Below are 69,724 nucleotides of genomic sequence, written 5' to 3'. Positions count from 1 at the left end.
AAGAGAACCGTAGTAACTCTTATCAGAATGTGGCCATGATTTACTGGGCAAGGAGACATTCCTGAGCACATTGATGTGCATTAAATGTTTGTAGGGCAAAAACTTTTCTCAGAATTGCAAGGTAGAAAAGGGGGGCATTTCTGCTTTTCTAAAAAAATCAGCTCCTACTTTTATATTGAAGTGGATGAGCCACTGGAGCGGGTCTAGCTGGACAATTAGGCTCACCGAGACAATTCTGTAAGTCTGTCTGCTGTTTTGAGCACATTAAATGAGACACGACAAGTGTGGCTACAAACCGGTGAGGAAATCATGTGTCTAGAGTTTAATTTGTGGCCGTGCTGGCAATTTATCCAGAAAAAAATCCTGAATGTTTTTTCGATCCCTCTCACTCTAACGATGATGTCACTCACTCTGACCCAACCCCATACACACTCATTGAAAAGTGTGAAATTTGTCGAAAATCCTCATGTGTTTTAAAGGATTTATCTCAAAAACGTTACAAGCTATGAAAAAGCTGAGTAATATGATGAATACATTAGAAGTTTGTCTACAACTCAGAATTTGAATGAAGTCTCTAGCTGAAAGTATGTGGACGCTTTAAAGGCTGAAAGAAGTAAGAAGATTTGAAGAGTTTCAAGACTGTTCCAATGCATTCTCTATGGGGAAAAAAAAATCAGAAATAGTTGAATATTGCAAAAAGTATGAATAGTTGAAAAGAGAAAAGACATAGCACACCTGTCCCGAAAAGGCTGAACATTTTGATATTTGAATTGTTGAAATAGCACAAAGTATGAAGGAGTAGAAGATGTCTGAAAAAGGGTGAAAGTAGCAGAATAATAAAGGCAGAAAATGGCCAAACCGAATAACAATAGTGTGAATGCTTCCAGCATTCACACTAATAATAAGTATAAAGAAAATGGCCGAACTGAATAACAATAGTGTGAATGCTTCCAGCATTCACACTAATAAGTATAAAGAAAATGGCCGAACTGAATAACAATAGTGTGAATGCTTCCAGCATTCACACTAATAATAATAATAATAAGTATAAAGAAAATGGCCGAACTGAATAACAATAGTGTGAATGCTGGAAGCATTCACACTAACTAGGAAAAAATCCACACAATAACAGTAGTGCCCGGGCTTCGCCCGGGCACTGGTCCCTGCAGCTATTTCATAGCTGTAGGGATCAGTGCCCGGTGCGATTGCCCGTGGCCCTAACTAGTGTCACTAGCGCTACTAGTGGCACTAGTGACACTAGTAGAACTACTGCAACTGGTAAAGTAGTGTCACTAGCGCTACTAGTGGCACTAGTGACACTAGTAGAACTACTGCAACTGGTAAAGTAGTGTCACTAGCGCAGGTGGGAGCAGCTGATGAAAAAACTTGTAGTTGAGGCTGTCACCTCAACATACCCTGTGGCTCTCACCTGTTTCCTCAAGTTGAAACTCCCCAGCCACTGTTCCAACTTCCATCAGTAGATGGCCCTCCGTTAGTTCAGGCTTTAATGGGCTTGTGTAGGTGATCTCATGATTAACATTCATGATTAACTGATTAACATGATTAAATTACATTAACTATTGAGTTACAGAGGTTTTGCCATCTTTCTTACATCCAGTTCTCTGGCAGCTTGTCCTACTAAATATGATGTGGATTGAGTTGGTGTTTGTCTTATACCAGTATACTGTTATGTATGTGTAGCAAATCACTTGGTTTAATGATTGCTGTTTAATTTTTTGTCCACAAGAGGGCAGCCTGCTACTGCTAAAATTGTTAAAAATGTTAAAATCTTAAAAACTGCTAGTTAAGCTAATTTCAATGCATTTTGCATGATTTGAGTGTATGAAAATATAGTTCAAAATGTAATGACTGTGTTTTATATTGTTTTAGGACTTAAATTCTGTGACAAACTGTAAACTGTTTTCTTGTCTCTAACAACATCTATTGCACGTCTGTCCGTCCTGGGTGAGGGATCCCTCCTCTGTTGCTCACCCTGAGGTTTCTCCGATTTTTCCCTGTTAAAAGGGTTTTCCATGGAGTTTTTCCTCAGTCGATGTGAGGGTCTAAGGACAGAGGATGTTGTTACGATGCCATGTAAAGCCCTTTGAGACAAACTGTTTGTAAAAACGGGCTATACAAATAAAATTGCCTTGCCTTGCCTTGCCTTAAAGTTATAATGAGCTTTTATTTTGAAGACCGCTAACCACTTCCTGGCTGTATTGTGTCTTCCGGTAAAAACAAAGGAACGGTATGAATTAACTGACGGTAAAAGTAAAAGGTTTAAGGTAAACTAAGGAAAATAAGGTGATAAAGAAACGGTAACTCAAGAATAAAACACCAAAGATTGTATTAGCAACCCCCCGAGGAGGCATAAGGTTAGTGTGTGATAGGTCATATTTACGTGAAGTTACATTAATATGCTAAAGCTAAGCTAATTCTCGCTCATCTGTTTGGTGAAGCTACGGTGTTTACTTAAAAACATAAATGTAACTGGTGTACTTTCTGTGTCTCATCAGTTCTCACGTTGGTTTTCACGAAGCTGGTTTACAGAGCTGTTAGTGAAAATAAAGACTGTTCTGAGAAAATCATCAGTCGGGTCCACAATCGGTCGGAGGGTATGCTACACACTGGTTATGTTTACTTTTTTTATTTTTCCCCAAATCTGTGCACTTGTTCTCCAGTTATTGCCATTTGTCATTACCTTATATCTAGCTGCTAAGGTGCTACTGTGACATGATCATGAATATATATTTTTGCCCCTCTAGTAGTTCCTTATGCGGAGTGAGATATTTGATTGTAATAATGCCACCGGTTTGTACACCACTTGTGCATATGTTTCTAAAAAAATATTTTTTTTTCCAAAATATAATTGTACAGTATTGATGTTATACCCTTTAAAAAAACAAACAGAACACTACATTGAATGACATTTCTTTATTGTGTTTCACAGATGGTATGCTAGGGGCTCATGTAATGTTCCTGATGTCCCAACTGTAGCTACATGACACAATGACAAACCTAAAATGTGTCACAGCTCCCAACTTTTCCTCCAGCATCTTCGACATGATGGAGATGTTGGAGGCATTAATGAGTCACGCAGTGGATCTTCTCCTTGAGCTCTGTAAACTTATGATAGCCCTGAGCCTCAGAGTGCAGAGGAGCAGAGGGATTGAACTTGTAACGGTCTGGCAGATGACCTTACAGGATGCTGCTGATGTAATTTATATACATCCCTGTGCTTTCCTCCAATCCCATGGTATCACACAAGATGATAGGAAGAGGTTTTCCATCTCGTCTGTGTGGTAAGGCTGGTGGCAGAGCGTCCAGAACAATAACAAAGGAGACCAACATATTCTGTAAAAATAGAGTAAACTATAAGTAATCACAATAGGCTTCTTGCACAACACCATTTCCTGTCTCACATTATTGGACAAACTGATTAATACAGGTGTGTTTGACCACTGTGACTACTCAGACACACCTGGATTAATCAGTTTGTCCAATAATGTGAGACAGGAAATGAAGGAGCATGTTTAAGTTCAGGAAGTGGTGCATAAAGCCAATTGTGGATCAGAGCCATGTCAGAGGAGTCTCAGAACTTCCACACACAAATGCAGGGAGGTTTACAAATTAAAGGCACTTTGTGAATACAGGTCCAACAGTATAGGAATGTAACAAGCCCCAAATGCGTATTGGATGAAGATTGCAAATACTTTAACATTCATATTTGTGATTTTTCTTTCTTTGTTTTTTTTTTTAGATTTGTGTGTGCATTTGGAAATATGTTTATGAATGTTATTTTTTTTATATGTGAATATGTTTTACTTACATATGAAATGAAACATTTGTGTGTACATTGAAAATGTATTTATGTTTCAGGCTATATACATTTGTGAATCTTTTTTGTGCATTAATTAATTTCTGTGTGCATTTATTCATGTTGTACATGTAACGCCTGCAAATTTAATAATGCCACAAACGTTATAAAATATGCAGCTTTTAATGTAATAATCCTGAAACGTAATATTTTCCACAAACGTAATAGCCGCTGCCTAGGTAGGCTACCACGCGATTTCCCACAAATAAAGCTACGTTTGCAGACATTTAGCCTACGTTTATTGGGGAAGTGAAAATCTTCAATTTTCAATTGTAGCTAATAAAATGTAATAACACAATGAATAATGCTCGTTGTGTTGGTTGTTGTTTGATTGTTGTTGTTTATAGGTCTACCTAGCCTAGTAATAGCATAATCCAGATGCTGACACTCCGCTTTTCCGACATAGACAGACGTGTCCTTCTGATTTATTTTTTTATTTATTTATTTTTTATTTTTCATCTGAGACACCCTGGTGAAAAATTAATGTACTAAGTGTACTAAAATTTAGCATACTTTTGTGTACTTCAAGCCGCACTAATCATCATTATATTTCAAGTGTGTTTAAGATTATTTAACTTGAAGAGTGCTAAATTGGAACAACTAATTTTGTGTTAAGTATATTTAAGTTGTAATTAAGTTGTACTAAAGCTAAATTTAAAGTGTATTTAGTGTACTTTTTTGTGCTAAAGTGGAACAACTTAAAGTATATTTAGTGCACTTTAAGTACATGACGTTTCATGTACTAATATATGCTTAATTAGTTGAATTAAAGTGTACTTTGTCTGTATTATAATGTAACCTTGAGGATTGTTCAGCACACAGGGGCTTCAATTAAGGAGGCCACAACGGTCAGTGTGGGTCAATCATAACATGCCATTTATTTACAATAAATCAAATTCTAAAATAACACAGTCAATGAAGAACAAGAAGACAGACAGTCATATCACGGCTGGGGGACCAACCACCCACTGCCTAGGACACTGGGAGTAAACTAAATATCAAAAAAAGGAATATAAACCCAACACAATCAAATAAAGACACCACACTAATTAAATGTGCAACCACAAACCATATCACCATCTAAAGTGAACTCCCAGCATCTCAACCACACCGGTGAATGGAGGACCCCACCAGCCGCAACACTAGAAACAGAAGAGGACAGAATGTTAAAATCCTAAAACTAAGCAAACTCTAATTTAAAATAATAAAAGACAATAAAATCAATATGGCTAAAATATAAAATACTAAACTAAAATAAACGGCAGTCAGTGCTTTGCCTAAAAGCAAAAGAAAACACTGTTAATATAGTTTGTAGGACATAAAAGTATGAGGTTTAAAGGGATAGTTCAACATTTTGGCAAATTGGCCCATTGCCATAATCGCTATAGTCATAGCAGTAGGTTCGTTACCTTCAATTGTCGGTGTAAGCTACTTTTAGAACGGAGGAGTGGAGCGGCAGGCTGCTCAGGGCTATGCTATGGAGGCTAAGGGAATTTCTTGGTTTTCCTCATCAAACTCATCAAATACACAACCGAACAACTCCAAAAGGCTGTCGTGGACAAGTTGTGAGCTGCACAATTACCACGCTATGAGATAATAATGGAACGTTACGAAACGGAGCCGTTTTCGAGGTAAATTCATGCAAAACCGCTGATGCGTGTTGCGTTCAGGGACAATTTTTCAGCAAGCAGACTCTGTATTTACCTTGTATTTACCTTGAAAACGGCTCCGTTTCGTAACGTTCTGTTATTATCTCATAGCGTGGTGGTTGTGCAGGTCACAACTTGTCCACGAAAGCGTTTTGGAGTTTTGGGATTTTGTATTTGATGAGTTTGATGAGGGAAACCAAGAAATTCCATTAGCCTCCATAGCGTAGCTCTGAGCAGCCTGCCGCTCCGCTCCTCCGTTCTAAAAATAGCTTACACCGACAAATAAAGGTAACGAACCTACTGCTATGACTATAGCGATTATGGCAATGGGCCAATTTGCCAAAATGTTGAACTATCCCTTTAAATGATGATTTTTTACATACCTCTGTATTTTAAAACAGTTAATGTTTAGTCCTACAAACAAATGATAGACCCACAATTAAAATCATTAAAACACAGATACCTCAGGGTGCATGAATGCACCCCTACATTACCCTAACAATTAAAATACTACCCTGATAAAACAATTCTAAAAAACCCCAAAAGTCTCTTACCAGAGCAGAGAGTCAACAGCCACAGCCACACAAAGGATTTGGAGAGAGTGACTCCTGGAGTCACACCTGCTATTAATCAGCTCTCCTCAGTTCCTGTCTCCTCTGATTGGTCTCTGCTCTCTGCTGCTTCTCGTGACCTACTGCTACAATAAGTACATTAAAAATGTGTTGTTAGTGTCTTAAAAATTTATTAGCTTTATACTTGCTATATATTCTTACTGTAGTAATAAAATTATTTGGTTTATTCCAAATACTAAAAAGCATACTTTTCAGATAATATTTCTACCTTGCACATGCTTACAAATGTAGGTATTACCAGCATACTAAAAGCTGCAAAAACTTGTGGGACTACTTCCAGGTATAAAAATATACTTTAATGTATTTAAAACACATCCAAATTATAATAATACATTGCAAATCTCTAAATGTATAAACATTTACATATGGCTTTTAAACATTTTCAAAATAAAACTTTAAAACTAGCACATTTTCAAACATTGCTACTTTTGTACACTTTGTGGAAATAGGTTCATTTCAGGCAACAGACCTAAACATTAGACATAAACCTTAAAGAAGGATAAGCAAAACACATGTAAATACACAGTGTAACACAATTCTTACCCAGGTAAGTAGGAACACTCTTTTTTCAGTCACTTTCAATCACTCCCAGTATCAACTGTTCAGTCCACTGAGGAAGTGAAAAGGATCTATCCTACCACATGGTTGAATGTGTTGGTTGTGTGTTGATTGTGTATGTGTGTGTGTAATGAAGTGATGAAAAGATCCAGGTTCTTGATTCTTTGCGGGCACCATATCTCTAGTTGTCCTCCAGGCTGTGGTTCGCCATCAAACGTCTCGATCCAGGCTCCAACATCCAGGCAGGTCCAAGGTTCAAAGGATCCAACAGGAAAACCTGACCTATGATGATTCAGAACATTCTCTTAATCCTCTCAACTGTCAATCATGAACTACGATATATAAATCATGTTAAATCCACTCATTTCATTCTATATTAGCAGAGAATATTATTTCTAACTGAATAAACGTTATAATGACATCACAACACCCAGTAATAACATAGCAACATTTTCGAAATATATAAGATGAATATACTAAAATAACTTCTCCACACCAATAATATCAAAATAATGTCTTCACATAGTTATTTTTAGCATACAAATATAACATTAATACCAGTAAGAAGATGTACAGTATGCACCTTCTGCTACGTCTTAGCATTAAATAGTGACTCAGGGTGCTAAAATTCATCACGTGTGTGCACATATTGCACCTTCAGAATGTCAGACTAGTACTTCTGTGTGCAGTGTGTGGTGTGTATACCCTGGAGCTGAGTAGTATCTGAAGCTAGCGCTCCGCCATTAGCTTTAATGCTAATGATTCACATGAGTGGGTATTAGCACCGATTAGCACTAGCGGTTAGCATTTAGCATGGAAAAAACGATTTCTCACCGATGCGTTTTCTTCTTGAGGGAGATGACGGGTCCCTCTAGCTTCACCCAGGTCCAGGGCGTCACGGGAGCTATCCCGTAGTTTTTAATCACTTTTATCAAGTTTTACTATCTCATCTTCACAAGCTAAGCGTTGTGCTCGATGCGGGGTTCCTCACGGTTCCAGGGTGCCATTCCGAAGGGCCGCCACTCCGAACGTTTACTTTAATTTGTCGGAATGCCGACCCTTAATTATTTATGGGAAAAGGGTGCCATTACGAACCTGAAAGAAAGGGTGCCATTCCGAACCTGAAAAAATTTTGAATGGTTTACGGCACAGAGTTAACAAGCGTAAATGCGGTGGTAGTGTAGTGGTCAGAGCATCTGCTTTTGACGCGGTGGATCAGGGTTCGACTCCCGGGGAAGATACATATTAACTGCGAATTTATTGGCCTCTACCTAACCTTTTTACTAAACTTAACCAACTCCTTTCTACATTGCCTAAACCTAACCAAAGCACAGAGCAAGGACATTTATTTTCAGCAGGAGTGCCGCGGCTGCATCAGACCATGGATGTAATGCATCAGACTCGCACCTGGGTGAAACTTTGCAGGGGGAGGGGGAGGGGCCGGTCGGGCGCTGTCCCCGCGGCGCGTCGTGTCAAGCCGGGCAGGAAGTCAAACCACGAGAGAATCCGGTCAATTTTCAAAATAAAACACATTCGGAACGGCGGCCCCTCGGGAAGTTCGAAATGACGGACCTTCGGGAATTTTCGGACTGGCAGACCGTCGGAATGGCGGTCCTTCGGAATGGCGGTCGCCCCCCGTTCCTCACAACGGCTGCGGCTCCGGAGGAAGTCCTGACCTTTTTACAGTCTATGGTCCTGACCTGAGCAGGTCAACGGCGTCAACGGGCGGGAGCTTCTTCCTGATTGGCTGACAGCTCCAGCCCATCTCTTTCAAAATAAACTCTATAAATCATTTTATCACTGTTCAATTACTTTTTATGGGTAAGTATCTGTTTTTAATTATTAACATTAACTTTGTATTTATTAATTGACTTTTTTAAATATGAATTCATCTGTTTTTAATATGTCTTCTTTTTAATATGCAATCAACAAATTTCTAATAGGCCTATTAACCTTGGTTACAACCTACAACAGACATTATCTAAACAATGTGCTTAAAGGTATAGTTAAACATATTGGCAAATTTGTCCATTGCCATAATGCCTAGTCTTTAGGGTAGGGTTCATTACCAGTGCAAGCATTTTTGTGGTAGGCTAATACTGTACCACTTTCCAAAAGAACGTCCTGAAGTACGAGCGTAAATAGCTTCACTTCATATTTACACTCTTAAAATACACTAAAACTTAATATTACAGTGTTGATATTAAAATGTATACTTTTAAAATATGTTATCATTGTATTTTACAATGACAATTTTAGCATACATTTTATATCAAAAGTATGTAGTACACTTTAGAAATTACACATACATTTCACTGTAAGTATATTTTATTATAATATATTTCTAGAAAGTGTAATATAGTATAATTATTTTAAAGTATGTTAAAAGTGCTAGTGTGAAAGTGTGATGTTAGTGTACTTTTTATATATTTACAAAAAGTACAATTTGTGTAAGTACATTTTCAATATACTATTGAAAATACGAATATACTTGAAATACATTTAAGTAGCCTACATTATTTTTTCACCAGTGCACTGCTTCTCATACACAAATACAGGCCTAGAGAGAAGACAAAACTAACTCTAGTATGAAGACTGACAAGAATCAAACACGCCAAGTTTAAAAACACACCGGCAGCAGCGCACACTGATCTGCAGTTACACAGACTGTTATTATTCTGTCACCTGAGTTAACGAGGTGCACGTGTGTTTGGAGCTGACCAGAGGAGAGAATAAAGAGCGAGACAATGTAGCCCTGAGGAGGAACTGTGAAGGACTGAGCTGTAATGGAAAATGACCTATAGGCCTTAAATCCAGTAGAGATTAACTGTGTAGTGGAAAGGCGATCCTGGAAATCCTGCTTTACATTTTTTTTTTTAACATAGGCTAAAAGAAAAGGAAAAAATTATTTTCTGGGATAAAGCGGCAGATTACATTAGATTATTCTTCATTCTGTTACCTTTTGTTGAGATTTGGGAGTTTTTTGCTTATATTGTAGCTTATTTAAATGCTAGATCATTTTTCTGACTGATTTAGGCTATTGCTCCTGTCTGGCTTTCTTTCCCCAGCCCTCCGCCCGTTGTCACTTTGTTGCTGCTCCACAGAGCGTACATGGCTAATTAATATGCACGCGCTGACCATATATGGTTGTGTCTAGGGGTTCCGGGGGCAGAATATGAGGTGTGTCCAATTGCGCACCATGGGTCCGGTGTGATTAATCAAAGAGAAATTGTGGAGAGTTGTGCGTAGCCTACGGACAGTTTGATAGATCTGAAAAAGGTGTAAAATATTTGTGTGTACGCCATTTTCGTCTTTTGCCGTCGGCCTAAGCAAAGATTTAGTAGCCTAGCAGTTTTACACCCTTTTTGATAAATGAAGCCTTAAGCCGAGCCCAGATGCTCACAGAGCCGCAGCTTCTCCGCGGCTCATCCGCAGCGCTGTCCGTGGGGCTGAAGGTGACAGGTTAAAACTGCAATAGTCTATAGTTCTGTTTGTATATCATGTGTGTCAGTTTTATGTGTGTGATTTGATAGTGTTGTTGAGATTAAGAATATCACTCCCTCATCAAACCGGTGATAGGCATGCTGAAAAGAAAAAAAGAGAGAGATTCGCGCCTGGGTATCGCAGTGTAAAAGTGTGTGTAGAAAAGCATTTCAGTTGTGTTTATAAAAGCATTTCAGTTGTGGTCATCCAGCCCTGCTGCACATTGTAAACTGTGGTTCAAGTGTTGTAAATATTTTTCTCTAACAAATAGGATAATAGGTTACAATAACAAATGCTTTTATTTTGAAATGAGAATGTGTTGTCTTCCGCCAGTGTAGCGTTTAGACGTTAGTCGCTACAATAGAATGTTACTGTTGCTAAGTAACTGATCGACGATTTCCTCCTCTTACTTTTATGTCGCGTTGTTTGTTTTCCTCGCTTGTAACAGTGTTTTTGTGTTTAAATCTATGGTTTAAATCAGTAAATATGATCGGCTTGAATGAGAAACGGCAGTGATCGTCAGTTTTTAACTCATTGAGTGCCAACCACGTAATTTCTCGTTTTTCGTTCCCATGCGTTGAGTGCCAAAAACGAAATTTTTCGTTTTTTGCTTTTTTTTTAAATTATGAAAATAGACACTTTAATACACATTATATGTAAATATGGGGACTCTACGACGAGGAGAACTGAAATAGATGACGATCAAAGTCACATGACAGCTCATGATCTGGAAGTTTTTATCATAACTCAGCTTCTGCAAACGGAGTTCTGCATGCAGATGCAGCGCAGCTGCTCCGCTGCTGCTCCGCTCTCACCTGCGAGGCTGCAGCAGCTCGGAGCTGAACCAGGAAGCTCTCAGCCCACTGTCCCGCCCGGTCTTCATCTGGAGCAACACCGTGTCCTCCCCAAAGTCCTCCCGCGGTAAAATCTGATGGTCTCTGGGTCAAAGCAGACCGGCACCACCGACCCGTACCACAGAAGGACCGTGACCACCGGCGGGACCGGTGTTCGCGAGCCGCTGTGGCCGACAGACCCTCACGTTCCGCGGCGAGAGGCTGTGACACGGCACGGTGCGTCTGTGTTATTGTTGTTTAGTGGCGCCCCCCCTGCCCCCGATGGTGGTTTTGTGAATAGAACAACAATTGTTGTGTATATTTATCTTATACGAGCCCTTTGATCCAGAAATGCGAGTGTGAGAAGAGCGACAGGCACAAACAGAGCAGCTTTCATAAAAGACGCTCTATCTCCTTTTCTAGAAAAAAAGGAGGGATTTTGGTGAAACCCAGCCATGTTTAGCTTGACTTTTCTCAGGAACGGAGGCACGTAGAAACAAACGGTTTGTGGCCATTTGAAGGATAAAATTAAACCTTTCAAATGAGCTACAGTATGTGTTGGTGGCAATAATATAGAATACACTATGGCTCTAAAATAAAAAGTCAAATATGGTCTAATTTGCCGGTACACTTGACTAAAACTTTGGAAAGGAGCGCGGCACTCAATGAGTTAAGAAGCTCCAACACTTTTGAAACAACAACAAGTGGTGTAGCTACTTGAATTTTTAGTAGCAGTTTTATATGGAGCTAGAACAGTCTCATAATTCATAAATGCACACAGAAATTCATAAATGCACAAAAAAGTTTCACAAATGTATTTGGGGATTTGTATGTACATGTGACTCAAAACACAAATACATTTTCAATGCACACACAAATGTGTTTCATTTCATATATAAGTAAAACATATTCACATATAAAAATAAGACTCATAAACATATTTCCAATGCACACACAAATCTAAAAAATAATCACAAATACATGAATGTTAAAGTATTTGCAATCTTCATCAAATACGCATTTGGGGCTTGTTACATTCATATATGAACTGTTGGACCTGTATTTACAAAGTGCTTTTAATTTCTAAACCTCCCTGCATTTGTGTGTGAAACTTTTGAGACTCCCCTGACGTGACTCTGATCCACAAATGCGTTTTTTCTAAGAGGAGGTTGGCTGTAGCCAATCAGATGTCTCCCTCCTTTACAGCCAATCACGTGAGTGTCTCCCCCACGAGGGGTGATTATGACGTCAGTAAAACGCGCACCGCAGGCAAGCAGGTAGACCGGTAGACAGGCAGCCCGTGCTGTCGAACGTCTCTGCTGGAAGCTAGGACGGCGGAGACGAAAGATGGCCTCTGGCAGTTCAAACGTAAGTAAAAAGTACTAATTTCTTGTGAATATTTTACAAAAGTCATATTCCAGAATTATGAATGACTGTTTAGCATGAATCGTGACGCTAAATCAGGTCTGAAACCTGTTTTCAGTGACAGAAAGTAAATGCATTCAGCTGTATTTTTAGTTTGGTTGTTTATCGGCTGTGTTTACCATTTCGGGTGCTACCGTCTGCTGGTTAGTTAGATGAATTATTCCTCAAACACATCATACAGCTTTTTAATTTTTTCAAATTTAAATGTGTATAATTACAAATATGACGGACCACAACCGTGTAACTACGAGTCCATTGTGCACATTAGAGAGCAGAGAGAGACCTGGGGGAGAATTAATGGCCAGAGGAGAGAGAAATTGAGCTGTGGTGTCAGGACAGTCAGTGGAGAGTTGGTCAGAGACCGGTGGTTTAGCAATACGCATAAGCTACGGATATAAATACTGCGCTCATATCACAACATTGTACAGAGGATTAGTACTATCATGTATCATAAATGATAGTTTAAAAAACTAGTATTTATTATCTGATACAGGTCGGAGTACTACTTACCAATGACAGAAACTAAAGAGCTTGTTTACGTCATGTCTCATACTCGTTAATATCCGTGCACACTGCGGGAGCACTTTACCGTCACCGTCCGAGAGAGAGAGAGAGAAGGGCGAGATAAACACTGTCCTAAATACACCTATTACTTACATGCACTGCAGGCAGGAGCATTGACTTCTCCAGACCAGCAGACAGGAGTATGTTTGAGGCAGACATAGTTTATTACTCTGAGTTCTATTTTATGACTTTCTACTGAATGTTTATTACTGATATCGTGATAGTGTTGTAAAGGTGCAGTATATTGAAAGTTATTCCTAATATTTTGTTCACTCTGTAATCATAGGCCAGGTGCAAAATATTATTGACTAGTGTCCCTAATATTTTTCACCTGGCCTATGATTACAGAGTGAACAAAATATTAGGAATAACTTTCAGTTGCACATGTACACACACACACACACACACACACACACACACACACACACACACACACACACACACACACACACACGTACACACACACACACACACACACACACACACACACACACACACACACACACACACACACACACACACACACACTTAGGTCACAGACTTAAGACTTTTATTGACATTTAGTACACAAGTGTTAACAACAACATTTTGCAACAGCATAAATATCTTTAAAATACTATTAGTGCAAGAGAAAAATAAAAATAAAGGAATACCATTACACTGCATACAGCAGACAGATTGTCCACTGGGCCGAGCCCATATAGGGTTTTCTTTCTTTAACACAAGGGTACCAACAGTCAGATCTGCATTTGACGGTTAAACCTGCATGCAGCAGCAGCAGCAGCAGCCTAAGACTGCTAACAAACATGTCCTTCATAAATTATGTTCTTGAATTAAAGTTAACACAATTAAGCACATCCTGTACAACACATGTTAAGTGTTAAAGCAGAAGTGAGTGGTCCAGTCGTTTTCGCTAATGCTGCGTTCCAGGCAGGCTTTTGAAATCGTAAATTACAGCTTCAAGTCACAACTTACGACTTTGTGGCGTTTCAGGCAACCCACTCGTGTTTCTCCGACCTGTTTTACCGGTGAAAGTCACTATAACGGCCACTCGTAACTTCTGACCTGTGAACTCGTACCAGATCGAACTGGTACCACTTCACGGTCGGAAAAATACGAGTTTCCTTGAACGCACCATAACAGTCCTCGTCGCTACGTCACCACATTCACGGCGTTCCTTGGCTGCACACATAGCCCTGCATGCCGTTCTCTCTCCTCATTGGATAAAAACTGTAGGATACGATAAATGTTTTCTCTTCGGCTCAGAGCAGAGCAGAGGGACTGAGAGACCCGTGTTTCGGTCCAAACACTCTATAGAAGTGATTGCTGTCGGAAGATATAACTATTTAAGACTTATATTAACACAAATATATCACTCACTTCTGCTTTAACTTACCAAACACTGCAACTATTATGCAGATGTGCCAAATGTTATTAATAATCAAAAAGAAAAATATACCATCTGACCCATTAAAAAATATATAGAGTGTTATGAATATGAAAATCCTCTGTGCAGGTATCAACGCCCTGTATTAAATCATGAATGCTGTGCAGTGAAGATGCCAACAGCTTCCTCCTTGTTGATCTTCTGGATGGATGTGGAAAGGGGAGCAGCTGCAGAGGAGGACAGGACAGTGTTGCACTCTCGTAGAGTCTGTGATGACCTGGAGTATTCCACTCTCAGAGAACCCATGAGGAGCCAAAAACGCTGACAGACCTGAGAGACATATGTGAAAGGCAGAAAATTACAGTACATTAATAACACAAGACATACAAACTAAAATACAAGTTATGATACTTTTCCATCAGAAATCACAATAAGACTCTTACCTGCTTTATTTTTGCACAAGTTCCCTCCTGCGTCTCAATGTTTCCTTCAGGTTCCCCACAACAGGCTGGGCAGTTAGTAAACAGAGATCAGCTGGGTTTGGCACACTGTCAGCAGCCCTGAAAAAAGAAAATTACCTATTAATTTGAACCATGACACATATTGGGCTGTGCCTGGAAAGCTAGGATAATAGGTAAATGGTTGGCAGGCCTCGTCCACTTTAGTCATCAAGACCAGCTGTGGAATCCCCATTAAGTTGACCTTTATGCGGATAGCTCCCAGCTTTTCCTCCAGCTTCTTCGACATGATGGAGATCTTAGTGGCGTCAATGACATAAGTCACACAGTGGATCTTCTCCTTGAGTCCTGGAGACTCACGGTAGCCCTGAACTTCAGAGTGCAGAGGAGCAGAGGGATTGAACTGGCTGATGTCATCTATATACAGCCCTGTGCTTTCCTCCAATCCCATGGTATCACACAAGATGATCGGCAGTGCTTCTCCATCTCGTCCAGCTTTCAAAGAGTAGCTGCGAAACTGTGTGGTGAGGCTGGTGGCAGAGCAGCCAGCGATGGCCTGGCTGGTGACGTGGCCTCTGAATACAGAGTTGACAGAATTGAAGAAGCTGGACTTTCCAGCTCTGACTGGTCCAATGAGCAAAACTCGAATCTGGGACACAGAGCTGACGATGGGTTTGTAGGTCTTAATACTCTCCATCAGCTCCGACCTCCTCGTAGATTCCCAGATCATATTTCTCCATGGCTGTGGTTCTGGTATTTCTTCCACTTCATAGACTTCACACTCAGTCAGTGTGAGGTCATTGCCATGCATTTCTGCATCACTTAAGTTGTAATAATTTCCTAGGTTGCTGTACACCACTGCTTGATTGCCATTGGCAACAACCAATGCATTTCCAAAATATGGACCAGAGTTGGCATTCATTAGCACTGCATTGGCAGGGTTGATGACTGGATATTTGAGGAGCCTTTCTCCGCGGAAGGTGAAAAGAAAGGCCCGGTCATCACGCACATACTGACCAGACTGACTGAAAGGTTGTTTGGTGTATCCTCCAAACACATAACCTGAGGCGTTGAAGCCCACTGACACAGTGGGTCTGTGGTGGTCACATCGTTGGTGGAAGGCTGCAGCAGTGAAACCATGGACGCTGGCCTTGTACAGCAGCTTTAGTCTGATTCCTCCCACTTGGGAGCAAATAGATCTCTGCTGGTTCCTGGTTAACTTTGAGTCCATGGTGGACAGGTGGTCTATGTGTAGAGGATGATACTTTTCCTCACTTTGGTTTCTGTACTCTTCCCTTGATATTAATTGAGGGGAGGTGGTTTCTGTTTTCATTCGTTTTAATTGCCTTTGGTCCCAGCACATGAAAGGCCCCAATGATCCCCAGGTTGTCAAATCTCCTTTCAAGGCTGTCCAGGAGACCGTCAAGATATGGCACCATTACCTAAACATGGTACAAAAAATAAGTACAGAGTTTGATTACCTTTACAAACCTTTAAACAAGGAGATAAGCTAAGAGTTAGGTCTCCTTCCTAGAAGTGCCCTGTAATACAAAATATATTGAAAATAAAATATCACAATAACAATATAACATGAATGGTGATAAGTAAACAGTAAGCAACCAGGGAAAGGCATCCTGCAACTGCTTTGCCACACCATGCAACCTTCCTGTGATGAGAAAAGAAAATAATATATATCAAAACATGTAACAAATTCTCTCTAACCTCATGCTCGCTATAAACATGCAGTAAAATAAACTCCGCTTGCAATCAAGTTCATACCAGTCATCACAGCAGCTCCATCTGTTCCCAATCCATACAGTTTTTCGGTTGGGACTTTTTTTTTGTCCAGCACTTCCTTTATGGCTGTGACAATGCTGTCTGCCTTCCCATCAGTAACATGCACAAGGTCAAGAAACTGGCTGTAGAGTTTGCCTTCTGCGTTCATATATCTGAAAAACATTGTTAAAAAGACATCTTCAACATATGTGTATTACTGATTCAGTCATTGATTATTGTCCTCTCAATTTACCTGACATGCAGATCTAGCTGCCTCTTCACAGAGACATCTGTGCTCTCATCCACTTCCAGTCCAATAGCCACAGAGGACTGGATGTCTCTGAGAATTGGCTCCTCCACTACTGCAGCCAAGATCTCCAACATGTCATCTATTATTTTATGAGAACGGTAGTTTGTGGTTTTTCCAATCTAGAAGTTAAATATATTAATTACAATTTTTGAGGCAGACAGATAGAGGCAAGCTGACTTGCAGTGATGATATGCAAATGTAAACAATACACAGTAGCATGATAATCTTTTACCTTCAACTTTTCGAAGTGGTCACATCCTAGCAACTCGGCTAGCTCAAGAAGAGCTGGTTAATTTGTGTGATGTGCTTGCTCTCGTTTGGTTAAATAGTAGAGGCATTTAAACCCCCCAATGACCGCCTCATGCTCCAATACAATAACTGGGTCAAAGGTAGCCACAACAGAGGTACCTATACACAGCAAGTACAAATAATGTTATTGCAAGACAAAGCAGGTTACTTATGATGATTAATTAAAATGACTTCCTATTAAGTCACCTTGTGCCAGTAGGGCCTGTGACCTCACACTCTGTGTGTGGTGTTCCGTACTCATGTGCTTATCCAAGTAATCCACTTGGTAAAGTTTACAGCCTGCCTCAATGAAAGGCCGCTTCCCTGTTCCTCTTTTTGGTGCCTGCTTATGCTGCTGACATAAGCGGCAGAACATTCCTATAGGGACAGAGTAAAGTCAGTGACATTATTGATTGCTCTTCCAAATACAATGAATTTATTATGTATTTTATTGTTTATTTATTTAACATAAATATTTACATGTATATTATGCAAAAAAAAAAAAGATTCAACACTCACCATTATCTGTGTGGTAGAGCCATGAGTGGAACCGGCTATTTTTTTCAACCCATTTAGGGTCCCAGCCTGTGCTTCCCTTTAGGTTTTTCTCCTCTACTCTCATCTCTCTTTCCTGCATTATCACTTTGCCCTCCTGCTCCTTCACTCGGCTCTCCCTCTGCTGTACTCTGCTCTCCTTCACTTTGTTCCACTGCTCCTCCCTGTCTAATGTTACTTGGCTAATACTATTACAGAAAACATTGACGTTAGATAATTTACACTCACATCACATTTTAATTAGAAGTGTGAACATTGTGAATTTTTTACCTAACCATCATCACTTGAGTCAGTAAAAGGCTAATGATACCTGACTAGCATCATCTTCATCAGGTGTCTTTCTCTTCTTTGAGAAATATTTGAACAAGCTCATCTGAAAATGCAGTCAGCAGTTACATCATGGCGTGTATTAGCTTAATGCTTTAGGCTACTCACGTTAGCGACACTGATTTGACTGTGCTGAGTTGGCACCGGGCCCAATTAATTAAGCTACCGATATGTTACGTAACCTTAGCTGGCCATCAATATTTTGCGAGTGTCTATTAAACTTATGCAATTAATATTATAAGTTTTCTTAAGCTAATAAGTCTACCTTCTCTCCAGTAAGTTGTTGCTCTATTTTCAAGATGACGCTCCTCTGACTCTGACTCCGGTCGGGTGCCTGCCTGGGCTGCTTGACGTGATGTCACTTTCAACGCCGCGCTCTCGCGAGTAATTAAAGCAGAAGTAAGCGATCCGGTCGTTTTCGCTAATGCTGCGTTCCAGGCAGGCTTTTGAAATCGTAAATTACAGCTTCAAGTCACAATTTATGACTTTGTAACGTTCCAGGCAACGCACTCGTGTTTTTTCGGACTTTTTTACCGGTGAAAGTCACTATAACGGCCACTCGTAACTTTAAGACTTATATTAACACAAATATGTCACTTACTTCTGCTTTAACGCCGATGGCACCGGGCACCAACCATGAGCGGGGGCGGAGTGGGGGGTGCTTCCAAAGAGCCAAAGAGTAGATAACTGAGCAAGATAGTTATCTAGTTTACCACAGCATCACTGCTGTGATGGTGGAGGTGTGATGCGGCGGTGGTCTATTTGACGTTTAAAAAAAAAAGAAAAAAAGAAAATTGAAGGAGCGGCGGCTAGGATTTAGGAGTGGCGGGCCGCCACATCTAAATGAATGTAGAGGAAACACTGAGTTAGGTTTAAGTGTCAGGAGTCATTCACGCAGCGGCGTCATCGGCCGTAGCCTACGGCTCCGCTAACGTTCATCTTTCCTCTGTCCTGGACGGTGTTGGAGTTGAGATCATGTTTTATGTGTCGCTGTCTCTGCCCTAAAACTTAAAATGAAGTCAGGATTTTCAAGTTTTTCTTTGTTTTTATTTAAGCAGTGTTATACAAGTTCTCACAGAGATTTATTCTGTGCAGCGATTAATTCTGGTGCCCTATCTATAGTCATAAAGCTCAGAAATCAATGTAGGCTACTTATGTATTTACTTGTAAGAACGAGTTCATGTTGATACACACTCACATATATAAAGATAAATATAACACAAAATATATAAATATAAAATAAAGATACTAACCTGATAAGCATTTTTTAAAATTGATTTCTTTTTTTTAATATATCCCCTAGGAATCACTGAAGCATGACATCTTTCAGAGACTGCATGACCAACTGATCCACGTCTTGGAGAGGCAACCCCTTGACCTGGAAGGATTGCAGTTTGTTTGCCATCAACATTTTGTTTTGTTCAGTGCTCTTGTTGAACTGGTGGATGTGGGAGAGCACATCCAGACAGCACTGGCCGATCTGAATTCTCTCATCCAGCGAGAGAGAGAGAGTGAACACACATTTGCCACACTTGATGTCCAGCGGGGATCTCCTGGACGCCCACGGTTGACAGTGTCAGTAGACACTCTTTCGCATTTAATTGAAATTGGTCTGCCGTCACGTTGTATTGCCAGACTCCTCGGTATGTCAAGAGCCACACTGTATAGGCGTATGGCGGAGAACAACCTGTCAATATCACAAACATACAGTGGCTGCAGTGATGATGAGCTGGACTCTTTGGTCACAGCAATTAAGAACACTATGCCAGATGCTGGGTGCAGAGTCGTTCGAGGTGCTCTACTAGCACAAGGACACCGAGTGCAGTGGGACAGAGTCTATGCAGCCATGCATCGTGTGGACAGTCTTGGGGTGTGTGGAAGAAAATATTCATTTTTGATGTAACAGAAGAACCTCGAGATGTAAATGCCTTCACTGTCCATCTTGAAATGCAAATACCTTTTGTAACCCCTCCCTTCCCACAACTGTATATCTGTATGCCTTGACCTTCATTCTGGGTCTGTCTATGGTTGCAGACACTCTCTGTATCATAGACTCACCGTTTTCCGGAATCCTATTAATTTCACCACACACAGCAAACTTTGGGATCTGAACTTGTGATTTTTCTACAACAGGTGCTCTCTAGGCTGTCCTCCCTGGGATGTATAGTGAGGAGAAAATACTCAGTCCCTTACCCCAAGTACCTGGTCCACATTGACACCAACCACAAGCTAATTAGGTATGGCTGCATGCTGTTAAGATGTAAACATGTAAACACACACATGAGTGTTTTTCTGTTGTATTTTTTTTGTTTGTTTGTTTTTGTAATGTCATACCACCAACCTTGTCTGATTTCTGTTTAGGTACAACTTTGTCATCTTTGGGGGCATTGACGGCTACTCAAGAAAGGTAAGACTTTCATACAACAATAGATACACTGAATAAATGGATAAACAGACAGACAGTAACTTTAAAATACTTCTAAAACAAATGCAACGCAAACAAAGCGCATAAAATACATACAACTGCCTTACACTAGTGAATTGTGTAGCCTGATTGGCCTGGTGATAAATGATCTGTCAAGTCTTTCAGTTGAACAGTTTTGGGATCTCAATTGCCAAATAATGTTCTTTGTTATGTGTAGATCATGTACCTGAAGATAGCAAACAACAATCGGTCAGACACTCACTTGGCCTTTTTCACTGAAGCAGTGAATGAGCACGGGTTTCCTCAAAGGTAATTTTATATACATACTGAACAGAAATTTAAACACTTTTGTTGCTCTTTGCTCCCATTTTTCATGAGCTGAACTCAAAGATCTAAAACTTTACAGAATGAATATTACACAGGTGTCACCTGTGTAATATTCATTGTCTAATCAGCATCTTGATATGACACACCTGTGAGGTGGATGGATTATCTCAGCAAAGGAGAAGTGCTCACTAACACACATTTAGACACATTTGTGAACAAGATTTCAAAGAAATATGTCTTTTTTGTCCATAGAAAAAGTTTTAGATCTTTGAGTTCAGCTCATGAAAAATGGGAGCAAAAACAAAAGTGTTGCGTTCAAATTTTTGTTCAGTATAGTTTATAAGTCTAAGTTTCAGGGTAGCTGTCAGCCATCTGATGCTCAGTAGAGGTTTGGAGATGTCAACAAAACATGCCCCTAAACATTGAGGAAACATTATTTAAAAATATTACAATTAATAATTTCATGTTTTTTATTTTCAGAGTAAGGGGAGATCATGGAGGAGAGAATGTTGGAGTTGCTGAGCTAATGTTCACAGTTCGTGGCACTGACAACAACAGCTTCATTGCAGGCAAAAGTGTACACAATCAGCGGTAAGTTAACCTTCATTTTGGAAGCTTTTAGTATCACATTAAGGTTAAGATGCCTACATTTCTTAAAATATGAATCAAAACAATGTTTTGGAGAAGTTCTCAATCCACACAGTTGAATATTATTTCTGCTCCTGCTCCTTTCCTTTTACATCTCTTTCTTGGCCCCTCTCCTGCTCTTTTCCTTCTCATCTTCTCTCCTCTGCACATGTTGTGCACCTCTCCCCTTCTTCCTGGAATAAGAGCATTATCTTTTCTGGCCTATGACTGCCAGAGACCCTTTAATTTTTAAAGTGAAGGAAATGGGACTAAATATTATGGGAAAAATAAATAAATACTTTGAAATGTGTGCAAACCTTGTAAAGAACAGTTCATGAAAAATGTCACCTTGCCCCCAATACAGAATCGAACGGCTCTGGCGTGATGTGTTCATGAGTGTAACTGGAGTGTACTACAACATCCTGCACTCTCTTGAAGAAGAAAACATGCTTGACATCAGCAACATCATACACATTTTCTGCTGCCACTACATCTTCCTCACACGGATCCAGGCCAGTCTGGACGTGTTCTGTGAGGCATGGGACAACCATCCCATCAGAACAGAGGAAAATCTGACACCTAATCAGCTGTGGCAGGTGGGACAGGCCCTGAATCCCATTGCAGATCCTGATCCCCAGGTAAATAATTCTTGTTAAAAATTAGTCTTTTTATTTTCTAGAAAAACGTCATTAAAATAGTTACATACAGTCTTTCTTTGTCAGGGTCTGTTCATTCCAGAGATCGAATGGGAGGAGAGTGGATTCATCAATGACATTCATCCCAGCGTCAATGTCCCTACTCTGGAAAGCCCTCTCTCAGACCCTCAAATGATGGAACTGCAGGACAACATTGACCCACTGCAAGAGTCAGATTGTTTTGGGGTGGACATATATCTAAGCACTGTCCAATATGTTGAGAACCTACTTCAGGATACATGAATGCATGCTGTAGATTGACATCTGCATCCTTTTCACTTGAGCCTTGCATACCATCTGTGAAACACAATAAAGAAATGTCATTCAATGTAGTTTTTTGTTTTGTTTTTTTAAAGGGTATAACATCAAAACTGGACAATTATATTTTTCCAAAAAAAATTATTTTAGAAACATATCATGCACAAGTTAGGTGTACAAACCGGTGGCATTATTACAACCAAATATGTCACTCCCCATAAGAAACAAGAGGGGCCAAAATATCTATTCATGATCATGTCACAGTAGCACCTTAGCAGCTAGATTTAAGGTAATGACAAAATGGCAATAACTCGAGAACAAGTGCACAGATAGACAGACAAACACCAACTCAACATCCACATCTCTCATTAACATTTAGTAGGACAAGCTGCCAGAGAATTGGATGTAAGAAGGATGGCAAGAAAACCTCTGTAACTCAACAGTTGATGTAGGATATAGGTTTGATATTAGAATGTTGCATGGGTTAGGGTTAGGGTTATGAAGTACAAAAACTTTATGGAATGTGCACCTACACAAGCCCAAAGCCTGAACTAACGGAACTAGGGGCCATCATTAAGTCAAGATGGAACATCATCATTATTACAACCAAATATCTCACTCCCCATAAGAAACTAGAGGAGCCGAGATATCTGATTCATGATCATGTCACAGTAGCACCTTAGCAGCTAGATTTAAGGTAATGACAAATTGCAATAAATGGAGAACAAATGCACAGATTGAAAAAAAAAGTCAACATAACCAGTGTACTGGTATAAGACAAACACCAACTCAACATCCACATCTCTCATTTACATTTAGTAGGACAAGCTGCCAGAGAATTGGATGCAAGAAGGATGGTAAGAAAACCTCTGTAACTCAACAGTTAATGTAATTTCATCATGTTAATCAGTTAATCATGAATGTTTATCATGAGATCACCTACACAAGCCCAAAGCCTGAACTAACGGAACTAAGGGCCATCATTAAGTCACGATGGAACACTGTGTATGTCTGGTAGTGGCTGGGGAGCTTCAACTTGAGGAAGCAGGTGAGAGCCACAGGGTACTTTGAGGTGACAACCTCAACCACAAGTTTTTTCGTCAGCTGCTCCCACCCGACCCAGAACTTCATGAGATCACGCAGCACCTCTGGAGATGCTATGGAAGAGAAAAAATTGACACCTCAAATGCATTGCACCTCATATTTCTGTGCATCAGTACTACCATCTCAATATTGCTGCAATATGTTTGCTCTTATTCTTAGTCCCAGCATCCAAGCAACTAGGTGCAAAATGAGATGATGAATGCAATACAAGAAACAAGGACCGTTACCTTCCTCTATGAACTTCCTCAAAAATCCAGTGATGAGACTGACTTTCTCCAGTGGAACAGGGTCATCTTCATCCTCGTCGCTGTCACAACTGGGTTGTGGCCAGACAATGTGCTGGATCACAGTCTACAGGGTATCAAATACAAAGGTGTTTCATGTTAACACTGAAACAACTGTGGAATGATTTTTTTTAAAAGTACTGATGACTTGTTTATGAATTTACACACAACTGTAACAGATTAGAAAAATTAAATTACACAGTCTTTGCAATGGGCTATCCATGAGTTTCAAATGTAGTCCTACAACCTGCCATGTTGAGGACCCACAGGTGTTTCAAACTAATTAATTGGTCCTACTCCAATCAGAAACACAACTCAAATTGAAACACCTGTGTTGGTCCTCAACATGGCAGGTGTAGGACTACATTTGAAACTCATGAATATGTCGAGCTGGCTGAAATCCAGGAAGTAGTGGTACTTCCTGGTTGGTACTACCTGAATTTCAACCAGCTCCTTTATTTCCAGTCTTACATGATTGGCAAACTGATGTGTGTCTGACTAAAAAAAGAAAAATTAAAAAAATCTGACACACCTGGCTGGCTGAAATTCATAAAGTACCAACCAGGAAGTACCACTACTTCCTGGATTTCAGCCAGCTCGGCATATAGCCCATTGAATACATCCAATAGACAAGAGGGAGCTTACTTGTGAGTTAAGCTCCTCGTGTCTTGGAAAGATTATGTGATGGACATCTGGCCTTTCTGAAAGAAGTGGCCAGATTCATGTTTGTTTAAGGCCTTTTCGGATCTGTTTGATAGGCTGTTTGATGCGACGAAGTACCTGCAGACAGATTTGACAGGTGGAAGGACAACATTCCTAATAAGGGACAATAAAAGTCTTTAGTCTAAGTCTACCACTTTATCAAGTCACAAATGTGGATTTGTGAAATGCTTACTGCATGTGTAAGGAGTTCCTGGAACAGCCAGTCATGATTGGTAGAGGTTGGAATAGGAAGATCCCAGGACAGGCAAAGATCAGTCACACTGCTGGTTTCTGCTACAGTAAGTTCTGCTTTCTTGAGCTAAATCGGGTAGACAAGACATTCACAAAAATTAATATGTTAAAAGTGACATGCAAAGATACCTTGAAAGGTACAGTATAAACAGCCCAAATCTGGACAGGAAATGCTTTGCAATTCACATCAAGTGAGTGGTACTCACAAAACCAATAGTTTCACGATGATCAAGATCAGGACAGTCTTGCAGGGTCAGGGCTGCTGCTGCAGTGTCAGTGCTCCCGCCAGTCAACAGAGTCACCACAGGCAAACTGAGTCCTGATAAACCGATACCACTATGCAAGAAAGAATGACCCATCATCCGACCTGCCATCTCAAATAGGCTGCTTTCCCGAAGCACAGCAGCTGCAGAGGGAACCTGATGTTCTTTTTCCCCTTCGAAAATGTTTGTAAGAGCAGCAGAGCCTTAATAAAAAAGGAGAAAAGTATTTACAGATCAGTGCAGATCTTAACAGGTACTGTAATTGGAATCCTACTTTGTCATTCTCACACACTGTAGTCAAAGTATGGACTTTTACCGTCATGTCAAACAGAGTACACCAGTAACTTTTAAATAGTGTAACATTAGCAGAGGTTACAGAGGTGGTCCTGCAGTATAGAATAATGGTCTGTTTGGCTTGTGAATGCTTTTTCTGCATTATAAATTTTGTGATCTTTTGTGTTCTGTCTGATCTTTGATATAATCTGTCTGTACTGTTGATTGTCCATTGATGCAATAGGTCTAGCTTAGTCCAAGTCCAAGTCCAAGTTTCCCATGGGAACAATAAAGTATATCTATTATCCAGTGCCATAACATGTTGGTCAAGCTGTTTGAAAACATGCATGATCACAATGACAGACCAAATTCTTTGGAGTTTTATCAAAATGAAGCTGAATGTTTACATGTCAATATTAGTCATTGATGAAATTAGTATCAAAGGAATAGGCTACAAGCAAAAGAGCAAACACATGTTTAAAAATGCACATATTCCTACAGAAGGTAATATGTACACTCTCTACACATACAAACCTAAATTTATATTGAAGCCAGTCTTGAGTTTCTGCATGGCCATTGACAAAACATGTCTGTTGACACCGACGCCAACTGCTGCATCTCCTTGAAAATTAAGATGATCTCGGATTAATCAAACAGATATCCAATACATATATACACACACACATACAGTATATATCTTCTGTAGATTAAGGAACATGCACTCAACTCCCATGATTTAAAGTAAATAAGTATACACTTATTCCACATGACCATCTATAATCAAAGAATGGTGCACTTGTTAGTAATACCTCTCAACCTGCACTTCAAAGGAGCAGCCCAGTTAACATCATGTTGTTTATAGAATGAAATCAATGCGCTGTCCTGTTCTTCTGCATCAAACGTGTCGACTGCCAGAAAGAGATGTGGGCATTCGGCATTATGGCGCAGCAGTTCTTCTCGGAACAACTCACTAGCTTTCAAGGGGTCCAATTCATTCATCCATTCTGAAAATGTAATTTTTAAAAGAAATGAAGAGGAAAGGGGGGGGGGGGGTTGGTGCAAAGGAACTTCCAAATGATACACTCACATCAGCTAACATCACTTAGAGACTACATCTGTCATATAAACAATGACAGTTGCATCTGCATTTTGAAGGATTATTACAGTATCAAACTTAATGTGTATGTTTTAGGATTACTGTTCTTAAAGATATTGGTTGTAGCTCTTTTTTGTCACCTGCTGACACTGGTGTTGGTGTTGGTAAGTGTGGAACTGAGGGTCCTGGCAATTCCTCTCCGTTGGCTGCTTCACTGTGGTCAGCAACAGCCATTCTTATGACAGACAGAATCAAATTTAAAGATTACTTGAAAACAGAGACAAATCATGATCACATTTCAGTTAGACAACTTTTGAATGAGAAAAAAAAAACATTCACTCCACAATTCCCACCTCTGGAATTCACAGGATATAGGAGTAATATAGTTAGGGGTCACACACTCTACACATTCTTCATCCCACTCAAAGAAACGTCTTAACTTTCCATCTTTAACATAAATCTGTTTAACTTCTTACCCATCACAACAGGTACTTGCATGAGATGGGAGTTCATCTGTAGGAAAAAAATCCTCACAAATTGGGCAAAGCTGGAAGACATGGAAAAGGGTCAAAGGTTTAAAAAAAAAGAAAGGAAGGAAGGATGTAATTATAATCAGAAAAATGTCATGACTAATAAACCTCTATGACATGTGATATTTGCTAAGCTAAGAAATAGTACTATGATCACATAGAGTGTCTATGACGTGAATTTGGTGAGATGTGTTGTCAGGGGACACCCTCTCTATCCAAAGCACCGCTGTTCCAAACAATGAAAAAGAAGAAGAATAAAAAAGGTATTATTACTAAATTGAAATTGCAAAGTAACATAAAACAGCACTGATTACCTGCATCTCTGTGGGTGGTGCGTCTGACAGTTCGACGTCCGGTGCGTCTGACAGTTCGACATCTGAGCTCGACATCTCCAAAAGAGAAAAGAAAGGAAAAAAAATGAAGACAGCTGTTGCTATACTGGAAAGTCATGTGCACAAACTTTAATTAAGTACATACTTATTTGACAAATGAGAGAAATATTGTAATATCAGCTTACAGTTGTTGCTACATTGCTACATTCCTCCACATGTAGAGGCAACAGCTGCAGGGGCATTTTGGTGCCACATGTTATACATCTCGAGTGTGGCATCTTGGAGAACTCTTGACAGTCATACGGCAGTGGCTGTGTGTCTAACTGCTCCTGAAGTGGAACTATATACACCATGTTTTTGCCATTGTTGGTTGCAGCTTTGAGGAGACGAATAGAGTAACCTTCTGAGTCGGTGGGAATTATTGAAAGTCTCCGCCGCCCACTACCACCTATTTTAAAATGGAAAAACACAGGTGCCCTTTAAAACCTTGCAGTAACACAATATTAGTATATAGGAGAAATAGCATGCTGTTCCATATTTTAGACCATTCTTACAACATTATAATGTTATCCATGCAGAACCTCTGTAAAATTGTACAACATGAACTAAGGGGATCCACCATGATCCACCAAAGAGATTGCAGAAAAAAATATGCATAATATGTCTTCTTAAAATATGTTGTACCATGTCTGACAACTTACTCTACAACATGAAGAGTGATGTGTATGATAATTCAAGTAGGGCTTTGAATGTGAATAACATTACCTGCCATATTTTACATCATTGGAGATTGAGAAAAATTCTACCTGTGCTCTTGTAGAACATCTACCCCCCTTTTAATGTTTTTAGTTTGGGGAACTCCTCTTCCAGTACAGCCACAAGCTATGAAACAAAGGCAAGTCAGTAAGTCAGTGAATGGGCCCTTAATGCCCCCTTATCATAAATCAGCATCAATGCTGACTTAAGGTATGGAAATTACCCACTGTACATACAGCTGTGAGGCAAAATACAGGGGACACTATTGGAACAAGGGTGTTAAAAAATGTAAAAAAACAAACAAACAAAAAAAAAAAAAACAGAGGGACCAGCTAGTGTCAACAACATTATGTAGTCAAGGTAACATGAAATTTAAGTGCTGTCCCATTCCCATCACAGCATCTGGACCCTTTTAGACTCTCACACTTTACAGCTGATGTCAGTTAAATCTCTGAAGGCTCACGGCCCGAGTTTTTAGGGGCAGAATAGAACTGGGCCCATGACAAGTTATAAAAAATCCAGTAGTCCATCCAACAGTCATACCCACAAAATTGTTGCTAGATAAATATTACAGTATTTTGTCAAAACTTTCATATTGCCCTACATCAAGCGTTCTACAATGCTGTATACAACATAATATGATTACCTCATTGTGTTTTAAGTTGTCTGCCATGTTTATCATTCTTTTCCCAAGGCCTGCATGGGCAAGTTCCAATTCCTCTGAACCTTTTGGGGTCAACTGTGTAGGTTCAGGGAGGACATAAATATGGAAATCCATCTTCTTTGCAGTCGGGGGGGTGGGTGTGTAAAATCTCCTTTTCCCTCTTGGCTGATTGTTATTGAACATGCCAGGGAATTGCCTGATGTGGAAATGAGAAAAAGATTATGTAAGGTACTGTAAACCAGGCAGTCTACATTACAATGAGACAATTATAAAAATGTATGGCTTTAGTTGATGGTTTTTACTTCATTGTCAATTATCAAGATTACAATTAACTAATTAAAAGTATGCCAGACATCAATATTCAGTAGGCTACTCTAGAAAATAAAAACCACTGTCATGTTAACCTGTGTCAATTAATAAACACTACATGACCATATGCTTCATCTACATACCAAGATCACTGTTGGACTTGCAGTGATCAATCTTTAACTATACATGCATCACCTTTTCATTGCCTGCTTCACCCTATTGTCGCTTGTTGCTGGGCTAGAGGGGAGCCTGCTGCCCTGACTGGTGTGCTCTGAGGTGGACCTGGGGTTGTGGAGGGCGAGGACAGCTCCCTCGCCAAGAGCTGTGCAATGGCATGGGCAGCCTCCTCAACTCGAGAAGATAATCCCTGTCAATCAACCAGTTCAGGTCCACTTACGTTAACTGCTAATATCCAGAGTCCCCCATTTGGGGGACTTGAAGACATGCATAACAATAACAGAGCCCCCACTGCACTGATTATGAAAGAATATGGTCATATTATATGTCAAATTAAACAGCAGAAGCTGGGCTACAACGTGTAAAAAAACATGTTTATATGACCCAAACACAGCCCAAACACTACTCAAACAAACAACTAGACATCAAACTTCATAAAGCACCTCTGTGTGGACCCAGTCGCCACATTTCTGGCTTGTATACAACTGTACATTATGCAAAACACATCAGCGACCTCTCATCTGAACGTAAACATCGGGGCGTTCCTCAACAACCGCGGCTAACATAGCAGCTAGCAGCAGCACGGCAGAGGGAGAAGACAACAACCAGCAAAGTCGAGCAAAAACAGACACTGCGTGGCCAAAACATGGTCGTACATTTGCTCTTACCTTTGCTGTTTTGCTGTGAAAAGGTTGTGTTATGGGTAAATCCACAATATTTCCAGTTGAACTCTGCCTAGTGTTTACATCTGAACTAGCCGGGCCGAAACCCGACGGCTCTAGGACCCTGTACGGAGCCTGACGGAGCGCACACAACCCCACGTTGGCCTGCACGTGGATCTGCTGATCTGATTGGTTCATGGCTGTCACATGGCTGCCAGTGCGGCCAATCACATCGACCTGGGTCCTCTCTCTCTATTGGTTCAAATGAGCCCCCGCTTACCCGAATCGACCAATGCGCTGCAGAGATAGAGGCTGAAAGCCAAACCCACCCAGAAGCTGCTCTGAGTGCAGCAGGGCGCAGAGACACTGAATCCACTATGTTAGTTATTTACAATCGGTTCCAGTAGATTTATTTTCAGTTAGTTTATCCAAATTGTGTGAAAATAAAGATTAAACAATAGTTTATAGTAGCAGGTGGTTCCAGGCTGTGCCAAAAATGGACATTTTGGAAAGTTCGCCTGGATATTTTGTAGTAAAATCTAAATAATTTTGTCCTGCTTCAATTAATCAGAATCAACCACTGCAGAGACAATCACATGTTGTACAATGATTTTATAGAGAGTTTGAGCTAAATCAGCATTATTCTAAAGGGCACTCATCAAAAATATGATTTTTTTTTAGGCGAATATTAATTTTATTAATTTTTTTCTGTGTGTCATCTTCATTTACTCTTCACCAGTAACAGATATACTGAAATTTACACATCTCAGCAATTCTTCATTTTTTTCCCTTTACTATGACACCAAAAGTATTCAAATAGACCTTGTGGTTGCAGAGATATACTCATTTTATTATGGATATGCAATTTTCGAGAAAAGGCCTAAAAAATAGGCTGGATTCTAACTCATCATTCCCTCCCAGTGCCCCCAGTGCCAACACTTTTGAGAATTTCTACTTTTTTTAAAACAGCCACAGAATATGTTGTGCTGTGACTAAAATGACACAGAATATCTCAATTCAAAAGGGGGGGCTCTCTCTTTCACCAGGAAAAAACTGAGTTTGCAGCATGTCCCACCTTTTCATTATCCTCATTATCCCCATTTCAATACAGCCTGTTTTCTCCAAATTCAGCAAGTTAAGGAGACATTTTCAAGCAGTAATAATAGGCTCAATAAATAAATAAAGTAGTGTGGAGATGTAGGATCAGACCGGAGACGGAGGTGAGTCTGTCTCCACACAACTAAAAACACAGAGGTTGATTGATTGATTGATTGATTGATATCTTTATTTCGATCATGTAAACGACAGTGTAAAAAAAAAATAAAAATAAAAAATAAGATAAAATAATAATATGATAAGTGAACAGAAAAATGTATACACAACATCTCATAAGCAACGCAGTTTACATGAGCGAAAAGGAGTAGGAAGAAGTATAAATTTATCTAATCCTACCCCTATAATTTTAACTATAGGCCTATGTTCTAATTAAACATTTTACACATTACACATTTTAATCCAAATAGTAAGTAAGCAAACACCTTGTGTGAATTATTCAATGTACCTCTGGAGAATCATTTCTTTATGTCTCTTTTTAAACATGATTACACTCGAAATGTTTTTGATTTCAGTACTCATATTATTCCACAGTTTTGCTCCACAAATGGTGATACAGAAACTTTTCTTTGTTGTGCGAGCTCTACCAACCTTTAGATTTGATTTCTCTCTTAAATCATAACCTTGCTCTCTTTCGTGAAACATTCTCTGAATGTTTCTTGGTAGCAGATAGTTCCTTGCTTTATATAATACTTGGACTGTTTTATGCTCCACCAAATCAAACAATTTTAGAGTTTTAGATTTCCAAAATAAGTCATTGGTGTGTGCCCCATAATCAACCCTGTGAATAATTCTCATTGCTCTTTTTTGCAGTATGAAAAGTGGCTGAAGTGCAGTTTTGTATGTGTTTCCCCATGTCTCTGTACAGTACTGTAAATAAGGAAGAATCAGTGAGTTGTACAGAATATAGAGTGATTTATGATCTAGGACATGCTTTGCTTTTACCAAAACTGCAATGCTGCGAGACAGTTTAGATTTTATATGTTTAATAAATGAGGCCCCGAGTCATGACATGACCCTGAACAGCCAGCAGGTGGAAGCAGACAGCTGCCGACTCCCACAGTTCCTGTAGTGCCGACTGCCATGTGCGCCACCATGAGCGGGCAAGGTGAGGCCTCTTCGTCGTCGGACTTCGACAACATAATGAACCGAGTTTTTAATGCACTCGATGCAACAAGACGTCAGCTGGAGGCACAAAGGGAGGATAACATCCTCAGTTCCACAAGAAGCGCATTTAGAAGAAGGAGGAGGGCTCGCCCAACGGCAGGTAAAAAAAATATATATATATATACAAAAACTAAGGCCTACCAGACTTCTCCCTCAAGTTAAAAAGAAAACTTTTCTGTTTAATTGTTAAATTGTTGAATTAATTTCTGACATATTAGTCTACTTGTCAACAATGAGTACCCGGAAATGTTGAGTACCCCAAAGTTTTATGTTAGAAATAGATAGTATGGGTCCCCAGTATTCAGAAACTGCCGGATGCTAACTTATATATATTGGGCAATTAGCATAACAGACATAATTAGCATAAATTAGCATAATTGCCTATATGGGCAATATTTCAACAAAATTGACTTGGCTGATCTGGGCAATATTGGAGTGGTTTTAGGGGTTATTGATGATGCTGAATCCATTTCTGACATTTTCAAAATTCAAAATGGCTGTCTAAACCGGAAGTGACCAGATTTTAACCGCCAGTGGGCCGATTTTGATGGATTTCAAAATCTGGTCATCGGTTTAGACAGCCATTTTGAATTTTGAAAATGTCAGAAATGGATTCAGCATCATCAATAACCCCTAAAACCACTCCAATATTGCCCAGATCAGCCAAGTCAATTTTGTTGAAATATTGCCCATATAGGCAATTATGCTAATTTACGCTAATTATGTCAGTTATGCTAATTGCCCAATATATATAAGTTAGCATCCGGCAGTTTCTGAATACTGGGGACCCATACTATATATTCCTAACATAAAACTTTGGGGTACTCAACATTTCCGGGTTCACAATGGGGCCCTATGGGCTGGCAAGTAGACTATATATTCAGTTTCTACAGTACATGTTGGAGTAGCTTACTGTTGTATCTTAACCTAATGTCTTGGCAGTAGACTAAAACATTTAGCTGTTGTGTTTTTGTTAGCATTGCGGGAAAGGTATGGCTAGCACATTGATGCCGCCATCTTGGGCACTTGCGCTGTGGTTTCTGACATAGATGTTTGACATACGGACAAGTAGTCAGACCAATATAATACATCCATGAGTCAGACCCTTGTACAAAAAATAAGTACGGTATACAATGTGGGTGTGTGTTTGAAAGTGGCGGCTGGTGACTACAAAAAATGGGGAGGACATGAGTAAAACTAGTCCACGGCGTCATGTAATTTTTTTTACTTGTTGGTGGCCTGGGAAAACCCTTCACATGTCGGGATTTTGACATTTTTAATTTTTGATATTTCCATAAACTAGACGTTTCCAGCTATTCATAACTTTTTGAATAACTGAGATAGCACTCTCAGATCAAAAGTTATGGGCATTTTAATCTACTATGGCCAAAAAACTGAAAAGTGAGAAAAATGGCTTTAAATAGAACGTTGCTGTTTCAACCCTCTAAAGACGAGTGTTTTACAAAACACTGAACAACTTCTGAGCCGTTTATGATAGAGACGAGCTGTAAACTGTATCTGAATCGTGTGATTTTCTGCTTTCCGATGGTCTTTGAATGGTGCCTCTATGACAAGGAGGGACCTCATAGGGTGCGTGTAATCACGTGGTACGGAACAGACGCTAACATAACATAGCATCAGTGCTAAACCGAACGTAACATTAATGCTAAACAGAGCGTAGCACCGGCACTAAACCGAACGGATAATCGGCACTTTCACATGTTTTACAAAACATCAACAACATATTATAATTTCCAAACCATTTATAATAAAGATTAGCTCTAAAAAGCATCCGAATCGCGGGATTTTCTGCTTTCTGAGGGTCCTTGAATGTTACTTCTACAACAACAACAACGATAGCGCTGCTGCTGCGGCTCAGCTGTGCTGTGGATCAGCTGGAAATGAATCGCCTTTCTCGCCACAAAGACATAAAAATAAGCACTTTCCGTTTTGTTTTCTCAAAATAATTTTTCACCAAGACGTAGTGGGGGGTTCAAAATACCAGAATCACACAAAATGTCAAAATCGCCGATTTAGTACTTTTTCACCTATTTTGGCTGTTTGCCACAATAGAATAAAAAAAAATAGCAAAATAATGTCTTACAAGATTTCTTTTAAAAGAAAACATCGTTTTATTCAGTCCTACTGTTTTCATATTAAGACAGGCCTAATGAAAAAGTCAGAGCATTTATCATGGCCATGGGATGTAAAAAAAAAAATCTGGAATTAATTAACAATAAAGCAACTTACTTGTTCCACTCAAATTACATAACTGTACTTTTAAAGCTTTTACTAGAAATGACATAGACCCCGTTCCTGTTTGTAAACAATGATGACGTCACCGAGATTCGTGCGCATTCTTGAGGCAGAAAGGCTGAGTTTCAGTGACAGCTTGTCATGTGCTAGTGGATTAAAAGATCGTGAAAATTAATTCAACAAACTAACGCTACATAAGGTTAGGCAACTTCCAGATCCTTATGGAATTACAGAGTGTTCATTGCATTGTAAAACATTTTTTTTTCTACGTAAATGTGGTGATTTCAGTGCGTAGCCCAGAGGCAGTCCTGCTCACTTTTCATTCAAACAAACTGATGTCACTGCCACAGTTGTTAGATTTCATCTATGAGACCAATATTAATCTCATAAAAAGAACTTAACCAGCCAGCGGTAAACCTCTGAAGTGTGCGGGATCCCCTGGGACGAGAACCGAGGTCTGCCCATGGGTCTGCGCCGGCAGATCAAGCTCAGTAGACCGGGCTACTGCTCTTGTGACAGCCACTGCCACGGTCCCTGGTCGCGGCTCACACAGACTCCCAAAAAAAACATCGGAGCCAATTTCCTAGCAAGCGTTATAAACTGACCACAGACTCTGTGTTAAACTGTGACGTGTTAACAGCGCTAAAGTCAAAATTAAAACAGTTTTTTGGCGGCTTTACTACTTATTATATGGCTGTCAGTTGTCAAGAAATGGCTAATTTCTGTTAGCCAGTCTATGAAGTTTAACATTATACGTTAGCATTAAGCTCACATTAAGCTTGTGAGCATAGACTGTAATGTGTTTTGAACGTTGCTTCAAACTATGTGGGTTTGATTGAACATCTTTGATTGGTACACCCGTACACACAACAGCTAGGCATGTTAATAGTGTTTAAAATACAATTATTTAACTAAAAAAACACAAATCTATGCAGCTACTCGTTCTGTCTTCCGGTGTTTCTGGGCCAACAATGCGTGTGCATCCTGTGATGACGTAGGTGTGGTGGAGAGGTGTCACTGTTGAGCCGTTTTAAGTGGATTTAGTCAATTTTCTTCCATAAAATAGATTCAAAATATATTATAAATTATTTGGTAATGGTTTATTTCAAGTTACTCTTTATTAAAAATATGATTATCTTCCTCTTGCCTCTCAAAAATAGAGGAGGACCAACCTCCTCTGCCTCTATTGACCAGCCTGGAGAAACTACCTCCACTGGCTTGGAGGCCTACTACTTACATACTTGAAGCAATGCTGTAAGTACTGGGCCTACATGTTTATAGGCTAGCCTGCTGCGTTTGATTTAACACGGAACTCGGAAAGATCAGACCTCCGGATCTTCCAACTCGGATCTTTCCGAGTTCTCCGTGCAGCAGCCTACGCAGCATAGGATAGGCTACAGATACACATTTGGGTTAGCTCAATAAAAAAAACAAGACTAGTAGTCTTCCATTATTGTCTGTGTTGTGCCATGACACTGCTTAGTGAAGAGAGAGTGAAGGTAAAATTTTTAACTGCATTTGAATGCCACGGAATAACATATCATTATTTTTTTTCCATCAAAGAACCTGCAGACAGTGATGGTGGGGTTTGGAGAGCCAGGCTGTTCCTACTCGGTTCAGAAGAGATGATTCTACCATCACACGCACAGTGCCTCTATCTATCAAAGATAGGCTTAGGTAATGTGCACAATTTATTGACTTTTATTGTGAGAATGAACTTGACTGCAAGACAACCCTACAGCAAGATACACAATAATTATTGATCCCGGCATGGCTTCTTAAATGTTGTTGAAATGCTGCATCCAATTCATTACACGGCAATGCTGGTGATACTGTAACATCAACCCAAAAGCACATGATTTTATTCCACTCCATTTCCTACATGTATTGAGCAGAGATTGCCATGAATGATTTTGGTCAAGCAAACACTATAAACAACATGCAACAATCAGTGTTTATCAAAAAAGGTACATTGTTTAAACATCATGTATCCATAATGTAACAGCTGGAATTCACAGCAATAACTCAAAATCTTACCAAGAATATTTTTATCATTTCTACTCAAAATTTAATTTCTAATCAAAACAAATCTAATTATACTAAAAAATAAGAATCATCACATGAAAAAGTAGCTTGTTTTAGACCATTTTTTTTAGTTCTTTCAAGCATATTTCCACTTGACATAATTAGAAAAATCTGATAGTGGAGCAAGTTTTTCTTTCTTATTACAAGCACAAAAAACCTGCTCTCACTGGCAGATTTGTCTACTTATTTCAAGTGAAAATTAGTTTGAAAAATATGAAAATTAACTAAAAACAAGTATATTTTGAGGTGACGAGTCTCCTTTTAAGTGGAAAGAGATTAGTTTTGACTAAAATTGAGACATTTGGACAAGAAATAAGACAAATATTCTTGGAAATATTTTGTGTTTCTGCAGTAGTAGAGAATATTGTTGTCATAGTATCATAAACCAGAACCATGAACAACACTATTTATATTGTGCATTTGATATCCAACAAGGAAAACACAGCTTCTGGCAAGTGCAACAGATAGCATTGGGCTCTATGCACAGCTACACTACTTCCTGAACTTAAGGCTGTTCTTTTATTTTCTGTCTTACATTATTGGACTAACTGATTAAACCAGGTATGTATGAGTAGTCACATACAGCCAATTTAGGAGGGTTCAATGCTTGAGGAGAAACTAGGTACAGGCACAGGTGGGGGAATCAACAGAGGTGGAACACATTAGCTAATCACAGAAGGAGACCACAGGAAGAGCACTGAACTCTGCTGCAACCGTTACACAAAGAACAAGGATGTAAGTCAAGACAGTGAGAATTTCACTGTAAAACTGGACAAGAACAAGGGACAAGATACAGACATTTTCTTGACAATGTGACAATTGTCTACATGCAATTGACATTAGTTTCAGAACTTTCTATGAGGATTGTAATAATGTTCTGTAACAATACAATTGCCCCATAATTAGATCAGCATATGACAAAATCTTTTTGATTTTTTTACAGGCATTCCGAGTCGGGACATCGAAGACCCAGTCACATCTTCAAATTATGTGAAACTCTCTTGGTCCCTCGCAGAATTGAATAATTTTATTTGTCAGTCCTATCCAAATGTCAGTCTCAACCTGACAGGATTTACGTTGGCCAGGGCGAACAAGTCAAGAATTTTAACAACAATCCAGGCTAGTTCAGTTCCCGCAGTGGGAAGGAGCAGATTGTACATTATTCCCCTCACGTCAATTGAAGTACCCCTGGAGGTTGTTTTCTGTTTTTTAGTAAGTAACTGTAACAATAGAATTACTCCTACAACTACAATTGACCTATGGCTAAGCCCTGCCCCCTCCACTCACTTGGACAAATATCGATGTTCTGTGACAGGCGCTATGGCAGCTGTTACAATACCAGACATTTTGCTGGAGATGATTTTTCGGAACATAAATTTCCGGCTGAGAATGTGAATGGGATACACACTGTGATTGGCTTATTGCGTTTGAGGGTGGGGCTTTGCCAACGGTCAATTTGCAAGTTCATAGGTGAAACAGAACCTAAACTTAGTATAATTAAAGGTTTGGTCTTTAAGTAAAAAATAAACATTAGACTTATACAGTACAAATGAAATCTGTCTTAATCATCACCTATGACCTTCTAGTCCTGTGGGGCGGGGGCTGTGTCTGCAGCACCCCCTCCACCTGCTTGTATTTTGGTCTTTTGCGAGAGCGAGAGAGACTGTTTTCTCTCCAGACGGAGCTCAGGTGAAGCTACGTGCAGCAGTGTATTAGGGTTAGGGCTAGCTATCTCTGATGCTAACGGGTGCTAGCACATCTCTCTCTCTCAGCAGCAGTCAGGCATAGGCGGCCTTACCTATGTTTCAACTGTTTCAATTGAAACGGGCCCCAGCCACCAGGGGGGCCCCCAGCTGCCAGCCACCAAGTAAAAGACAGTAGGCTACAATAAGTCATAGGTTTCACCTTATCATACACACACACACACAGGCCTACATCCACCACACACACAAACAGCTCTGTCCACCGTGCGGTCACACACTCGACCCCTGATCCGCTCTACCACTGATGCGCGTATCATGCCACACCGCGACGGTACTAATCGCTCCTATTTAACAATAGGCAGGAAATATCAAAACAACGTAGGCTTACCTTTGAAAACGGCCCGCAAACTATCAATAGACCCTCGTTTTCCTTCTCCCAGTATTATTCCTTTTCTCTTAGCGTTTCTAATGTCCTTTTGTTTTTCCTGCTTTCCTCCTGACGTGCGCCCAGTTGCGTAACCTGATGATTGACGTCTGTCAATCACTTTCCTCCTCTTTCCTTTTTTTCCTCGGGTTAAAATGCCTCCAAACAGGCGATCTAGCCTGAGTACGTCCTAACTTAACAGAGAAATAAAACACAGCGAGAGCACAGCTAAAATGTGATATTATTGGCAGCTTATTTACAGATTGTAATAATGGAGGAGACAGCTGTCTGTGGCTGCTCCAGCACCGCAGCACCGACAGGATCAGCGCCTGTAGACGTCTGTCTGTCCGCATGTCTCGTCCTTTCCTTGTCCGTGGTCGTGGTGCTGAAATAACGCGGAGCACTTGCTCTCATTACTTTTGTTGCCAATTTAAATTCAGAATATTGTTAAAGCCTGTAGTTTGTCTGAAAATGTACATAATGATTTTGCTTTTTGATGAAAACCAACTTCGGTAACACTTTACACTAAGGTACACAAAATTACAGTAGTTAATGAGGAACTAATGAGGAACTAATGAGGAACTAATGAGTAGTTACTGAGGAACTGAGGGACACAAACTTAGAGTAGTTACTGAGGAACTAAGGTACACAAAATTACAGTAGTTACTGAGGAACTAATAATTAACTAACTATTAGTTATTGGTGAGTTCTTCAGTAACCCCTGATCAAAAATCAGAGTAGTAGTTAGTAAGGGACTAATGAGTAGTTACTGAGGAACTGAGGTAAACCCAATTAAAGTAGTTACTGAGGAACTATTGATGAACTAACTATTAGTTAATGGTCAGTTCTTCAGGAACTCCTGACCAAATTTTAGAGGAGTAGTTGCTGAGGAACTAATGATGAACTATTAATGGTCAGTTCTTCATTAACTCATGATCAAATTTAATATATAATTAATAGATAGTAGTGAAATAGTTAATTCATCAGTATAGAATCATTACTCAATAACCTGTCCATTAACCTTTTTATTTTCCAAAGAAAAGTGACGCCTAATGAGAGGTCATTTCATCATTATTTTTTACAATTAGTTCCTTTAAGAAAAAAACACAGACAGCAGGATTCTTGAGATGAGTTAATTCATTTATTTCAGACCACATACACATTGATATGACCATCCATGTTATTCTATAGGCTATATTAATCAAAGCATTGTTCACAGTATAGTTGTTTGAGGTGCACACAATTACCTTCTGAGTAGCTATGAAATAAATTTGGAATGAATGAGGAACTCACTATTAGTTAATGTTCAGTTCTTCGGTAACTCCTAATCAAATTACTGAGGAACTAACTATTACTTAATCATTAGTTACCCTTTTTGTGTACCTTAGAGTAAAGTGAGACATAAAAAATGAGTAGGTAATGAATACTGAATCATTACTTAATCATTAGTTACCCTTTTTGTGTACCTTAGAGTAAAGTGAGACATAAAAAAGAGTAGGTAATGAGTACTGAATCATTACTTAATCATTAGTTACCCTTTTTGTGTACCTTAGAGTAAAGTGAGACATAAAAAAGAGTAGGTAATGAGTACTGAATCATTACTTAATCATTAGTTACCCTTTTTGTGTACCTTAGAGTAAAGTGAGACATAAAAAAGAGTAGGTAATGAGTACTGAATCATTACTTAATCATTAGTTACCCTTTTTGTGTACCTTAGAGTAAAGTGAGACATAAAAAAGAGTAGGTAATGAGTACTGAATCATTACTTAATCATTAGTTACCCTTTTTGTGTACCTTAGAGTAAAGTGAGACATAAAAAAGAGTAGGTAATGAGTACTGAATCATTACTTAATCATTAGTTACCCTTTTTGTGTACCTTAGAGTAAAGTGAGACATAAAAATGAGTAGGTAATGAGTACTGCATCATTACTTAATCATTAGTTACCCTTTTTGTGTACCTTAGAGTAAAGTGAGATATAAAAATGAGTAGGTAATGAGTACTGAATCATTACTTAATCACTAGTTACCCTTTTTGTGTACCTTAAAGGTATATTGTGTAAGAACTACTCCCATCTAGTGTTGCGGTTGTAGATCGCAAGCAACTCAGTCGTATTTTTCATGCTGCATTCCCGTGAAATCGGTTAGATGACAGACAACAGCCGCTGCAGGTAACAGCGTAAACAAGCCTTTATGTAAACAAGTGGTCCCTCAGCACGAGGCAAATATGTTGTCATGGCGATGTCGTATTGTTGACCTGACCCACATTTCACCGGCTTTCTCTGGACTTCTGTGACTAAAATGACATCTGGTTTGTTACCGACGGCCGTCTGCCTGACTGCAGGTGAATGCAGCATCAGTGTAACGCTCCATTCCTCCTCACTGCGTTACCGCGGTGACTCTTCACAGACGCCACCTCCACCTGAGCCGACAGCTCCGGTGTCTCCGCTGAGTTTCCGTGATTTCCTACCGTCACGCTGCCACTGAACGTAAAAACATGGCGACACCACATGGCAGCAGCACCGAGCTTACCCGCTCCATGTAGATATGAATGATATGAACGGCTCATTCAGAGCTGAAAGGAACACTTCACTTTGTTGATGGGGGTAATTATTGATGAATGAAAAACGTACTTTTGAACGAAATAATCGATTTTCGTGAATAGATAACAGGAGAACTTACACAGTGTACCTTTAAAGTAAAGTGAGACATCAAAATGTAGGCAATAAGTACTGAATCAATACACAAAAACTAAACAAAAATTAAAGCCGCAAGCGGCTATGACGGGCCCTCGCTCCACGCCACTCGGCCTCCCCGCTACCCCCGGGCCGCTCTTCGAAAACCCCCGCGCACAACCGGACGTGGGCGGCTGCGTCGAGGGCGGTCCCCTCGTCGAACACGTGACGTTTCGAGCAAAACGGACAACGTACGATGGATTTACGGCAGGTTTACGGTTCGTCCACCAGGGGGCGGTAACGGGATGTGGGCCGTTGCGTACGGGGTCGTGACCTCATCACACATGTGAAGTTTCGAGCTGATCGGACAATGTCGATGCAAAACGCGACATTTCCTGTGTCCACAAGGGGGCGTATTGAGCGAGCTAGCATACGATCAAATGGAGGCGTAGAGGGCGGGCCCCTGATCATGTACTGAAATTTTGAAGTGACTACGACCAAGTATGTGGGCGTGGAAGGCAAACGTAATAGCATGGCGACTAAACGAGCAGTTGACCAAATTTGTCGCCCCCTAGCAGCCACGCCGTTTCACGTAGAGAAAAGCTTTTAATAGTGTTTGACCAGCTCGGTCTCCTGATGATCTGTAGCGAATATGAAGTCAATCGGGCAAAATCCGTGGGAGGTGGCAGTTCACGATGGAGCGCTATTCCTGTCGCCGCCACAAGGGGGCCATTAGCCGTAGCGTCATAGCGTTCACGAAATACCTTCACCAACTTGTTTGGCATGTTTTAGAAGTGGAATGAAGTTGATGGGGGCAACTATGTATTTTTAATGAATTTTAGCGCACTTCCTGTTACCACCGGGGGGCGCTATGAGTGACGTAGGAAAATAATATGTCGGATCGTTCAGGGTCACGCCATCATCATGTGCACCAAGTTTGAAGCCGCTGCGATCAAATCTGTGGGCGTGATAGCATTTAACCCTTCTTAGCTGAATTCGGGAACTTGGCCGTGCCATAGCAGCCACGCCCTTTGACCTACACACCTGCGGAGCACAAGCCGTAATCAGCTCAGTCTGGAGATGTTCCGTACCCAATTTGAAGTCAATCGGGCGAACTCCCTCGGAGGAGTTCGTTTTGCGTCAAAGAAATGCTAACCAAAATGGCCGACTTCCTGTTGGGTTTAGGGCGTGGCTCCAATTCAATTTTTGGTATGTTTGGGTATGATACACGTGTGTGTCGAGTTTCGTATGTGTACGACAAAGTAAGCGAAATTTGTCTATGAAGAAATTCGGAAAAACTTCTAGGGGGCGCTATTGAGGCATTTAGCCACGCCCATGGGAAACGACTCTATCCCCTGAAAGAGCTCGCCATTCTTGACCCGTGGATGAAATTTCGTGAGGACACGACTTCGTTAAAGCCACGAAAAAGGCAAACGTAATTGTACGATAAAAAATCGTCAGTCGCCGCGGCGGCACACGGACGCCGTTCGTCGTATCTTCACAGCGTTCATAATGTAGCTTCAGCAACTGGTTCTGCATGTATTAGAAGTGGAATGAAGTTGATCGGGTGAAGTATGGATTTTTAATGAATTTTTGCGTACTTCCTGTTACCACCGGGGGGCGCTATGAGCCAGGCAGGAAGTCGATACATCAAAACGTTCAGGGAGGAGCCAACGTCATGTCCTTTGAATTTCAAGTGGCTACGACGAAGTATGTGCGCGTGAAAGGCAAACGAAATTTAAATTGGGATGATACACTTTCGCCGCGGCGGCACACGGACGCCGTTGCTCGTAGGGTCAAAGCGTTCATGATGTAGCTTCACCATCCGGGTCTGCATGTACTAGAAGTGTAACGAAGTCGATTTGGTCAACTACGTATTTTTAACGAATTTTTGTACGTTTCCTGTTACCACCGGGGGGCGCTATGAGCGACGTCGGCAAATAATATGTCGGATCGTTCAGGGTCTCGCCATAGATTTTTGCACCAAGTTTGAAGCGTCTACGATCAAGTATGTGGGCATGAGAGCCATTCGTATTTACATGGCGAGCACCGAAACAGTCGCCAAACTTCGGGGCACGCCAGAGGCCAAGCGCTTTGAGCTACAGACCTGCGGAGTACAAGATAAGCTCAGCTAGGTCTGGCGATGTTCTGGACCCAATTTGGAGCCGATCGGGCGTAACCCCTCGGAGGAGTTCGTTTTGCGTTTACAAATTTTGAAGCAAAATGGCCGACTTCCTGTTGGGTTTCGGGCTTCGCTATAGGAGGATTTTGTGTTCATCTCGCATTGATGAACATGTGTGGCGATTTTGGTCCGCTTTCGTTAACGTCATTTTTTTCCCTATGGGTTTTTGGGAAAATTGTAGGGGGCGCTATTTAGCCATTTGGCCCCGCCCATATGCGACGCTGGCATCATATATCAATTTTCGCGAAGCCCCACGAGGCTACAAAGTTTCGTTCGTTTCTCGGCTTGGCAAAGGGGTCAAAATGGCAATTGAATCGTCGGAAGAATAATAATAATAATTAAAGCCGCAAGCGGCTATGACGGGCCCTCGCTCCACGCCACTCGGCGTCCCCGCTACCCCCGGGCCGCTCTTCGAAAACCCCCGCGCGCAACCGGACGTGTGCGGCTGCGTCGAGGGCGGTCCCCTCGTCGAACACGTGACGTTTCGAGCAAAACGGACAACGTACGATGGATTTACGGCAGGTTTACGGTTCGTCCACCAGGGGGCGGTAACGGGATGTGGGCCGTTGCGTACGGGGTCGTGACGTCATCACACATGTGAAGTTTCGAGCTGATCGGACAATGTCGATGCAAAACGCGACATTTCCTGTGTCCACAAGGGGGCGTATTGAGCGAGCTAGCGTACGATCAAATGGAGGCGTAGAGGGCGGGCCCCTGATCATGTACTGAAATTTTGAAGTGACTACGACCAAGTATGTGGGCGTGGAAGGCAAACGTAATAGCATGGCGACTAAACGAGCAGTTGACCAACTTTGTCGCCCCCTAGCAGCCACGCCGTTTCACGTAGAGAAAAGCTTTTAATAGTGTTTGACCAGCTCGGTCTCCTGATGATCTGTAGCGAATATGAAGTCAATCGGGCAAAATCCGTGGGAGGTGGCAGTTCACGATGGAGCGCTATTCCTGTCGCCGCCACAAGGGGGCCATTAGCCGTAGCGTCATAGCGTTCACGAAATACCTTCACCAACTTGTTCGGCATGTTTTAGAAGTGGAATGAAGTTGATGGGGGCAACTATGTATTTTTAATGAATTTTAGCGCACTTCCTGTTACCACCGGGGGGCGCTATGAGTGACGTAGGAAAATAATATGTCGGATCGTTCAGGGTCACGCCATCATCATGTGCACCAAGTTTGAAGCTGCTGCGATCAAATCTGTGGGCGTGATAGCATTTAAACCTTTTTAGCTGAATCCGGGAACTTGGCCGTGCCCTAGTAGCCACGCCCTTTGACCTACACACCTGCGGAGCACAAGCCGTAATCAGCTCAGTCTGGAGATGTTCCGTGCCCAATTTGAAGTCAATCGGGCGAACTCCCTCGGAGGAGTTCGTTTTGCGTCAAAGAAATGCTAACCAAAATGGCCGACTTCCTGTTGGGTTTAGGGCATGGCTCCAATTCAATTTTTGGTATGTTTGGGTATGATACACGTGTGTGTCGAGTTTCGTATGTGTACGACAAAGTAAGCGAAATTTGTCTATGGAGAATTTCGGAAAAACTTCAAGGGGGCGCTATTGAGGCATTTAGCCACGCCCATGGGAAACGACTCTATCCGCTGAAAGAGCTCGCCATTCTTGACCTGTGGATGAAATTTCGTGAGGACACGACTTCGTTAAAGCCACGAAAAAGGCAAACGTAATTGTACGATAAAAAATCGTCAGTCGCCGCGGCGGCACACGGACGCCGTTCGTCGTATCTTCACAGCGTTCATAATGTAGCTTCAGCAACTGGTTCTGCATGTATTAGAAGTGGAATGAAGTTGATCGGGTGAAGTATGGATTTTTAATGAATTTTTGCGTACTTCCTGTTACCACCGGGGGGCGCTATGAGCCAGGCAGGAAGTCGATACATCAAAACGTTCAGGGAGGAGCCATCGTCATGTCCTTTGAATTTCAAGTGGCTACGACGAAGTATGTGCGCGTGAAAGGCAAACGTAATTTAAATTGGGATGATACACATTCGCCGCGGCGGCACACGGATGCCGTTGCTCGTAGGGTCAAAGCGTTCATGATGTAGCTTCACCATCCGGGTCTGCATGTACTAGAAGTGTAACGAAGTCGATTTGGTCAACTACGTATTTTTAACGAATTTTTGTACGTTTTGTGTTACCACCGGGGGGCGCTATGAGCGACGTCGGCAAATAATATGTCGGATCGTTCAGGGTCTCGCCATAGATTTTTGCACCAAGTTTGAAGCGTCTACGATCAAGTATGTGGGCATGAGAGCCGTTCGTATTTACATGGCGAGCACAGAAACAGTCGCCAAACTTCGGGGCACGCCAGAGGCCAAGCGCTTTGAGCTACAGACCTACGGAGCACAAGATAAGCTCAGCTAGGTCAGACGATGTTGTCTACCCAATTTGGAGCCGATCGGGCGTAACCCCTAGGAGGAGTTCGTTTCGCGTAAACCAACTTTGAAGCAAAATGGCCGACTTCCTGTTGGTTTTAGGGTATGTCAGTATAGCAAATTTTTTGAAGATCTCGGGTTGATGAATAAGTTTACCAAGTTTCGGACAAATCGGTGACGCAGACCCTCATTCCCTATGCGCGGTCTAGGGGGCGCTGTGGCGCCAATAGGCCACGCCCACATGCGAAACCACCACTGAACGCTAAGTTGCCACAGGCCCCACGTGCGTCTAAAATGTCGGCCGTTTCTCGGCTTGGGAAAGGGGTCGAAATAGCGTTCGAAGTGGGAGAACGGGAATAATAATAATAATTAAAGCCGCAAGCGGCTATGACGGGCCCTCGCTCCACGCCACTCGGAGTCCCCGCTACCCCCGGGCCGCTCTTCGAAACCCCCGCGCGCGACCGGACGTGGGCGGCTGCGTCGAGGGCGGTCCCCTCGTCGAACACGTGAAGTTTCGAGCAAATCGGACGACGTACGATGGAGTTACGGCAGGTTTACGGTTCGTCCACCAGGGGGCGGTAACGGGATGTGGGCCGTTGCGTTCGGGGTCGTGACCTCATCACACATATGAAGTTTCGAGCCGATCGGACAATGTCGATGCAAAACGCGACATTTCCTGTGTCCACAAGGGGGCGCCTTGAGCGAGCTAGCGTACGATCAAATGGAGGTGTAGAGGGCGGGCCTCTGATCATGTACTGAAATTTTGAAGTGACTACGATCAAGTATGTGGGCGTGGAAGGCAAACGTAATAGCATGGCGACTAAACGAGCAGTTGACCAACTTTGTCGCCCCCTAGCGGCCACGCCGTTTGACGTAGAGAAAAGCTTTTAATAGTGTTTGACCAGCTCGGTCTCCTGATGACTTGTAGCGAATATGAAGTCAATCGGGCAAAATCCGTGGGAGGTGGCAGTTCGCGGTGGAGCGCTATTCCTGTCGCCGCCACAAGGGGGCCATTAGCCGTAGCGTCATAGCGTTCATGAAATACCTTCACCAACTTGTTCGGCATGTTTTAGAAGTGGAATGAAGTTGATGGGGTCAACGATGTATTTTTTAATGAATTTTAGCGCACTTCCTGTTACCACCGGGGGGCGCTATGAGTGACGTAGGAAAATAATATGTCGGATCGTTCAGGGTCACGCCCTCATCATGTGCACCAAGTTTGAAGCCGCTGCGATCAAATCTGTGGGTGTGATAGCATTGCAAACTTCTTAGCTGAATTAGGCAACTTGGCCGTGCCCTAGCAGCCACGCCCTTTTGACCTACACACCTGCGGAGCACAAGCCGTAATCAGCTTGGTCTGGAGATGTTCTGTACCCAATTTGAAGTCAATCGGGCGAACTCCCTCGGAGGAGTTCGTTTTGCGTCAAAGAAATGCTAACCAAAATGGCCGACTTCCTGTTAGGTTTAGGGCGTGGCTCCAATTCAATTTTTTGTATGTTTGGGTATGATACACGTGTGTGTCGAGTTTCGTATGTGTACGACAAAGTAAGCGAAATTTGTCTATGGAGAATTTCGGAAAAACTTCTAGGGGGCGCTATTGAGGCATTTAGCCACGCCCATGGGAAACGACTCTATCCCCTGAAAGAGCTCGCCATTCTTGACCCGTGTATGAAATTTCGTGAGGACACGACTTCATTAAAGCCACGAAAAAGGCAAACGTAATTGTACGATAAAAAATCGTCAGTCGCCGCGGCGGCACACGGACGCCGTTCGTCGTATCTTCACAGCGTTCATAATGTAGCTTCAGCAACTGGTTCTGCATGTATTAGAAGTGGAATGAAGTTGATCGGGTGAAGTATGGATTTTTAATGAATTTTTGCGTACTTCCTGTTACCACCGGGGGGCGCTATGAGCCAGGCAGGAAGTCGATACATCAAAACGTTCAGGGAGGAGCCAACGTCATGTCCTTTGAATTTCAAGTGGCTACGACGAAGTATGTGCGCGTGAAAGGCAAACGAAATTTAAATTGGGATGATACACATTCGCCGCGGCGGCACACGGACGCCGTTGCTCGTAGGGTCAAAGCGTTCATGATGTAGCTTCGCCATCCGGGTCTGCATGTACTAGAAGTGTAACGAAGTCGATTTGGTCAACTACGTATTTTTAACGAATTTTTGTACGTTTCCTGTTACCACCGGGGGGCGCTATGAGCGACGTACGCAAATAATATGTCGGATCGTTCAGGGTCTCTCCATAGATTTTTGCACCAAGTTTGAAGCGTCTACGATCAAGTATGAGGGCATGAGAGCCGTTCGTATTTACATGGCGAGCACCGAAACAGTCGCCAAACTTCGGGGCACGCCAGAGGCCAAGCGCTTTGAGCTAAAGACCTGCGGAGCACAAGATAAGCTCAGCTAGGTCTGGCGATGTTCTGGACTCAATTTGGAGCCGATCGGGCGTAACCCCTCGGAGGAGTTCGTTTTGCGTTTACAAACTTTGAAGCAAAATGGCCGACTTCCTGTTGGGTTTCGGGCTTCGCCAGAAAAGGATTTTTTGTTCATCTTGCATTGATAAATATGTGTGCCGACTTTTGTCCGCTTTTATTAACGTCATTTTTTTCCCTATGGGTTTTTGACAAGTTTGTAGGGGGCGCTATTTTGCCATTTGGCCACGCCCACATGCGAGACCACCACTCAACGCTAAGTTGCCACAGGCCCCACGTGCGTGCAAAATTTCGTCCGTTTCTCGGCTTGGGAAAGGGGTCGAAATGGCCTTCGAAAAAAATAATAATAATAATAATAATAAACATTTGCATTTCAAGATAGCGTTTTTTCCCTGCCAGGTCACTTGAGTACTTGATTACTTGCTTGGTTACTTGTTGCTTGTCGGTGATCGGTGTGGATGTCGAATTACAATAGGGACCTCCCTGGGTCGTTGACACAGGCTCGGGCCCTAATAATAATAAGAATAAACATTTGCATTTCGGGGAATTTTGCGCCAGGTCAGTGGAGTACTTGATTACTTGCTTGCTTACTTGTTGTTACTCGTCGGCTGGCACGTTGACTAATGTGCATGTCGAATAACAATAGGGACCTCCCTGGGTCGTTGACACAGGCTCGGGCCCTAATTAAAGCCGCAAGCGGCTATGACGGGCCCTCGCTCCACGCCACTCGGCGTCCCCGCTACCCCCGGGCCGCTCTTCGAAAACCCCCGCGCGCAACCGGACGTGGGCGGCTGCGTCGAGGGCGGTCCCCTCGTCGAACACGTGAAGTTTCGAGCAAATCGGACAACGTACGATGGAGTTACGGCAGGTTTACGGTCCGTCCACCAGGGGGCGGTAACGGGATGTGGGCCGTTGCGTACGGGGTCGTGACCTCATCACACACGTGAAGTTTCGAGCCGATCGGACAATGTCGATGCAAAACGCGACATTTCCTGTGTCCACAAGGGGGCGTATTGAGCGAGCTAGCGTACGATCAAATGGAGGCGTAGAGGGCCGGCCCCTGATCATGTACTGAAATTTTGAAGTGACTACGACCAAGTATGTGGGCGTGGAAGGCAAACGTAATAGCATGGCGACTAAACGAGCAGTTGACCAACTTTGCCGCCCCCTAGCAGCCACGCCGTTTCACGTAGAGAAAAGCTTTTAATAGTGTTTGACCAGCTCGGTCTCCTGATGATCTGTAGCGAATATGAAGTCAATCGGGCAAAATCCGTGGGAGGTGGCAGTTCACGATGGAGCGCTATTCCTGTCGCCGCCACAAGGGGGCCATTAGCCGTAGCGTCATAGCGTTCACGAAATACCTTCACCAACTTGTTCGGCATGTTTTAGAAGTGGAATGAAGTTGATGGGGGCAACTATGTATTTTTAATGAATTTTAGCGCACTTCCTGTTACCACCGGGGGGCGCTATGAGTGACGTAGGAAAATAATATGTCGGATCGTTCAGGGTCACGCCATCATCATGTGCACCAAGTTTGAAGCCGCTGCGATCAAATCTGTGGGCGTGATAGCATTTAAACCTTTTTAGCTGAATTCGGGAACTTGGCCGTGCCCTAGCAGCCACACCCTTTGACCTACACACCTGCGGAGCACAAGCCGTAATCAGCTCAGTCTGGAGATGTTCTCTACCCAATTTGAAGTCAATCGGGCGAACTCCCTCGGAGGAGTTCGTTTTGCGTCACAGAAATGCTAACCAAAATGGCCGACTTCCTGTTGGGTTTAGGGCGTGGCTCCAATTAAATTTTTTGTATGTTTGGGTATGATACACGTGTGTGTCGAGTTTCGTATGTGTACGACAAAGTAAGCGAAATTTGTCTATGGAGAAATTCGGAAAAACTTCTAGGGGGCGCTATTGAGGCATTTAGCCACGCCCATGGGAAACGACTCTATCCCCTGAAAGAGCTCGCCATTCTTGACCCGTGGATGAAATTTCGTGAGGACACGACTTCGTTAAAGCCACGAAAAAGGCAAACGTAATTGTACGATAAAAAATCGTCAGTCGCCGCGGCGGCACACGGACGCTGTTCGTCGTATCTTCACAGCGTTCATAATGTAGCTTCAGCAACTGGTTCTGCATGTATTAGAAGTGGAATGAAGTTGATCGGGTGAAGTATGGATTTTTAATGAATTTTTGCGTACTTCCTGTTACCACCGGGGGGCGCTATGAGCCAGGCAGGAAGTCGATACATCAAAACGTTCAGGGAGGAGCCAACGTCATGTCCTTTGAATTTCAAGTGGCTACGACGAAGTATGTGCGCGTGAAAGGCAAACGAAATTTAAATTGGGATGATACACATTCGCCGCGGCGGCACACGGACGCCGTTGCTCGTAGGGTCAAAGCGTTCATGATGTAGCTTCACCATCCGGGTCTGCATGTACTAGAAGTGTAACGAAGTCGATTTGGTCAACTACGTATTTTTAACGAATTTTTGTACGTTTCCTGTTACCACCGGGGGGCGCTATGAGCGACATACGCAAATAATATGTCGGATCGTTCAGGGTCTCTCCATAGATTTTTGCACCTAGTTTGAAGCGTCTTCGATCAAGTATGTGGGCATGAGAGCCGTTCGTATTTACTTGGCGAGCACCGAAACAGTCGCCAAACTTCGGGGCACGCCAGAGGCCAAGCGCTTTGAGCTACAGACCTGCGGAGCACAAGATAAGCTCAGCTAGGTCTGACGATGTTCTGGACCCAATTTGGAGCCGATCGGGCGTAACCCCTCGGAGGAGTTCGTTTTGCGTAAACGAAATTTGAAGCAAAATGGCGGACTTCCTGTTGGGTTTTGGGTGTTGCCATAAGAGGATTTTTTGTTCATCTCGCATTGAAGAATATGTCTGCCGACTTTGGTCCGCTTTCGTTAACGTCATTTTTTTCCCTATGGGTTTTTGAAAAGTTTGTAGGGGGCGCTTTTTTGCCATTTGGCCCCGCCCATTTTTAACGATTTCAAAAAACAAAATTTTTGGGCCGTCCCGATGTGCATGCCAAATATCGTTCGTTTTACGGCATGTTCAGGCCTCCAAAAAGGCGATTTACTATGGGTAAGAATAATAATAATAATAAAAAACATTTGCATTTCAAGGTAGCATTTTTTCCTGCCAGGTCACTTGAGTACTTGATTACTTGATTACTTGCTTGGTTACTTGTTGCTTGTCGGTGATCGGTGTGGATGTCGAATTACAATAGGGACCTCCCTGGGTCGTTGACACAGGCTCGGGCCCTAATTAAAGCCGCAAGCGGCGATGGCGGGCCCTCGCTCGCCCATGCCACCGCGGGGCCTGAGGCACGCCGGGGCCGTGGCGCGGAGCAGAAATGGAGAAAAAACCCGGAAGGAGGCAAAAAACGCAATGTTTCGTTCATCCACCAGGGGGCAGTCACCGCATGTGGTCTGGTGCGTTCAGGGGCCGCCCCTCATCACTCGTGTGAAGTTTGGAGTGAATCGGACAAAGCATGAGTGAGTTATGAGCAGTTGAAGGTTCGTCCACTAGGGGGCAGTAATGCGATGCGTGCAGGTGTGTTCAGGGTCAGTCCCTCATCACACATGTGAAGTTTCTTGGAAATCGGACAAAGCATGAGGGAGTTATGAGCAGTTAAAGGTTCGTCCACTAGGGGGCAGTAATGGGATGCATGCAGGTGTGTTCAGGGTCAGTCCCTCATCACACATGTGAAGTTTCGTGGAAATCGGACAATGTTGATGTAAAATATGGCACTTCCTGTTTCCACTAGGGGGCTACATGAGTGAGATCGTCTATGAGTACATAGAAACGTTGAGGTCGTGACCCTGGACCTGTGTACCAATTTTCATGTTGATACGAGTTCAATAAAGCCATCCAAAGGGCAAACGTATTGTCATGGCGAGGAATGATAGCCACTCCCCCACAGGGACGCCATTACTCGTAGCTTCACAGTCTTCATAATGTAGCTTCACCAACTGGTTCTGCATGTTTTAGAAGTGGAATGAAGTTGATGGGGCAAAGTATGTACATTTTCAAAATTTTAGTACACTTCCTGTTACCACCGGGGGGCGCTATGAGTTACGTGGGAAGTTAATATATCGGGACGTTCAGGGCGGAGCCATCGTCATGTCCAGCAAGTTTGAAGTTGATTGGATGAAGTATGGGGGACGTGAGAGCCACACGTATGGACATGGCGAGAACGCCAAAGTGAATTGAGCGCTGGCAGCCACGCCCTTTGACCTACGGACTCACGGAGCACAAGATAAGCTCAGCTAGGTCTGGAGATGTGGTGTACCTAATTTGAACTTGATCGGGTGAACGCTCTGGGAGGAGTTAATTTTAGGCGGGAAAAATCTACACCAAAATGGCCGACTTCCTGTTGGGTTGAGGTCATGAGGTCAAGAGGCTTTTTTGCATATCTGGGTATAATACATATGTGTACCAAATTTTATCAACATCGGACAAAGTCAGTCAAATTCCCTATGGGGATTTTGAAAGTTTGTAGGGGGCGCTATTTCGCCATTTTGCGTCGACCATGTGCGACGACCCAAAAATATCGAATTTCGGATGAGGCCGGAGGGACATGCAAAGTTAGACAACTTTTCCAGTTGGGGAAAGGGGCGAAATTGGGGCATGAAGAGTCGCGTGAATAATAAGAATAATAAACAGCGCGATTTCAATAGGGCTTTCGCTGGGCGACTTGCAGTCGCCGCTCGGGCCCTAATAATTAAAGCCGCAAGCGGCTATGACGGGCCCTCGCTCCACGCCACTCGGCGTCCCCGCTACCCCCGGGCCGCTCTTCGAAAACCCCCGCGCGCAACCGGACGCGGGCGGCCGCGTCGAGGGCGGTCCCCTCGTCGAACACGTGACGTTTCGAGCCAAATGGACAACGTACGATGGAGTTACGGCAGGTTTACGGTTCGTCCACCAGGGGGCGGTAACGGGATGTGGGCCGTTGCGTACGGGGTCGTGACCTCATCACACATGTGAAGTTTCGAGCCGATCGGACAATGTCGATGCAAAACGCGACATTTCCTGTGTCCACAAGGGGGCGTATTGAGCGAGCTAGCGTACGATCAAATGGAGGCGTAGAGGGCCGGCCTCTGATCATGTACTGAAATTTTGAAGTGACTACGACCAAGTATGTGGGCGTGGAAGGCAAACGTAACAGCATGGCGACTAAACGAGCAGTTGACCAACTTTGTCGCCCCCTAGCAGCCACGCCGTTTCACGTAGAGAAAAGCTTTTAATAGTGTTTGACCAGCTCGGTCTCCTGATGATCTGTAGCGAATTTGAAGTCAATCGGGCAAAATCCGTGGGAGGTGGCAGTTCACGATGGAGCGCTATTCCTGTCGCCGCCACAAGGGGGCCATTAGCCGTAGCGTCATAGCGTTCACGAAATACCTTCACCAACTTGTTCGGCATGTTTTAGAAGTGGAATGAAGTTGATGGGGGCAACTATGTATTTTTAATGAATTTTAGCGCACTTCCTGTTACCACCGGGGGGCGCTATGAGTGACGTAGGAAAATAATATGTCGGATCGTTCAGGGTCACGCCATCATCATGTGCACCAAGTTTGAAGCTGCTGCGATCAAATCTGTGGGCGTGCTAGCATTGCAAACTTCTTAGCTGAATTCGGCAACTTGGCCGTGCCCTAGCAGCCACGCCCTTTTGACCTACACACCTGCGGAGCACAAGCCGTAATCAGCTCAGTCTGGAGATGTTCCGTACCCAATTTGAAGTCAATCGGGCGAACTCCCTCGGAGGAGTTCGTTTTGCGTCAAAGAAATGCTAACCAAAATGGCCGACTTCCTGTTAGGTTTAGGGCGTGGCTCCAATTCAATTTTTTGTATGTTTGGGTATGATACACGTGTGTGTCGAGTTTCGTATGTGTACGACAAAGTAAGCGAAATTTGTCTATGAAGAAATTCGGAAAAAACTTCTAGGGGGCGCTATTGAGGCATTTAGCCACGCCCATGGGAAACGACTCTATCCGCTGAAAGAGCTCGCCATTCTTGACCCGTGGATGAAATTTCGTGAGGACACGACTTCGTTAAAGCCACGAAAAAGGCAAACGTAATTGTACGATAAAAAATCGTCAGTCGCCGCGGCGGCACACGGACGCCGTTCGTCGTATCTTCACAGCGTTCATAATGTAGCTTCAGCAACTGGTTCTGCATGTATTAGAAGTGGAATGAAGTTGATCGGGTGAAGTATGGATTTTTAATGAATTTTTGCGTACTTCCTGTTACCACCGGGGGGCGCTATGAGCCAGGCAGGAAGTCGATACATCAAAACGTTCAGGGAGGAGCCAACGTCATGTCCTTTGAATTTCAAGTGGCTACGACGAAGTATGTGCGCGTGAAAGGCAAACGAAATTTAAATTGGGATGATACACTTTCGCCGCGGCGGCACACGGACGCCGTTGCTCGTAGGGTCAAAGCGTTCATGATGTAGCTTCACCATCCGGGTCTGCATGTACTAGAAGTGTAACGAAGTCGATTTGGTCAACTACGTATTTTTAACGAATTTTTGTACGTTTCCTGTTACCACCGGGGGGCGCTATGAGCGACGTCGGCAAGTAATATGTCGGATCGTTCAGGGTCTCGCCATAGATTTTTGCACCAAGTTTGAAGCGTCTACGATCAAGTATGTGGGCATGAGAGCCATTCGTATTTACATGGCGAGCACCGAAACAGTCGCCAAACTTCGGGGCACGCCAGAGGCCAACCCCTTTGAGCTACAGACCTGCGGAGCACAAGATAAGCTCAGCTAGGTCTGACGATGTTCTGAACCCAATTTGGAGCCGATCGGGCGTAATCCCTCGGAGGAGTTCGTTTTGCGTAAACGAAATTTGAACCAAAATGGCTGACTTCCTGTTGGGTTTTGGGCTTCGCCATAAGAGGATTTTTTGTTCATCTCCCATTGATAAATATGTCTGCCGACTTTGGTCCGCTTTCGTTAACGTCATTTTTTTCCCTATGGGTTTTTGAAAAGTTTGTAGGGGGCGCTATTTTGCCATTTGGCCACGCCCACATGCGAGACCACCACTCAACGCTAAGTTGCCACAGGCCCCACGTGCGTGCAAAATATCGTCCGTTTCTCGGCTTGGGAAAGGGGTCGAAATGGCGTTCGAAGTGGCATAATAATAATAATAATAAGAAAAATAAACATTACAATATCTGGGATATTTTGCGCCAGGTCTATGCAGTACTTGGTTACTTGCTTGCTTACTTGTTGTTACTCGTCGGCTGGCACGTTGACTAATGTGGATGTCGAATAACAATAGGGACCTCCCTGGGTCGTTGACACAGGCTCGGGCCCTAATTACAGTAGTTACTGATTACCTAATGAGGAACCAAAATAAAAATAATTTGCCTCCACAGGCACCAAAATGAAAACACAATTGTGTCCACACACAACAAATTAATATGTTCAAAAGAAAACTTTTTTTTTCAAACAAAAGTACCGTATTATACTTTGTACTGGCACTGAATGTCATGCAGCAATCTTCCAAGTGGACCGTCCTCATGTTCATTTGCCAGCCAATGTGTCCATTCAATCAAAGCGAGGTGCTCCTTCAGCTTTGTTTCAGATCTGTTCCCACGCAATCTCCACACCTGGGACTTATAGAGTGACCATGCACGTTCAATATTTTGGGTGTGGGCTCCTGTTAGAGGGTCAACAAAGGCCCGGCTGTGATTTACAGAAAAATGGACATATCCATTATCTGCCAGTGCACGCATGTAGACCCTCCACTGATCTGTTATGATAGTTGAGCCCCGGCGAACGTGCTGTGTGATGATGGGAATTAGGTGACGCCGGGAACGCTTTTTGACAAGCCTCAGGATGGGTCTTCTCCTTTTGCCTTTTATCCCGAGCATCCCAAACACCCATTTCTTCCTCCTCCAGGTCCCTCCAAATCTCCCTCTACCGTACTGTAAGAAAGAAAAACAACAATCAAATTCATTAATATTAGCTAGTAAAGTCCCCCAGCTGAATATAGTTCAAACTAAAAAAATAAAATATTGCTACCGGACAAAAACAATTATAGAAAAAACAATAGGCAGCTTTACATGAAAAGATGAAATAATCAATTAATGTTTTTACTCTGAATTTTCAGTATGGAATTATCATGCTGAGCTACACATGCTCAACATACTGTCCAGTTGGAATTAAGTTTCGACATATAGGTTCAGGGGTCACTGATATAGTAAATGTTTGTTAATTTTTTCTTTATCTGTTCAGTATTTTTACAATGAACAAATTAATTGAATTGAATGTGTTGATGTATTTACAATTACATTGTATTTTATTACTGTTAGGCAATGAGCTCATGACATTATTTCAGCAATGGTTGACAAGACTGCAGTTTAAGATGAAGATGTTTCTATTGCATGTAGCCTAGTCCTACTTCACTATTTAAGTAAAAAAGTCAAAAATGCCAATTGATTTTCAGTGCTGCAGAGCAGGAAAGCACAAAACATAACTTGTACAGGTCCAAATTTTTTTTTAGCAATTAATGTATGAAGCACATTGTTTACTTGGAACATAAAATGAAATGGTTCGTACACTGCAGGATTCCATAGAACTTACTAAGTAATGCTGCGTTCACATGGAGTCCGGTAAACGGCAAATGCCGCTGGACGGAACGGTAAAAACACACAAACTGTCGGACAGCACGGCACAACGACAAGAAGCGTCACCATGTTGCTATGGCAACGTCAACAGACTAGTACTCACACGTCACGTTCGGTTGAGTTTACCGTCGCGGCAGCATTGCCGTTTTGCCGTGCTCCCCCAAGTTTTACCTTCGTTCTCTCGTCCACTAACATGGAGTACGGCATGCCGTCTGCCGTTTACCGGACTCCATGTGAACGCAGCATAAGTCATGTTTCGATGAAGAGCATGGCTCTTGAAATGTTATGTCATTATTCTGCTTATGTGGGGGCAGGGATCCAAGTGACTCAGGTAACACTCCAATGTTTTATACACACCTTTCGTTTGTGGTAGAAGTTACTCTCATCTATCATGACAAACTCTGTTGTTCCTCCCAATGTCTGCTTCCCTCTTGTTTTTCTTCTTTTTACTGCATCATTGCAGACCTTCCTCAACTTCTCACTCATTTTGGATAGTGTCCTGCTACTCCCTGCCACGCCATCCTGTATCATATCGATCTGCCGTAGTCGTAGCCCCTGGGAAAACCTGCGAAGAGAAATCATAGTTTTAGTTTAATCTTGGTTTTTCATAGGCTACAGATTAAAAAAAAAAAAAAATCTTACAATCTGTAACACGCTAATACTCTTCTAATCTTAGTAGGCAGAGATCAGGAAATGTAAAAACAAAAGGCAGGAAAGTATGGACATTGGCATTCAGACAGGATGAAGCCGTTCACAGGCCAGGAAAGAGATTCTTTGTAGATTCATGAAAAAAACTGTACTCGCAATGTAAAATGTACTCATATGCATTACTTCCAGCAAATTTCTAAAGCTGTGCATATGGTTCTGTTATCTGCAAGTGTTTGAGAACATGGTCTAAAGAATGTATAAGGTGCGCACATCATGGACCTCATTTCTCACAGTGACATTACTTGTTAAATTAGTTGTTTTTAACAGAGTTGGAAAAAAAAAAAAAAAATGGTATGTATGGACTCATTTTGGAGGACAACACAATTGATTTAAAGGACAATTCCAGGCGAATTCAACTCGGGGGTGTATGTTCCTATCATTTTAGGTCTAAAAGAAGGAATCTGAAGATTTTCAGTTTAATTGCTCCTGTTTTACGGTAGTTGCGTCTGTCCCCGCATCGCCACGGCAGCAATAAATGGGAGCGGATGCAAGTTCCGCTGCTTAGGCTGTTTACATCCCTCAAAGCCGCAATTTTTTTCCACAGACGGCGTCAGATGGCGACTCAAACATGCACCGAGAAGTTTATTTACTTCAAGCAAGCCGACATGTTTGTAAAACTAGATCTAATTCAAAGTCTCCCAGAGTCTCGCGCGAGACCCAGTTGCCGTGCTGGTGTGTTCAGGTGCAGTTGGAGCTACCGTTTGTGTCATAAACACAGGAATATCAACTCTTGACTTGCTTCAAGTGTGTTTTTTACACAGACAGCGTCAGGTGGCTACTCAAACATGCGTTGAGAATTTTTTTTTACTTGAAGCAAGTCAAGAGTTGATATTCATTGCTGCTGTGGCGATGCGGGGACAGACGCAACTACCACAAAACAGGAGCGATTAAACTGAAAATCTTCAGATTCCTTCTTTTAGACCTAAAATGATAGGAACATACACCCCCGAGTTGAATTCGCCTGGAATTGTCCTTTAAAGCAGAAGTAAGTGATATATTTGTGTTAATATAAGTCTTAAATAGTTATATCTTCCGACAGCAATCACTTACATAGAGTGTTTGGTCTGAAACACGGGTCTCTCAGTCCCTCTGCTCTGCTCTGAGCCGAGGAGAAAACATTTATCGTATCCTACAGTTTTTATCCAATGAGGAGAGAGAACGGCATGCAGGGCTGTGTGTGCAGCCAAGGGACGCCGTGAATGTGGCGACGTAGGGACGAGGACTGTTATGGTGCGTTCAAGGAAACTCGTATTTTTCCGACCTGTGAAGTCGTACCAGTTCGATCTGGTACGAGTTCACCGGTCAGAAGTTACGAGTGGCCGTTATAGTGACTTTCACAGGTAAAACAGGTCGGAAAAACACGAGTGGGTTGCCTGGAACGCTACAAAGTCGTAAGTCGTGACTTGAAGCTGTAAATTACGGTTTCAAAAGCCTGCCTGGAACGCAGCATTAGCCAAAACGACCGGATCGCTTACTTCTGCTTTATGGTTTGGTTTAGGAGGTAACAGTAATAATGTTCATTCTGCAATTTTTGCAAGATGGCGCTTGTAAAGTTACCTGTAAATATATTCAATCCAACTGAATAAGGATGCTCTGCTCCTATGAAACAGTGACCCCGATCTCACTGATGTCTTCACCGTTTTCCCTCTGTGAGTTTTTCTCCGACACTGCCTGAAAAAAAAAGAAAAGATATAGGGGTTATGATAATGGGCCTATTTGCCAAAATGTTGAACTATTCCTTTCTTTCCTAAGAGTTAAAAAATGGGAAATGGGCTAAAATGGCAAATTTAAGGTCATTATTTATCACTGTATCCCTCGAGACAAGGATCCTATAGAAATGAAACTGAACTTGTAACATTACAAGTAGCCTAACATGTTTCCTGAGCTTGTTAGTTAGTGATATCAGGACATAAGGCTTATTAACCTTCCTGCCAAATTTGAATGCTAGAAAAAATTATTTAGTGTGTGAAATTAGATTTTAAATTATAGACAAAATCCAACCCCCACCCCCACCCTCATCAAATTTGATGATGATGATTTATAGTGACATGCCCGAAATAAACAAATTGATTGATTGATTTCAGATGTCTATCAAATACCACCCATCCGCCAGATGTTTTAATGAATGGTCTGTCACAAGATCTGAGCCTCAGAGTCAGAGTCCAGCTCTGAATAATGATTTTTTTAAAAAGAAAGAAAAGAAAAATGTCTCTCTCCCTCCCTCACCTGCTTCTTTACTGTCTTTCCTGTCTGCTCTCAAGGAGGAGGGTATGGGTATTTTACTGTAGTCCCTCTCTCTCACACACACACACACCTGCCTACTGTAACTGAAGCAGTGGGCTGCTTGTCTGTTCCTCTGAGCTCCTAGACCGTGGATCTGTATAGGCTCCTACTTAACTCAATGGGACGGTACCGAGAATGAAGTCGGTTCGCGCCGGTCCGGGCTTCAGCCCCGGTGTATCTGGTAATTTAATCTGTCAGTGTCAGCGGTCCGTTTAAAAAAAAACAAAAAAAAACGGGCGCCCCGGACAGGACGTGAAAAGTGGACATGTCCGGGCAAAAGAAGACGTTTGGTCACCGTAAACGTAGCCTAAGAGATGGGCATGCCTCATAACGTTGTCTCTTTAATCATTAACGTCAGCTTTTAACCGCTAGCTGCGGCTAATGGATAATAATAAGACGACAACATTGTAGCAACTAGCCCTGTTCTGCACTACCTCACGTAGCGGTGAGGGGGAGAGTGTGTAGCCTACTGCCTGCTGCTGTGTGAGGCAACCCAGGCAGACGCAGTGCAACTTCATCTTTTTTCTTTTTTTTTTTACTTTGTAACGGAAGCTATTTAAAATGTAGCGAAGTAAATTTCTTCCAACAATAGCCTATGCACTTTAGTAAAAGTTAAAGTACTGCTTTTAAAAATGACTCAAAAAAGTACAAAAAAAATACTACTAGGCTACTAATACACGAGGGTAAATGTAACTCGTTACTTTCCACCCCTGCTCTTAACGTTACTCAAGTAATTATGTTGATGACTACTTTTAACTTTTATTGAGAGTAGCCTAATACTGTTCAAAGGTATTACTTGAGTAGCCTACAATTTTTTGGCTACTCTGCCTACCTCTGAGAAACACCCACTGCAAAATCCCCCTAAACTTGCAAACCATGCCAGTATAATAATGGCAGCTAGCTAGGCTGACGTACTTACCACTGTTGTCCATCAACATTAGCATGTTTTTTCATTTTCATTTTTTTTCTGCATAATTTGCATTTCACTTTAGCTTTTAACAGCTTCTGTTTCTGCAGCCATGTAATCAATTTCCTTTTCCCCTTCGATGTCTCTTTTCGCGCAATATGTCGGAGTATCCTCTTTTGCAGGGACATTTTACTACGCGCTACAGTTCTTCTTCTTCTTCTTCTCGTATTCCGGCAGGCTGTACGCTTTCAAGCGTAATGCTGCCCTCCACCGGTTATAAATAAAACTACTTGCTAAATCCTCCCATAGAGCCCAGTAGAGTGCAGGACGCGCTACAGTTGTCAAGTTGCTTGCGTTATGAAGCACTAAAACAGGAAGTCGAACCAAGTGCGTACTTTCGCGTTAAATTAACAAACACAATAGCCTTAGGCCTAACTTACCAAAAGTATTTCTCAGTAGAGAAACGGCATCATTTGCACCCATAGACTGTCAAAAATCTTTGTGGAATCCTTTTTAAATAATAAAGACAAAACTGTAATTATTCTTTTATTTTGAAAACGGGATGTTCATTTCCGGGGACTTAACGGTGCACCTTTACTGTGAGGCGCAGCCGTGCAGATGGAAGGAATGGACGAACCAAGGAGGAGCAAAAGAAAGATAAAATCTCGACTGCATTTCGACAATGAGGACGAGACCACACAGTGTAAGTATATTTTAATGGTATCTGTCTTTTTTAAGTACAAATTCGGGCTCCGCAAATTTGACTATGCCAACTTTCTCCAAAGTAAATTTAGCTAGCTTAATTTCCCGACTTCTAAGCTAACTTTTTACTGTTGCTGTTAGCTTTTTTGCATTACTTAATATTAAATAGGGGAAAATGAAAAGTCAGCAGCTGTCAAAGTCAGACGTATCCTCAATATGTTTTGCAGTTCTGTTAGGTCGAGCTACATGCTAATACATTTACTGTAGACTACACATGTGTTCGCACCCAGCTCTCCCCTCCATCTACTCCACGAAAATCTGCCAATACTGCCAAAATGGCTGCCGTCAGTTTTGTGGGCCATGAGGCTACTAAATTCTAAAAAAAAAAAAGGCTACTAAATTCTTCACACAATCATATACATTAATACTCACAATATTTTTGTTATTGTTTATTAATCTACAGTATTTATCGTTTCCAAAATTATATAATATAATTAATAAAATGCACCTTAACCTCTTCCACTCCCACCCTACTTTGAAGCAAAAACGAATAAAATTCTGTGCTCAAATTATTATAGCTGTAGCTTCTGAACCACTTTGACTATATCCATAAATGAGAGCTTGCCAGGAAGGGGACACTGTAGAGTTTTTTGTGAAAGTGTCAGAAACACTTAAGGTAGCCTAGGCTATTAGCCAACTGGAACAGAGCAGTGGTCTAGTAAGTGTGCAAAAAATTAAGATTTTTTTGTCCACCTAAAAATGATCAATTATCAATTATTAAAAAATAAAAATCAGGCTTTGTGACTTTATCCATAAAGGTAAATGAAAGTATGAGTCTATGAGCACACTATCAATGAACACCTAGTTCAAATTTGAAGATGATAGCACAAAGTGTGACCATTCTGCAGTGTTTTTTTCATGATAAGATCCAGATCCATTCAGATTTCCTATATTTTTTCCCATTTTGACTCTCATGTCCACACATGAGAATCTGGATTATTTTTTCTTAAATATTTGAATATATAGCCTATTAGAATTTAGAATATCTGTTGACAGCCCTAACGTCCTACAGCAGTTTGTGAAGTATACCTTCCTAAGGAAGAACAGAGATTTAAGAGTGTTTCCCAAACTCTTCTTTTGCAGCAGCATTAAGGAGACCTGCTAAAGGAACACGTTACATTAGAGCTGTCTTTTCATTGTGGTGTTGACAGTGTTTGATCAATGACAAGAGCTTTGATTGCCTCACCTTTATAGCTTTAAAAATGAATAAATAAAGGTTTAAACAAATAATAATAATTAAAAAAAACATGATGCACAGTGTTGCCTAATAAGGCTCAAACTGTGACAGAATGAGTGGAGAGCATGAGATGAGATAACTGTCGTGTATTTTGACATGCTAGACGCTTTTGAAATTGTTACAGCTTTGTAACCATGTGCATGCCATTAATGTAATGTTTCGATGAACAGGTTGCACTGTAGATATCATGTTGTGTTATCTCCAATAAAACCATGAACTCCTTTCCCTTCTTAAAGCTGTGCACCACATTGAGGACTCGGATGGTGACGCAACAGGACCTGGACCTAGTAAAGGTGGATTTTTTTCCCTTTTCTTGTTGTTGATGTCTATGTTTCCCTGATTCCAACATACTATTTGGAAAGAGCCTCACACCCTGAATTTTTCAGAGTAAGCTTAGTGTAAAAATGTAAAAGTCAGGTCTTCTTTAAAGTATGTTGAGATCCGCTCGTGTGGATCTCACCCAGGTCGGGAGGCAAGACACAAAGTGGAGGAGGCGAAGGTTGAATCAAATAAGTATTTAATCGCAGTCTGCAGAGAGCGGAGATCATACAGCACACAAAGACAGTGTTACCAGGAAGAGCTGAGCATGATCTGATCTGTGTATGTTTCTGTTCAGTCTGACACACTGTGGGTTTGGTCCCTCCCAGCGTGCAAGGCCTGTACTACTGTGATTGGTCTATGTGAGCTCTGACGTGTGCTGATGTGCAGGCCTATGGTCACATGATCTATGTGTAGTGAAATTCTGTGTGTAACTATCTTAAGGTCATGGTGACTCTCAGTTCTGCTCTTTCTGATACATTCTGTTATGCACATGTCATTTTGTAACATAGCTATTATTATTCACAATCCCCCTTTTGATCTCTGAACAGAGATCACACAAACGAATAGAAAAACATCTCAAACAACCTCAAAACCAACACCACATATAAGGCACTCTGTGAAACTGAGCTGCAAGCAAAAAATCAACACTCATTCACTTTATTATTCCATTCAGATATATCACAGACCCCTTGGTAGAGCTGCACATGCTATCTGTGAGGGTGGCTAGCACCAACATAATTATCATGAACGAAATAAGGCAGTGCGGCTACATGTACGTCTAATTACTTTGGCACAATAGCAAAAAACAGTGTGGAAGACTTGAGTGAGGAGTCACACGTCCTTCTCAAACGTGAAACATGGAAAGGTCAGTATATGCAGTTTGATGGGTGCGTTCACACGAGTTATCATTGGAGATGCTGCGTTTGTGGGGAAAGGAAACATTGTGTCCCCCTTTTTGAGTGGAGTGCAGTGATGTAGACCATTCGCATAAGGCAAATATCAGCGTAACTGTGGCTAATGAGAAAATACTGAGTCTCAACAGAGGTTTATATTTCCCATACAGTAACATTGTGGCAAGCTTTTAATACTTTCTGTGATCTGAGAATCTCTACAAGATCTCTGGTGGGTTTACCCCAGAGACAGCTTCAAACCTGCTGTTCAACACAATAAAGTGTATCACACAACTCTTTAGCAATATGCCTAGAACTTTTAAAACATAGTAAGGTAAAATATGACAAGAAGATAAAATGTACCCATCAAGATGTAATGCTATAGGTATTATAATGTAGTTGTTCCTGTGGTGTACAGGTGGTGGAGACCCCAAGCAAAAACCAACATTACCACAAACCAACAGATGATGAAGAAGGTGAGCGGCATGTTCTCCTGGGCGCCTCGACGATCCTGGTTGGTGGTTTGGCACACCACTTGTTGGAGAGGAACGCTATTTCACTTCCTCCCTAGGGGTATTGGTTAGACTACCTCACCCTTTTGCCACCAGGGGATTATTCTGCCCCTTGTTGATCGGTGGGCTTTGCTCCTTTGTTCTGCTCACGCAGCGTTTCTTGGATTTCCCCAGGGTTCTGGCGGGGGCTTCAGCTGTTGCACATTGGCTCCAGTGGAACCACGTGTCTCCTTTGCCGTTCAGCCGAACGGCGTGTGAGGTGCGCTCCTTTACCTGGAACGGACCTGTCCAGTGTGGCTCTGTCCACTTTCTCTTGGTCACTTTCAGCAGTACCCACTCGGAGTCGGGAGTTGTTGTTGTTTCTCCTCCAGTGTTTTCACCAACCTGCTTTGCGTATTCTGAAACAAGAGTCTGCAGAGCATGAAAGTACTGTTTTGGGGTTAGAGACTGATCATTCAAAGTTAACCCCACGAGCTTTGTTTGTGGCCCTGGAAACATTCTTCCAGTAGATAACTCGAATGGGGTGAACCTTGTACTCTGATTCACTGAGCTACGTACCGACATAAGTGCCAGTGGGAGTGCATCCAGCCAGTTCATCTTGGTCTGGGCACAGATTTTAGCTATTTTACTTTTAAGGGTCTGATTCATCCTTTCAACCTTTCCCTGAGACTGGGGATGATATACAGACCCAAATTTGTGTTTGAGTCCCAGTACCTCCTCTACCTTCTGTAGATCATGGTTTTTAAAGTGTGTGCCATTGTCAGACCTAATTCGTTCCGGAAAACCATGTCTTGGAATGTACTGATTAATGAGGAACTTTATCACCATCTTACTGTCTTCCCTCCTTGTGGGAAGAACCTCTGGCCAACCTGTATATGCATCAACACATACTAACATATATCTACAACCTTGAACCGAGTTTACCATATCTGTGTAATCTATGATAATTTCTCTCCCTGCTTTTGTTTCCAGAGGGTAACGTCCAGGGTGGGGTCTGACCGTTGGTCTGGCGTTGTACATCATACATTCAGGACAAGTATTTACATGATATTTACACATTTGCTTCATAAAAGGATGCCACCAATTTTCCAAATTTCTCACCATCTGTGCTGCTCCGACATGCCCCACCCCATGTGCCTCTTTTAGTGCTATTTCTCTGATTCCTGGCGGTAAAATGATCCTTCCATCAGGACCTCGCCACAAACCTTCTGTTTCTGTGCAACCCCTACTTTTCCACATAGATTTCTCTTGTGGTGAGGCTTTTCTTTGCTCAGTTTTTATATGTTCGATTTCAGCATGTTCATTTGTGTCTGTGTCAATGTCTTTCTCTGGACAGATCATCATCATATTATGTACATTAATACTTTCCTCTCTCCCCCTTTTTTCTGGAACAACACCCCGTTAACACAGTGTGGTGTTCCAGAAACATCAAGGTAGAAAGTGCTGGAGTAGTGGGGCATACGCGAGTACGTCAGCTGTCTACCGCGATAGGTGAATGAGAAGATGTCTCTGCAATCTTCAGCTAGAGGAAGACAGAAAAAAGCATTAGCCAGGTCAATGCAGGTGAACCACTGGTGCCGGGGGTCAAGATTGGTGAGAGCAACGTAGGGGTTTGGGACCGGTGTCGTAGCGGTACGTAATGCACTATTAATGGAACGCAGGTCTTGAACCATCCGATATTTGCCGGTACCTTTCTTTTCCGTAGGTAAGATGGGTGTGTTCCATTGAGAGTGTGAGTCAATCAACACCCCCTTTTTGTACAACCCCTCAATGGTGTCTGCAATACCGAGTTCGGTCTGTAGTTTATGCGGATATTGAGGAAGCCAGATTGGATCCGTGGTGTTCAAAGAAAATGTGACAGGTGGGCAGTCTACCAAACCCACATCAGTGGGACCAGTGGCCCACAGAGAGTTTGGGAGAGAGTCCAACATGGCGGCGGAATCTGGGTGATCTGTCTTTTCACGGCCGTGGTGGCGGGAGATCTGAACATGTTCCATGAGTGCCTGATCTGTGCAAGAAACCTGTATTTTATATGTTTTAGCAGTAGAGGAATACATTATTTGTGGCGTCAGCTGTTTCCAATCTGTCTGTTGTTTTGCAGTTTTTACAATAGAACCTAATTCTTTAGCTTGGTGGTCAGGATGGAGAGCGAGGGAGACATGTGGTGCTGCCTCATCCTCCATCATGTACCATTGTAACTGTGCAGGTAGTAGGTTAACACTGGCTACTACACCTATGGGAGCAACATAGATGCTGTCTGTGGCTATACTCCAATCAGTACCCTCTATCTGACTGCTGAACTGTTCTTCATACCACTCTGTGTTTTGTCTATCATAAAACAATGTAACATGCGGAGGATCAGGGGGGGGCCACGTAGGGGTGTAGCTGGGCTATCCAGGGCTTCCATTGTAGGTAGGCCGACAGGATCCCACCATGCTCTCGTGTTTCACTATGTAGTAAGCCCCAGTAGATGTCTGCCGCCATGTCCACTACTGGAGACATGAGGTATTGTCCAGACAGAGCAGTGTTGGTGCTGTTGCAGTTCATCTGGGTACCATCAGGGAACGAGACAGTTAGACCATCAGGGGAGCATAGAATGTTAGCTCCCAGTCTGGTCAACAAATCTCGGCCCAGTAGGTTTGAAGGGACATCAGGAGAGACCACGAAGGGGTGCAGCACAGTCTGGTTCCCCAGCTGCGTGGTGAGAGGCTTGGTATATGGCAGAGTAGTAGGAACCCCAGAGAAACCCATGACTGTGATGACTTCAGATGAGAGCAAGTTCTTTTGTACAGTCTGTATAGTGGAGACAGTAGCACCTGTATCCACTAAAAATGGCTGGCAACACTGGTTCTGCCGTTAAGTGTTGGTCAGGACTTCTCTGTGGGGTGTGTCACTCTTCAAATAGCTGGGGGAACTGCCCAGTAGCTCCCCCTGTGGTGGGTTGGGGATCATGTCTACCCCTGCCTCCTCTGTTTTGAAAGCCTCCCCTCTGCTGACGGCCGCCCCTTTGCTGGTTGTCATTGTTTTGTGGACATTCCCTCGCCCAGTGGGACGGATCTCCACATAGGAAACAAGCAAGGTCTCTTCCCTGTAAGCTCCTCTCAGGCCCCCACCCCGTGAGCCTCCCCTTCCCCTACGCATGTTATTACCTCATCCCTGGCCTTGGCTAGTTGCAGTTTAAGTAGCTGAGCTTGGAGGTCAGAATGTTCTTCCTCCTGTTTTTGTGTTTTATCTTGAAAGATAGTGAGGTGGTGTATGAGATGCTTCTCCCACTTACAGGAGTCGCAGCCTAGCATGTCAGGGTTATTTTTCATGGTGTTTTGCACAGACTCAGGGAGGCCGTTCAATACAGCCTGTCGGTACCACTCAGTTTGGGAGCCCGAATTCTTAGGACAATGTCCTGTCTGGTTCGTCCACATGTCTTTAGCGGCGTTCAGGAATTGACGTGGATTTTGTTTAGGATCCCAACGAATTTTGGGCATAGCTGTAGAGTTAGGCAGAGGGAATTGCGCGCGCATAGCTGTGCTTATGCTATTTATGTGGTTTGTGAGTGGGGAGTCGTCTTGGTGCCCGATGGTTTTAGCGTCCATTTCTATGTCTCGTTTGTTACTTAAGGTCATGCATCTACCGGCAACCGCGCGGAAATCACCTAAGGCCAATGTTTGTCCTGCTGTCAGGGAGTCCAATTTGCTGAGCCACAAACTGCCTCCATCTGTAACAGGGGGCAGTTTGTCGACCAGAGCCTGAAGATCACCGAACGAGAACGACTTGTATTTCGGTTGTTGACTCCCCGGGACCGTGGTTAAAGGTAGAATGGTATGAGGAGGAGGAGGGGGTAGGGTATAGAGCATGCCTGAACGCGTAGCGCCGCGCTGGGCATCGGGAACATATTGCAATATTCTATCTCTGGTGGGGGACAGGGACTTCATTAATTTTTTTCTTGCAGCTTGACGCTCTAACCGCTGAGCATCAAGGCATTCATTAGCCCGTTGTACGTTCTGATGGTCTTTTATCAGTAATTTTTCAAAGTAATCACGGGCCTCGAGGTCATTCACCGATTGCTCTTCTAATTTTGAGTATTCAGCTTCTAATTCAAGGAGCATGCCGAACTCGTTAGGGTCGTCATCTCTCTGGACTTCGGCTGCCATTGTGATTGTGTGGGGTACACCAGGTGCATTTACCTGAGCTGGCTGTGACCTCAAAACACTCCTCTTACCATTAGGGGATAGTTCCTCGACTGGTCTGCGGACTGAGGGGGAGCACTGGCTAGCTAACTGCCCTGAAGCTGCTCCTGAAGGGGTCCTTAGCCTAGCTCCCTCAACCTCTCTGTCTAACAGCTCTGAAGCCGTAGCCTGTAGCTTAGCTGCGTGTTCCATCAGCATTTCATAGTGTTCTGTCTGTTCTGCCTCCAATAGCACCTTCTGCTCTCGTTCTACTTCTGCTCTGTCTACCCTATCTTGAAACGGTGGGGGCTGTGAACCGGCTGATGACGCCTGGGAGGGTGCAATCGATGCTGGGTAGACGGCGGTGGGTGCAGCCGACGCGGTGATGGACGGTGGAGACGAGTTAAAGGCGGAGGTAAAGACGGAGGGCGGAGCCGACTGTGTGTGTAATGGCGCAGCCGGTGGATGGGCGGACGTGAAGGGGTTAGTGTGTACGGCCTGGTGTGCATGCAACTCAGCAGTGGGGTATAACTGGGCCGTCCCCGTGCGTTGTTGGTCGGCGTCATCTAACTCGTCTTCTAATGTGGGCCCACCTACGGGCATAATATGCATGGTGCCTTTACCAATCCTATATGTGGGAAACATGCCAGGTGGGTTTAGTGCATATGGGGGTGGACATGTGGGCGAGCATGAGAGGGTGTCAGGTGCAGTTACCATTTTGGAGGGAGTTGGACTCCTGTGTTTGTGTTTCATCCCTTGCCAGCAGATAGCCAACTCAGACCAACCTCGACACTCCTCCTCCCACGCGTCCTCCTCCTTTTTCCACCCATTCCTGTGAAACCAATTTGCTGTCTTTCCCTGCTCTACAGCCTCTTTCTTTTTTTTTCTGTTGCTGCTTTTACTTTAGCTACTAAGAGAGTATGTAAAGGTTCTTTATGTTGCAATGTTTTCCCCATATCAGTGATTAATGTATGCATCTTTTGTTTG

At 42.5% G+C, this 69,724-nt stretch overlaps 2 protein-coding genes and 2 pseudogenes across 2 annotated transcripts; 1 reads left to right on the top strand and 3 right to left on the bottom strand.

Annotated features, from left to right (window-relative positions):
* Nucleotides 1–14,558: 14,558 nt before the first annotated feature.
* On the bottom strand, nt 14,559–16,109 carry LOC146960480 (interferon-induced protein 44-like). Its single transcript, XM_085772345.1, has 3 exons — nt 15,023–16,109; nt 14,852–14,916; nt 14,559–14,738 (listed from the first exon to the last, which is right to left on the bottom strand). The coding sequence occupies exons 1-3, from the start codon at nt 16,095–16,097 to the stop codon at nt 14,559–14,561; spliced, it is 1,320 nt and encodes a 439-aa protein (XP_085628471.1). The 5' UTR covers nt 16,098–16,109.
* Nucleotides 16,110–16,137: 28 nt separating this feature from the next.
* LOC146960479 (zinc finger MYM-type protein 1-like) lies at nt 16,138–17,616 on the bottom strand (annotated as a pseudogene).
* Nucleotides 17,617–18,853: 1,237 nt separating this feature from the next.
* On the top strand, nt 18,854–22,439 carry LOC146960478 (uncharacterized). The gene is made up of 8 exons (XM_085772344.1): nt 18,854–18,862; nt 19,426–19,992; nt 20,256–20,359; nt 20,484–20,529; nt 20,765–20,856; nt 21,355–21,465; nt 21,866–22,139; nt 22,224–22,439. The coding sequence occupies exons 1-8, from the start codon at nt 18,854–18,856 to the stop codon at nt 22,437–22,439; spliced, it is 1,419 nt and encodes a 472-aa protein (XP_085628470.1).
* A 954-nt stretch (nt 22,440–23,393) lies between these two features.
* LOC146960477 (G2/M phase-specific E3 ubiquitin-protein ligase-like) lies at nt 23,394–26,331 on the bottom strand (annotated as a pseudogene).
* Between the last annotated feature and the right edge of the window lie 43,393 nt (nt 26,332–69,724).

This window comes from Trachurus japonicus, unplaced genomic scaffold, assembly GCF_045865225.1.
Source record: "Trachurus japonicus isolate A0001 unplaced genomic scaffold, Traja_1.0 AP030310.1".
NCBI lineage: Eukaryota > Metazoa > Chordata > Actinopteri > Carangiformes > Carangidae > Trachurus > Trachurus japonicus.
Note: the sequence above shows the minus strand (reverse complement) of the source record. Positions and strands in the feature narration are given on the sequence as shown.

Coding starts and splice junctions, on each gene's coding strand:
- LOC146960480 (XM_085772345.1), bottom strand. CDS start 16,097: ATGGACTCAAAGTTAACCAGGAACCAGCAGAGATCTATTTGCTCCCAA. Junction 14,917..15,022: donor CTATTATCCTAGCTTTCCAG/GCACAGCCCAAT, acceptor CTAACTGCCCAG/CCTGTTGTGGGGAACCTGAA. Junction 14,739..14,851: donor CTTGTGCAAAAATAAAGCAG/GTAAGAGTCTTA, acceptor TATGTCTCTCAG/GTCTGTCAGCGTTTTTGGCT.
- LOC146960478 (XM_085772344.1), top strand. Junction 19,993..20,255: donor ATCGTGTGGACAGTCTTGGG/GTGTGTGGAAGA, acceptor TTTCTACAACAG/GTGCTCTCTAGGCTGTCCTC. Junction 20,360..20,483: donor ACCAACCACAAGCTAATTAG/GTATGGCTGCAT, acceptor ATTTCTGTTTAG/GTACAACTTTGTCATCTTTG.